The 72089-nt window shown below is 38.0% G+C and overlaps 3 protein-coding genes across 5 annotated transcripts in view; 2 read left to right on the top strand and 1 right to left on the bottom strand.

Annotated features, from left to right (window-relative positions):
- Positions 1 to 12410: 12410 nt before the first annotated feature.
- LOC121367054 (isatin hydrolase-like) lies at positions 12411 to 24154 on the bottom strand. The gene is made up of 3 exons (XM_041491241.1): positions 24029 to 24154; positions 15823 to 16010; positions 12411 to 13441 (listed from the first exon to the last, which is right to left on the bottom strand). The coding sequence occupies exons 1-3, from the start codon at positions 24119 to 24121 to the stop codon at positions 12784 to 12786; spliced, it is 939 nt and encodes a 312-aa protein (XP_041347175.1). The 5' UTR covers positions 24122 to 24154; the 3' UTR covers positions 12411 to 12783.
- A 4909-nt stretch (positions 24155 to 29063) lies between these two features.
- LOC121369395 (POC1 centriolar protein homolog A-like) lies at positions 29064 to 56405 on the top strand. Of its 2 annotated transcripts, XM_041494473.1 has the most exons (14): positions 29064 to 29200; positions 35361 to 35445; positions 35904 to 35983; positions 36405 to 36496; positions 37003 to 37111; positions 38503 to 38573; positions 40397 to 40504; positions 42434 to 42549; positions 43874 to 44007; positions 45134 to 45202; positions 45762 to 45896; positions 50271 to 50354; positions 50890 to 51087; positions 54337 to 56405. In XM_041494473.1, the coding sequence occupies exons 1-14, from the start codon at positions 29186 to 29188 to the stop codon at positions 54439 to 54441; spliced, it is 1401 nt and encodes a 466-aa protein (XP_041350407.1). In that variant the 5' UTR covers positions 29064 to 29185; the 3' UTR covers positions 54442 to 56405. The 2 variants fall into 2 exon arrangements, with proteins under 2 accessions (XP_041350407.1, XP_041350408.1); XM_041494474.1 differs by lacking the exon at positions 50271 to 50354.
- An 11013-nt stretch (positions 56406 to 67418) lies between these two features.
- Positions 67419 to 72089, top strand: part of LOC121367032 — a 10020-nt gene continuing 5349 nt past the window's right edge. For both annotated transcript variants that reach the window (XM_041491230.1, XM_041491234.1), the window contains exons 1-2: positions 67419 to 67525; positions 71521 to 71805. In XM_041491230.1, coding sequence (XP_041347164.1) covers positions 71589 to 71805 — 217 coding nt within the window. In that variant the 5' untranslated portion in view covers positions 67419 to 67525; positions 71521 to 71588. The remainder of the gene's footprint in view (positions 67526 to 71520; positions 71806 to 72089) is intronic.

The following is a 72089-nucleotide window of genomic DNA, read 5'->3' as shown; positions in this document are numbered from 1 at the left end:
CCCGCCCTTTTACCACTGGGCTACGTCCCGCCCCTCTACCACTGGGCTACGGCTACCACTACGTCCCGCCCTTTACCACTGGGCTCCCGCCCTCTACCACTGGGCTACGTCCCGCCTTTACCACTACCACTGGGCTACGTCCCGCCCTTTTACCACTGGGCTACGTCCCGCCTCTACCCCTACGTTCTACCACTGGGCTACGTCCCGCCTTTACCACTGGGCTACGTCCCGCCTCTACCACTGGGCTACGTCCCGCCTCTACCACTGGGCTACGTCCCGCCCTTTTACCACTGGGCTACGTCCCGCCCTTTACCACTGGGCTACGTCCCGCCTTTACCACTGGGCTACGTCCCGCCCTTTTACCACTGGGCTACGTCCCGCCCTTTTACCACTGGGCTACGTCCCTACCACCTACGTCCCGCCTCTACCACTGGGCTACGTCCCGCCTCTACCACTGGGCTACGTCCCGCCCTTTTACCACTGGGCTACGTCCCGCCTTTACCACTGGGCTACGTCCCGCCCTTTACCACTGGGCTACGTCCCGCCTTTTACCACTGGGCTACGTCCCGCCCTTTTACCACTGGGCTACGTCCCGCCCTTTTACCACTGGGCTACGTCCCGCCTTTACCACTGGGCTACGTCCCGCCTCTACCACTGGGCTACGTCCCGCCTCTACCACTGGGCTACGTCCCGCCCTTTACCACTGGGCTACGTCCCGCCCTTTTACCACTGGGCTACGTCCCGCCCTACCTGGGCTACGTCCCGCCCTACCACTTTACCACTGGGCTACGTCCCGCCTTTTACCACTGGGCTACGTCCCGCCTCTACCACTGGGCTACGTCCCGCCTCTACCACTGGGCTACGTCCCGCCCTTTTACCACTGGGCTACGTCCCGCCCTTTTACCACTGGGCTACGTCCCGCCTCTACCACTGGGCTACGTCCCGCCTCTACCACTGGGCTACGTCCCGCCCTTTTACCACTGGGCTACGTCCCGCCCTACCACTTTACGTACCACTGGGCTACGTCCCGCCCTTTTACCACTGGGCTACGTCCCGCCCTTTTACCACTGGGCTACGTCCCGCCCTTTTACCACTGGGCTACGTCCCGCCTTCTACCACTGGGCTACGTCCCGCCTCTACCCCTACGTTTACCACTGGGCTACGTCCCGCCCTTTTACCACTGGGCTACGTCCCGCCTCTACCACTGGGCTACGTCCCGCCTCTACCACTGGGCTACGTCCCGCCTTTACCACTGGGCTACGTCCCGCCTCTACCACTGGGCTACGTCCCGCCTCTACCACTGGGCTACGTCCCGCCTTTTACCACTGGGCTACGTCCCGCCTCTACCACTGGGCTACGTCCCGCCCTTTTACCACTGGGCTACGTCCCGCCCTTTTACCACTGGGCTACGTCCCGCCTTTACCCTGGGCTACGTTACCACTGGGCTACGTCCCGCCCTTTTACCACTGGGCTACGTCCCGCCCTTTTACCACTGGGCTACGTCCCGCCCCTCTACCACTGGGCTACGTCCCGCCTCTACCACTGGGCTACGTCCCGCCCTTTTACCACTGGGCTACGTCCCGCCTCTACCACTGGGCTACGTCCCGCCTCTACCACTGGGCTACGTCCCGTACCCTGGGCTACTTTACCACTGGGCTACGTCCCGCCCCTTTACCACTGGGCTACGTCCCGCCCTTTACCACTGGGCTACGTCCCGCCTTTACCACTGGGCTACGTCCCGCCCTTTTACCCTACGTTCTACCACTGGGCTACGTCCCGCCTCTACCACTGGGCTACGTCCCGCCCTTTTACCACTGGGCTACGTCCCGCCCTTTTACCACTGGGCTACGTCCCGCCCTTTACCACTGGGCTACGTCCCGCCTCTACCACTGGGCTACGTCCCGCCTCTACCACTGGGCTACGTCCCGCCCTTTTACCACTGGGCTACGTCCCGCCTCTACCACTGGGCTACGTCCCGCCTCTACCACTGGGCTACGTCCCGCCCCTCTACCACTGGGCTACGTTCTACCACTGGGCTACGTCCCGCACTTTTACCACTGGGCTACGTCCCGCCCTTTTACCACTGGGCGACGTCCCGCCTCTACCACTGGGCTACGTCCCGCCTCTACCACTGGGCTACGTCCCGCCTCTACCACTGGGCTACGTCCCGCCCTTACCACTGGGCTACGTCCCGCCCTTTTACCACTGGGCTACGTCCCGCCCTTTACCACTGGGCTACGTCCCGCCTTTACCACTGGGCTACGTCCCGCCTCTACCACTGGGCTACGTCCCGCCTCTACCACTGGGCTACGTCCCGCCTCTACCACCGTCCCGCCTCTACCACTGGGCTACGTCCCGCCTCTACCACTGGGCTACGTCCCGCCTCTACCACTGGGCTACGTCCCGCCTCTACCACTGGGCTACGTCCCGCCTCTACCACTGGGCTACGTCCCGCCCTTTTACCACTGGGCTACGTCCCGCCCTTTTACCACTGGGCTACGTCCCGCCCTTTTACCACTGGGCTACGTCCCGCCCTTTTACCACTGGGCTACGTCCCGCCTCTACCACTGGGCTACGTCCCGCCTCTACCACTGGGCTACGTCCCGCCTCTACCACTGGGCTACGTCCCGCCCTTTTACCACTGGGCTACGTCCCGCCTCTACCACTGGGCTACGTCCCGCCTCTACCACTGGGCTACGTCCCGCCCTTTTACCACTGGGCTACGTCCCGCCCTTTTACCACTGGGCTACGTCCCGCCCTTTTACCACTGGGCTACGTCCCGCCCTTTTACCACTGGGCTACGTCCCGCCCTTTTACCACTGGGCTACGTCCCGCCTCTACCACTGGGCTACGTCCCGCCTCTACCGATGAACACACCGTGTGTACATATTGTATAGACATGAACACACCGTGTTTACATATTGTATAGACATTAGATAATTAGAACAGTCATGAACACACCGTGTGTACATATTGTATAGACATTAGATAATTAGAACAGTCATGAACACACCGTGTTTACATATTGTATAGACATTAGAGAATTAGAACAGTCATGAACACACCGTGTTTACATATTGTATAGACATGAACACACCGTGTGTAAATATTGTATAAACATTAGATAATTAGAACAGTCATGAACACACCGTGTTTACATATTGTATAGACGTGAACACACCGTGTGTACATATTGTATAGACATTAGAGAATTAGAACAGTCATGAACACACCGTGTGTACATATTGTATAGACATTAGAGAATTAGAACAGTCATGAACACACCGTGTGTACATATTGTATAGACATGAACACACCGTGTGTACATATTGTATAGACATTAGATAATTAGAACAGTCATGAACACACCGTGTGTACATATTGTATAGACATTAGATAATTAGAACAGTCATGAACCCACCGTGTTTACATATTGTATAGACATTAGAGAATTAGAACAGTCATGAACAGTGTGTACATATTGTATAGACATTAGAGAATTAGAACAGTCATGAACACATGTGTGTGTGTGTTTGTGTGAAACATCCCCAGCCCATTGCTTTGAATTAAGAACGCGTGACTGCAACTCAACCCTCCAACCTAACCTATGATCTTTTAACTGCATTTTTAAACACAAGTATTTCCCTAGAGTACAAGCCTTTTTACAGGGCTTTTTAATTACCAAATGGGTAAATACAGTGGTCGATCTAGGATCGATCCCCGTCGGTGGCCCATTAAGCTATAGCCAACTAGTGTATTATGTCTGGTATATCAAAGGTCGTGGTATGTTCTGTCTTGTACACACAGCTCTTGCTACTATAAAGTAGCGGTAGAAATATCCAATCACAAATCTAGTCATAGAGTAAAAAACACAAAAAACAAACGCAATGGTTTGGGGTTTTTTTTTTCTTCTAAATTACAATCACTGGTCTCTCTAAAGACAACTACACATGAAATGGACACACATTGGGTTACATCGAGAGGCCTTAAGGGCGACATGTGAATACTATGAGTGTTCATTTCTCTTCATCATTGTCGTCCTCCTCATCGTCGGTTGTCTTGCATGGTGCAGGGCACAATCGAGTTCAGCTCTGGTACAAAGTCACTCATAATTTCGAAACAGTCTTTCAGTTTCTCCCATTGTTGTAGAGAAAGGAAAATTCCTTTCCTGGATGGCTTCACAGATTTCGTTTCATCACACCACCACCACTGCCGAATGTCCACCCCGGCAATGTTTTTGTCCACGCTCATGTACATGTTGGCACCAAGATGGTGAAACAATTTCTCTTCTTTCCTTTCCTTTAAAGCAGCTATGGTTTCATCAATTTGACCGGTACACGTAGACAGTTCAACCCAGTGTTTCAGGGTAAGGGTGATGCCTCGTTTGGTGGGGAAAGTTTTCCCTTTATCACTGTCGAATTTCCGGATGTGTATCAAAAGTTCTTGTTTCCATGGTTTGGCCATGACGTAGACATTTTGCCCAATTTCTAGTTGACATCGAGATTTTTCACCCTGTTCAGGGCATTGAGTAATGATTGATGAATGTTCCGATGCCATCTTCTTCTTTCAAAATACAGCAAGCCGCAAATATGTGAATACTTCTGTAGCAAACTGGACGTAGATCTCGTCTATAGACTTTTCGGAGAGTGAATGAAGTTACTACGAAAAGACAGCTTTTAGTATCCAAATACAAGCCTACATAGGTCATGGCTAGTCGTAACTAGGTCAAGGACAATAGACGGGGACAGTCCAAGGACACAACGGGACTAGTCTAAAGTAGGTCAGGGACACGGTTGTTCATGGAAGTCGGCCACACACCTGTGCCAAGGTCGTGCGCCTGCCTATCAGTCACTACCCTCTAGGTAGGTCAAGGCTAAGCCATGTGTCACACATCAAGTACATCAAGGCTATGACTTACACCAAGGTCGCACCCGTCAAGTACATCAAGGTCACGACCAAGGTCAGACTATGACGCTACACCTACACCAAGGTCAAGGTCATGGAAAGTAGGTCATTGGGGTGTACAGGCCCTAATACTACTTACATATTCTATAGATATAATCACCGTATGTACATAGTCTATAGATATAGTCACCGTATGTATATATTCTATAGATATAGTCACCGTATGTACATATCCTATAGATATAGTTACTGTATGTATATATTTTATATGTATATGTCACTGTATGTAAATATTATATAGATATAGTCACCGTATGTACATATTCTATAGATATAGTCATCGTGTATATATATATATATATATATATATATATATATATATATATATATATATATATATATATATATATATACAGTCAAACTTCGTTAACTCGAAGTTGAAGGGGACGACGAAATAGTTCGAGTTTCAGGGAGTTCGAGTGTTCGAAATTCGTACAGCAGACCTCAAAGTGAAACTGCATTGCAGTATTATCATTTCGTTGATATCGGATGTTAGCACATTTCTTCTGTGTATATGATAAAACTAAGTAAATATTAACAGAAACGAGATAAATCCGATCAATTTGACGTACATCTCTATGTACTTTTATTGTATTAATTGACAGTAAAGTAAAAAGAGAGAAAAGAAAACTGAAAGCCCGTACTTACATATAACCGGAAGTAAGCGATAAATTAAAGTTCATATATTTTTCAAATTTCAAAACAAGGCGGAACGTAACGTTGTAATAAATTAAAAACTGAATGTCGATTAGCACTAAGTACGTTTGTTTACCAAATAAAAAATACATAATATAAATAGCAAAATTATTGTAAATCACAAAAATCATTTTAAAAACCCTCACTAACATAGCGAGACATAACATAACAAATCAAAACGCTGTATGCCAAATAGCACTAGGTTATGTACTTTTTTGCACTCGTTCAAGAGAAAAAACAAACAGCGTTAATTGTTATTACAACAGTTTTTTGAAGATTACAAGACTATCCGTACTTTGTGTAATGAAGCCCGCTGCCGTGTACAAACACCGACAACCCAATGCAGGCATGTAGGATCATTTCGTTCCGCATAGTCGGCGATCTATTATTCTGTAATTACCGCGTGTATCATCGATAGCCGAGACCAGTCGGGACACTCACGCTTGGCTTGGGTGACAATTCATTTTTCTTTAAAGTATTACCGGTACAGTTAAAAGGCTCAGTCACTCCACAAACTTCGAGTTTTGGAAGTGCAATATCCCTTATTTTTTTATGGTGGGACCACAAAATTACTTTGAGAGATAGAGTTTTTCGAATGTTCGAAGTTTGAGTGTTCGAAGTCTGTTATTACTAGTTTGTATAGCAGTTCGGCCGGGACCGCCGTTTCACTTCGAGAGATCGACGTTTACGAAAGATCGAAGTTTGAGTTATCGAAGGTCGACTGTATATATATATATATATATATATATATATATATATATATATATATATATATATATAGATATATTCATGTATATTCCTGTGTATACATATTCTATAAATATAGTCACCGTATGTACATATTCTCGAGATATAATCACAGTAGGAAAACCATGAACACATAGTCACAGCAAGAAGGTGAACGTTTCAACTGGACACACTTGCGCCTTTAATCGTCCCGTGTTCCGTGTACATGTGGAACCAATAACGTCACACCCAGTAGCACGTCAGTGCAGTACGCCTTGCATTCATAGACTTACCAGATTTGTTTTTATGGTGGGTTGTCGTTAAACACTTATCCATTCATTCATTATACATTGTTGTAAAATTACCCTGACCAATCACAAAGATGGAGCAAAGACATCTAGCTAGGGTTAAATACACAAATAAAGGCAAACATCTTTACAAGGTTTTAAATATTTTTTCTATTCCTCCCTGATATCGAATTCAAACATTTATTACACCGGGAGACACAAGATTAATTTTGATCAATCTAATTAAAATTAGCTCCACTATTACATGTGGATCTAACAGCAGCCAGTTGGAGCTCATGTCCACCAATCAAAACCTTACTTGCAGAATCATGCCAGTGATTTGAAAATAATTTGAAAATATTCCGAATTATCCTGAGGGTATACAATATGTTTCATGTGAATTACGAATGCTTTATTTAGACCAGTAGAACTAATTTTAATCAGATTGCTAACAACACTGCGTAGTCTCCAATGTCCAGGTAACATTTCGTCTGTAAATAATAATTTAAATATTGACCAATCACACTTCGCCTTTTATAACGTTATTTGGGAGCATACAAATTCTAAAAATATCGGGCGAGTCTAGTTTAGTGGCCGCAGTACAGCGAACTATACCAATACGTACGGGATGGGTTATCAGTCTTCAATTTTACATTAAAAATTATTTATTTATTTATTTAAAAAAAACCCAACTAAATCAGTCTTTTTATAAAATAAAACATGTTTTAAGGCATTCGTAATTCACACGAAACATGTCGTATACCCTCAGGGTAATTCGAAATGTTTTCAAATTATTTTTAAATCACTGGCATGATTCTGCAAGTAAGGTTTTGATTGGTGGACATGAGCTACAACTGGCTGCTGTTAGATCCACATGTAATAGTGGAGCTAATTTTAATTAGATTGAATTTTGATATTCTCCGCAAGTAACGAATTAGAAATGAAACGTCTTCTATCAAAGATGAGAAACTTGACAACGTCAACTGAAATATAATTCACTTACAGGACTGTTTGTTACAATTCACAAAGCGACATGTTGAACTATCTGAAGTAAACGAGAAAGAGTTAGTGTGGTAAATATATTACACAGAGTTAGTAAATGTGGAAATCTCACCTTGCAATAATCAGCCACGGTGCCAGAACTCCTGGAGTTACACACAGTTTATGGTGATACGCGCGCTGACCTTGACGCTGCCCAAGGGGAAACCCGCCTCGACCAACCTCACTTTTCCAGTACTGGCACCTGCAGGTTACGTGCACTCATATAGTGCTTGATACGCACACTGTCGAAATGGTTTATACTGTAAATATTTAAATACATCAAACTCGTCAAATAAGATTTTTGAGAGCCTGTCTATCCTATCCACCCTCCCGCTGGCATTGGTAACGTCCCAGTTGACGCTAATGGTCAGAACAGTAACATGTGTTCACACAGGTGGTTGGTTTGTGACTGTTGATCATTAATGTCACCCTTATCTACAAAATAGCTATATTTATATGCAAACATTTTGCAAGGTTCGTTAGCGTCATTTCACACTAAATTGTGTACCTTCTTTTTCTTTCTTTCTTTAAAGGGGAAGTAAACTCAAACATGAGCCGTATGTGTTGGGAAGATGCATACTTGGACCACCAACACATACTGACACTTTAAAGTTACAGTCTCTGGTTACCATATTATAACATCATGTACAAATATGAAATACAAGGTCAAATGCACTTTTAAAAAACTCGTGTGTGTTCGCTATGAACGGAGATCGTCAAAAGTATACGCTTGATTCGTCGCCTGTTCCGCCATAGCTCGGCAAAGCACAAACGACAGCCTGTTGTCAGTTTTAATTATCACGTGCGTTTGCCGATTTCAAATTGTATATATATATAATCTTTATTCCTCTAAACAGAGAGCTGTAACATATAAATACATTACTACATTACTACATTTCGTTAAAACCGGTTTGATCTTGACAACGTATTATCGACAATCGTACCTTCCTGTTTCAGAATTAATATTTTATAAAGTTTAAGTAAAACTTTCAAAGTTTAGTTTGTATACTAGTAACACATTAATCATGTATATATTTTTTTTAAATAAAAGTAGACAATGAACGTTTTCACTTCTTAATTTTACGTGTTAAAGCCGCACACCCTAGTTCCATCCAGCGAAAATAAATTATAATTTGGTTAATCTACAAACCTGTAACACACTTAGATCACGTTTTTATCAAATGGAGTGAAAAGCAGGTTTTATATCGATAAATACCATGGGAATCCCCATGTCCCAATTGCTTGAAATAATCTTGAAAGTTTGTATTCTGATGTCACCGGTAGATGTCGCTCGAAGCACAACAACGCCTACGTCACGACAAATTTCACAGATTTGGGGTGCGTTCTTTCCACCTCTCCTGGACATGTTCCAACTGTTCTGTCCTGGTTGTATCCCCTCTCCAGATATCGTAGGACTTAGCAAAATTATTGGTTTTAAGGGTTTGTAACGTTTTGTATTGAGATACTTACTTGTCTGAACTTTATTGTTACTGAAAATGTTGATTGCGCGAACCGTGCACGAGAAAACAAACCGAACCAAAATGATAACGGTCACGTGGTATACCAACGTCTGTGACATTGAAATGGAAATATCCCGTCTAAAAATAGATTAGACCTTGTCTGCTCAACGGTTTTTTCTCAAACGTGCGTCCGTTTTTTCAGAAATACGAAAAATGCATTTTGTGGTATTACAAACACCAGAATTACCAGGATTACCAAAAAACACTTCAGGTGAATTGAAATGTATATTCTAAATAATAAACGGTAAATAAAGTGCAATTTTATTTGTGAAAAAATGGGTTTAATAGCGAAAAACAACGCCGTAATGGTTAACAACTAGCCGTAACTAGGGTATGTCCCTTTAAAATCGACAAATTCAAATAAATATTCTTTCGTTTGGAAAGGGTAAAGTTAGGGGGGTGTTTAACGACATCAAAGTTAGAGCATATTGATTTAATAAACATCCGACGCCATACAACCGTAAATAAAATGTGTTGAGTGCGTCGTTAAATGAAACATATCCTATCCTTCCTTCCATCTGCTGTTGGATGTCTAACATTTGGTAATTTTGACATATAATCTTAGAGAGGAATCGGGTGCATGTGCATTGGGAGGGTATTGGAGGTCGAAACCCTTACTTGCCCAAGCTTAAAAAAAATTGAAATGTATTTTCTGGGGAAGCATGGCCCCATATAAACTTCGCTCAACACAGTCTATAATCCCAACCCCGCTGAAATCCCTGCACACGCGCCTTGGAAACCCGCTACATTTTTTTTAGCAAGGGATTGTTTATAATATGTACCATCCCACAGACAGGATATCACATAGTATGGTTTTTTATATACCCGCCGATGGGGATCGATCCTAGACTGACCGCGTATTTCCAAAAAACACCTTTTTAGGTCTAAGTAATGAACATATAGTCTTGAAAAATGTTACGTAAATCGAACACAGTACCCTCTTCCTCTAACTCTAGAGCGTTACGTAACGCGTATGCCAACAGTTGGCCACTGTCAAAATTTCAAGGCAAATCCCCCACTCACCGACCCCTGGAAAGGCGTTGTACCATACCTCTATAGATATAAATATGTTTTGGAGATATGAGACGACCCCTCAATCAAGACAGTTAAATTTGTTCAAAAATTGCGAAATCTCACGTGATCTCTTGTTGGGGAATTCCACACTTGTGATAAGCCAATGAAAACCGAGATCGGTAGGAGCCCGTCAAAAATGTCCCACTTTCGAAATACTGGCTTTGTTTTTGTCCTGGATAAGCCAGCGTAGTAAAACCAATGCGGAGTGCGGCGTCATATATGCACCAAACGTAATTGGATTTTCTGTTCTATATGCTTAAATAATAAAAATATTCCGGATACTGCCGCTTTAAGAAATGAAAAACGCATAATTTTAGAATGAATAAAAAACAAACATGTTTATTCCTGCTAACTGGGGGCAGCCATTTTCTTTTGTTTTCGTTGCGTCCGGTATTCTAGCTTGGGGCGAAGTGACGTCAGCTCCTACCAACTCCTGTATGCACAGTGTAAACAAACGCAGTTATTTACGAAATGGCGCTTAGCTTTCAAAACAACATAAATGACTTGATATTGTAATAAACTATTTAACTAAATAGATTTCAATTTGCATTAATTGAACGAAATGTGGTTATAGTAGTTTTCTCTCTTAAAAAATCCAAAGTAAAAATGCATACTATTAGGCCTATTGGTAGGGTACGTTGGAGCAAAAACGACCACTCACGATACCCAAGTGATAATGTTCTTTTCTTTGGGACTACGTAATTGGTCAGTTCTGTGATTTTAGATGGGAAAGTCTACTTAATCGAGTTTTACAGAATGATTTACAGTAATAAAACATGACGGCTGATTTTAGGGATGGCAGGTATATCCCAATATCCTGTGATGTTAAAAATATACCGCCTGTACGTAATTTTGTGTCTAGACGGCGGTAATTAATGGCTTGTCTACCTAACATATATACACCTGCCAGTCAGGAATCACAGGTGGAGGCTACTGAAAATACCGGTATAGACAACTTAACTAAGAAAACACTCCGTTTTTCATTTCAGTACGTAACTTATTGCATGGACAAAACATGGTAGTTTTTTCGACACTTTGACAATGGTGGTCTATTTTATATTGTAAAATAATATATACTTATTGCTGGATTACTATTACAGAACATTGCTCAAAAATCAGGTACGTTTCTTTCTTCAGTTCTAAGACTAATTCCTGGCGTGACGCGTTAAGTATTACATAACCACCGTTATATCTAATAGCCGTCACATTTAACCGTTTTATTAATTAAATATTATAATATACTTGTTGATATGTAATAATGTACATTATATAACGTTGAATATGCATACCAGTCCAAAAGCCTTAAGGGAGCATTCCTTTAGTTAAATGCGTGTAAATATGGATAAATGTCGAATATTTGATAGCGAGTCGTAAATATTCAAGTGTTTGTAGAGCGCCGGGTAGCATTAATTGTGTCATACACTAAAATTTTCTGTTAGCTAGAAGAAACATATATTTATTTAAAGGTATTAAGAAAAGCGAGGACAGGATACGAATACACAAGAAGAGGAAGAAGAAGAGGAAGAAGAAGAAGAAGAAGAAAAGAACAGGAAGAAAAATGTAATGTTTAAACCCGGTAAGCTATTTAAGTTTCGGGTGGAATGGGACGATATGTTCAGTCTTTGGGCTAAAACTTCTTTTGGATATGAAAACACTAACAATTTTGTCGTGCAGATCAGATCGGCATTCCAGTAGGTATATATAGTAATGATAGTAATACTGGTAGAACTAGTGGTAGTAGTAACTTGGTAATGATTGTGGTAAGTGTAATGAGGATGATGATGATGTTGACGGCGTCGATGGTGATAATGATATTGTTGTTGATGGTGATGATGATGATGTTAGTGTTGATGATGATAATAATGATAGTGATGATAATGACGATGACGATTTTGCACGTGTTCAGTTTATGACACAGTGTAGACTCGGTAAACCAAACACTAGCCGCTCATCTGTCAACATTGTACTGACAACCACAGGATCGACTTTCTCACGGAACCCATCTCCACGACTACGTCTGCGCGGCGCCCGCGCCACGACAAAACCGTGCACGTGGAAAAGGGCGAAGTATATAATATATAGTCAGTAATTATAGTCAGTGTACTGGCATATTTTTATTACTGGAGATTGAAAATAGAAATAAATATGGATATCATATATTGGTTTGGACAAAAACACTCAGAAATATGGGTAATAACAATAAAAATAATAATAAAACATATATTATTTATATACATACACATACACACATATCTACGTATTAAAATATGTTCGTGGGGATTAACAGAACTCAAATATATGGGGTAACACGCAGCTGTCTTGTATGATAACAATGCATACATGAATAGACGTTTTTATAACACTGACTTTTGGCACACGTGGTACTGTCAATGGAAATTCTTGAAAATGACATTAAAAAAGAAAACAGTCCTGGTAATGTAAACAATCCCCAGCATCTGCCACTAAACACACTTTCACGCCAAATGGAAGCAAATAATTAAAGTCAAGAGAACTGCCGAAAACGAGAAGACCCCGGCAGAGTTATCGACCGTGGCGAACAGCCGCACCGGCCCACCGCTCCCGTCCCTGAGTTTGACAGCGCCCCCATACGCCATGGCTCCGTACGGCGGCATCTGGTCGAGGTTGGCGACGTTTTCCAAGATGACGACCTCGTTCTCACACAACATCCGGTGTACGATGAACGTCTTGCTGACGCCGAGGTCAGGCGACGGTGTGTCGACGCCCACGGCGTGCACGTTTCTGTTGGCGACGAGCCACTCGACGGCGCTGTGCGCCAGCCCGGGGTAGTGGATCTCCTGGACCCGCCCCCGCTGTCTCGGGTTGAACATGCGGTGCCAGTTGGGATAGCGCCGCGCCCACCCGAACTCGAAGAACAGGAACGCTTTGTCCGGGATCGGCACGTTGTCGTTCTCCCAGGCGATCAGAGTTTCGTTCGTGACGCCGAAGTCGATGTTGCTGGCCGCCTCCGCCGTCAGGTTGATGACGACGGCGGGCCCGACGAGGCGCTGTATGGGGATCTCGTGAGCCTTCCAGGCGTCCACGCAGAAATGGCGGGGGGCGTCAAAGTGGGTTCCAATGTGCTCGGCCACGCTGAACCAGTTCATCTCTTGCCTGGAACACGGAAACGACAAACTCATGAACGGATCAATCAATCAATCAATCAATCAATCATTCATTCATTCGAATCAAACCAGCAGGCAAGCAAACAACCAACCAGCCAAAATCGGTGGCATCGTGGTTAAGCCATCGAACATAAGGCTGGTAGGTACAGGGTTCGCAGCCAGGTACCGGCTCCCACCCAGAGCGAGTTTTAACAACTTAGTGGGTAGGTGTAAGGCCACTGCACCCTCTTCTTTCACACTAACCACTAACAACTAACAATTAACCCACTGTCCTGAACAGACAGCCCATATAGCTGATATGTGTGACAGCGTTCTTGAATCTTAATTGGATATAAGCACGAAAATAAGTTGAAATGAAATGAACCAAATTTTTCACACCCGATGAACCAACCAACCAATCATTTAATCACTCACTCAATCAATAAACGAATCACATTTTAACGTCACAAAAGCACGACAAATATATCGCCAATTGTATGTCCGATAAAAGTGAATAGTATGAAATTATTAATAGATTATAACAGTATAAAACAACAGTATAAAATTCTAAATTTATAGTCAAACAAAGTAAAGTGCAGTGCAGAAAATTTAATATGAAATTACGAATAAAGAGTATAAAAGATTCTACATTTATAAAACATAGTAATGGTAGGCTTAGACTACAACTGTTATATGATGGTAGGCTTAGACTACAACTGTCATATGATGGTAGGCTTAGACTACAACTGTTATATGATGGTAGGCTTAGACTACAACTGTCATATGATGGTAGGCTTAGACTACAACTGTTATATGATGGTAGGCTTAGACTACAACTGTCACATGATTGTAGGCTTAGACTACAACTGTCATATGATGGTAGGCTTAGACTACAACTGTTATATGAAGTTGGCCAATTCGACGGTTACGTTGTACTTTCTCCAACTCCTGACTTACGACGGGAGCGCTTAGATTAACAACGAATCGGTCGTAGGAGTTGCATACGACGAGAATCTCAGACTAGCAACCGGACAGTCGTAGAAGTCGAGAGATCGGCGAGTTGGCCAACTTCGTCGTGACAGTTGATAGTCTGACACTAGCATTACGAGTTGTCCAAAAATATGAAATTTTAAATAAATTACTACAGTATAAACATTCTACATTTATAGTAAAACATTGTAAAGAGCTAATAATAGTTTGTTTTGTTTAACGACACCACTAGAGCACATTGATTTATTAATCATCGGCTATTGGATGTCAAACATGAGGTCATTTTGACACAGTCATAGAGAGGAACCCGCTAAATTTTTTCGTTAGTAGCAAGGGATCTTTTATATGCACCATCCCACAGACAGTATAGCACATATCACGGCCTTTGATATACCAGTCGTGGTGCACTGGCTGAAGATGATCCCAAACCGACTGCGCATCAAGCGTGCGCTTTACCCGCCCCCTCCCCCTCCCCCTCCCCTCCCCACCCCGTAAAGAGCTGTGCAGAAATACAAATATCACAAATAGGTAAATTTAAATTTTGTAATAAAACGAAGTAACATCATCCCTCGAATTTGTGTTTACTGTTTACGTTTTGTATTTATGTGTGTATGTTGTTGGTATTAATGTCTGTCTGTATCCCTCTTGTCTCTCTATCTATATCAATCTATATATCTACACACACACACACACACACACACACAGACACACACACACACACACACACCACACACACAGACATACATATATACATACATACATACATACATATATTCATACATCATTACTAGTACATACATACATATGAGAGAGAGAGAGAGAGAGAGAGAGAGAGAGAGAGAGAGAGAGAGAGAGAGAGACACGGACGGACAAATAGACAGACAGAGAGAGAGAGAGACAGAGACACAGATACATGTGCGTGTGTGTATCTGTGTGCGTGTGTGTGTGCGTGTGTGTATATGGGCGTGTATGTGTGCGTGTGTATGTGTGTGCGTGTGTGTATCTGTGTGTGTGCGTGTGTGTATCTGTGTGCGTGTGTGTGTGTGTGTGCGTGTGTGTGTGTCTATCCTTTGTATGTAAGTATAAAATGAAAGCCAGTCTAATAATAGGTTTCAGTGGGTTGTTGGTTGTTATTTACTTATTTTTTGCTTTGTTTTGTTTCGTTTCGTTTGTTTGTTGTCGTTCTGTTTTTGTTTTTGTTGGGTTTTGCTTTGTTTGTTGTTGTTGGGGGTTTTTTGTGGAGGGTTTGTGGAGTTTTATGTGGGGTATTTTTTGTTGTTTGTTTGTTTGGGGTTTGTCTAGGGTTTTTTTTTTTTTTGCATATTTAAGAAGTGTAACACTATATTAGTGCTAATTTAAACAGTGGATGTGTTCAAGCTGAGTAAATGAACGTGTTCTCACCATATTCCCAAATACCCTTCGCCGCGTCTGATATTGGTGAAGTTCAGTTTAGGGTTGCCAGGGTAACCTTCAGAACGAGGTCCTAGAGTGTGGGTCAGGTCTATGACGGTGACCTCTGACCTTACTAGAACACACGCACAGAGAATACACGCTAGGGTTACCAATGACGTCATGTTTGTTCCAACACCCTGAAAGTAAAATAATTATCATTGTATATTATAAGAGCTACTTAGTTAAAACCACTAAACAGAATTCCTTGCCGTTTGTGATTGTAAATTTATATCACAGAAATTCATCAGGGTTTGTTTGCCTGTGCTGATAACACGGCTGGTATCTAATCACGCATTGGGCTTATCGTGTTAACAAGGAACTGATTGACTTAGGTTTTGGTGAATTTTGGTTAAACAAGAATTCTTTATACAAATATTTCTCAAATACTTGCAATCTCCAGGTTTACTTACGTAAGTCAATTCCAATACTGTATAGAAAGTACTTATCCAAATTTAGATTATCTTCTCACGTGTTAGAAATTAAAACTGGCAGATAAGTTGCATTGAAAGACAGAACAGATTATACTTATATTGCCTAAATGCCGTAGAAGATCAGGCCCTATTTGGGGAAGGGGGTGGGGTGGTTCGGGGGGTTCGTTCGAACCCTCCCGCAAAAGCCGAGGTCCACTTTTTTCTTCTTTTTTAATATTGCACAAATAGTTCACTGTAACTCTCCCATGAAACAATATTTGCTTCTCTTCGTCATTTAGCATTCCCCTTACCAAAGCTGCAGTGTACATGATTCAGAATTGCTAACTAATCTGGTAAAATAAAATAAAAACCCAAAGGAACCTACATGTAGCAAACAATTTTAATTGTACTTTCTGCTATATCGATGACCTCGTAGCATTCAATAATTACAAGACAATGACAGCAGTTCGCCTTTCATTGTCGACACCTCACCGATACCATTATCAATAAAAGGTTAACAACAGAAAGTAATCCTGTTATTCGTCTGTAAAAGAAGCTAACATTTACGTCTGTAATGATCAAATTCCCTCAACTAAAAGCATCACCAAGATATTGTCAGAAAACGCTTGACATTTTTCGACCCTGGTGTTCATTTCGTGCGATCGAAGTATGATTTTTCTCTACACGTTTGTACCCGAGATACCGTAACGGGCGAGATGTACCTCAGTGGTCAAGCGCAAGCGTGATGCGCAGTCGGTCTGGGATCGATCACCGTCGGTGGGTCCATTGGGCTATTTCTGATTCCAGTCAGTGCACCACGACAGGTATATAAAGGATCATGGCATGTGCTATCCTGTCTCTGGGATGGTGCATATAAAAGATCCCTTGCTACTAATCAAAATAGTAGCGGGTTTCCTCTCTAAGACTACAGGTCACAATTACCAAATGTTTGATATCCAACAGCTGATGATTAATAAATCAATGTGCTCTAGTGGTGTCGTTAAACAAAACAAACTTTAAGTTTAACTGAGATACCGTAATGTTATGTAGACCATGCACCATTCCTGTCAAATGACACAGGTTGTTTGACAGTACCATAGGGCTTCCCATATCTGAGGCCATTTGAAAATGGCACACATTAATGTAAGCTTCTTTCACAGCGGACTGCATTTCACTGGAAGGTTTTGTTGGTTTAGGGTTTTTTGGGAGGGTTTTTTGGTGTGGGTTTTTTAACGGTTTAGATATTGCATAGTTAGGTATTTGCGATAGTTACCGTTCGTATGAATCTCCTCACTCCTAGCCGGAAGATCCATCAATCTCGTTCTTTGCGTCACGTCACACGTGTTTGTGTTACGAGTGATTAGATTACCAACCGTGGATCACCTATTTAGATTTTAACTCGGTAGCTTAACATAACAGGAGGGGTTGTCGTTATCGCTAAATTTCCTTTCAAACTGGATTTTTAATTTATTTTTTTTGTTTTAGTTGGGGTTTTTTTTTTTTTTGGGGGGGGGGGGGGGGGGTGGACTGCGGTGGGGTTGGGTATATATTGAATGTGTCTCCAAACCGATGTGTTTTGTAGAACAAAAGCTGTTTTTGTACGATCGTACTGTAGTCGTTTTAATTTCTGGACCGCATTTTAGATTTTATATAATTTTAACTCTTTAAAATGTATGATGCCTCGTTACCCGCGAGTAAGCTAAAGGTTAGACTATACCAATTCAAATCCCATAGGCGACCATGTTAACGTTTGTGTTTAAAAACACTATATGCAATATATCAACCAAACTGTGACCCATAAATATCAGTACTACAACCCCTACCTCAAAGTATTAACTGCAGAAAATGGTACCTTTCATGGCTCATTTTCGGTATAACCAGATGTTTCTGCAACACCCCTAGTTTCGCACAAAATTTTAGTACTTTTTTTTACAGGTACCCCATACATGTTCCAAGCACAAGGCTACTTGACACGGTGGTACTACATCAAATAAAATTGCATACATTTTTAGCCCAGATGAAACTAATTTTTTTTACAACCAACACACTCACATTTATAACCAATCACAGGACTTGTGGTGTTAACTTCTCTATCAAAAGTTCGGTGCACCTCGAACTTCGACCCAGCCGGAAATTAATTGGTATAGTGCAACCTAAATGTAAACTATCTGGTGGGCTGATACACATGAATACAATTCAGGCGTGTCTGCTGGGGAAGGTTTCGGGGATCGACCCTCCACACACACCCTGCTAATAGCAAATGTTCTGTTTTTAATATACTTTCCCCGTAGAGTCTTCGCTGGCCACATTCTAGCCCCCCCCCCCCCCCTTCATAAATCCTTGCACAAGAGCCTGCAATTTTGTATTTTGCGAGTAGTCACACACACAAACACACACAAAAAGATAGTTAGAAGCAGAACGTGTACACACACTAAACTATACACCGTGCTGTCTAACAAGTGCAGGACGTGATGAGAGATAAGAGGCAACTACGTACGGTGTTAGTGTGTAATTAACCGCTACGTGTTTCTGTCATACACAGACATACAACTACATTGGCATCAAATGAACACTGCATTGTTCTCCTTATTAACTGTGGCTTTTTTTCTTTTTTTTTAAAACAACACTAAAAACAACATCAATGATAGTAATAATAATGATGATGGTGTGGCGTGGCGTGGCGTGGCGTGGCGTGGTGTGGTGTGGAGTGGGATACAGCCATATTTTAATCTTTATTTATATAAGGTAGGACAAAAACAACCGTACATTTTTGTCGGTGAGTGGAGCCCCCCCCCCCCCCCCTCCAGTTCCTACGGGCCTGGAATATATTTCTAAAAATATTTTATATAATTCAGTGTTATCTTTTTTCCTTTGATAGTCAATAAAACAATGAAGACACTCCATGTGTACATATTCTATAGACACTAGATAATTAGAACAGGCATATTGTATAGACACTGGATAATTGGAACAGTCGTGAACACACCGTGTGTACATATTGTATAGACATTAGATAATTAGAACAGTCGTGAACACACCGTGTTTACATATCGTATAGACACTAGCTAATTAGAACAGTCATGAACACGCCGTGTGTACATATTGTATAGACATTAGATAATTAGAACAGTCATGAACACATCGTGTGTACATATTGTATAAACACTGGATAATTAGAACAGTCATGAACACACCGTGTGTACATATTGTATAGACATTAGAGAATTAGAACAGTCATGAGAACAGTCATGAACACGCCGTGTGTACATATTGTATAGACATTAGATATTTAGAACAGTATGAACACATCGTGTGAGTACATATTTCTGAACACATAGACATATTCTATAGACATAGAATTAGAGCAGATATGAACACACCGTGTGTACATATTGTATAGACACTAGATAATTAGAACAGTCATGAACACACCGTGTGTACATATTGTATAGACACTAGATAATTAGAACAGTCATGAACACACCGTGTTTACATATTGTATAGACATTAGAGAATTAGAACAGTCATTAGAACAGTCGTGAACACACCGTGTTTACATATTGCATAGACATTAGAGAATTAGAACAGTCGTGAACACGCCGTGTGTACATATTGCATAGACATTAGATAATTAGAACAGTCGTGAACACACCGTGTTTACATATTGTATAGACATTAGAGAATTAGAACAGTCATTAGAACAGTCGTGAACACACCGTGTTTACATATTGTATAGACATTAGAGAATTAGAACAGTCGTGAACACACCGTGTTTACATATCGTATAGACACTAGCTAATTAGAACAGTCATGAACACGCCGTGTGTACATATTGTATAGACATTAGAGAATTAGAACAGTCATTAGAACAGTCGTGAACACACCGTGTGTACATATTGTATAGACATTAGATAATTAGAACAGTCGTGAACACACCGTGTTTACATATCGTATAGACACTAGCTAATTAGAACAGTCATGAACACGCCGTGTGTACATATTGTATAGACATTAGATAATTAGAACAGTCATGAACGCATCGTGTGTACATATTCTATAGACACTAGATAATTAGAGCAGATATGAACACACCGTGTGTACATATTGTATAGACATTAGATAATTAGAACAGTCATGAACACACCGTGTGTACATACTGTATAGACACTGGATAATTAGAACAGTCATGAACACACCGTGTGTACATACTGTATAGACACTGGATAATTAGAACAGTCATGAACACACCGTGTGTAGATATTGTATAGACACTGGATAATTAGAACAGTGATGAACACACCGTGTGTACATACTGTATAGACACTGGATAATTAGAACAGTCATGAACACACCGTGTGTACATACTGTATAGACACTGGATAATTAGAACAGTCATGAACACATCGTGTGTACATACTGTATAGACACTGGATAATTAGAACAGTCATGAACACACCGTGTTTACATATTGTATAGACATTAGAGAATTAGAACAGTCATTAGAACAGTCGTGAACACACCATGTTTACATATTGTATAGACATTAGAGAATTAGAACAGTCGTGAACACACCGTGTGTACATATTGTATAGACATTAGATAATTAGAACAGTCATGAACACACCGTGTGTACATATTGTATAGATACTAGATAATTAGAGCAGATATGAACACACCGTGTGTACATATTGTATAGACACTAGATAATTAGAACAGTCATGAACACACCGTGTGTACATATTGTATAGACATTAGATAATTAGAACAGTCATGAACACACCGTGTGTACATATTGAATAGACACTGGATAATTAAAACCGTGTGTACATATTGTATAGCAACTGGATAATTAGAACAGTCATGAACACATCGTGTGTACATACTGTATAGACACTGGATAATTAGAACAGGCATGAACACATCGTGTGTACATACTGTATAGACACTGGATAATTAGAACAGCCATGCACACATCGTGTGTACATATTGTATAGACACTGGATAATTAGAACAGTCATGAACACACCGTGTGTACATACTGTATAGACACTGGATAATTATAACAGTCATGAACACACCGTCTGTACATATTGTATAAACACTGGATAATTAGAACAGTCATGATCACACCGTGTTTACATATTGTATAGACATTAGAGAATTAGAAAAGTCATTAGAACAGTCGTGAACACACCGTGTTTACATATTGTATAGACATTAGAGAATTAGAACAGTCGTGAACACGCCGTGTGTACATATTGTATAGACATTAGATAATTAGAACAGACATGAACACACCGTGTTTACATATTGTATAGACACTAGCTAATTAGAACAGACATGAACACGCCGTGTGTACATATTGTATAGACATTAGATAATTAGAACAGTCATGAACACATCGTGTGTACATATTCTATAGACACTAGATACTTAGAGCAGATATGAACACACCGTGTGTACATATTGTATAGACACTAGATAATTAGAACAGTCATGAACACATCGTGTGTACATATTCTATAGACACTAGATAATTAGAACAGTCATGAACACACCGTGTGTACATATTGTATAGACACTAGATAATTAGAACAGTCATGAACACACCGTGTGTACATATTGTATAGACATTACATAATTAGAACAGTCATGAACACACCGTGTGTACATATTGTATAGACATTAGATAATTAGAACAGTCATGAACACACCGTGTGTACATATTGAATAGACACTGGATAATTAAACCGTGTGTACATATTGTGTAGCAACTGGATAATTAGAACAGTCATTAACACATCGTGTGTACATACTGTATAGACACTGGATAATTAGAACAGTCATGAAAACACCGTGTGTACATACTGTATATACACTGGATAATTAGAACAGGCATGAACACATCGTGTGTACATACTGTATAGACATTGGATAATTAGAACAGTCATGAACACATCGTGTGTACATACTGTATAGACACTGGATAATTAGAACAGACATGAACACACCGTGTGTACATACTGTATAGACACTGGATAATTAGAACAGTCGTGAACACACCGTGTGTACATATTGTATAGACAGTAGATAATTAGAACAGTCATGAACACACCGTGTGTAGATATTGTATAGACACTGGATAATTAGAACAGTGATGAACACACCGTGTGTACATACTGTATAGACACTGGATAATTATAACAGTCATGAACACACCGTGTGTACATATTGTATAGACACTGGATAATTAGAACAGTCATGAACACGTCGTGTGTACATACTGTATAGACACTGGATAATTAGAACAGTCATGAACACACCGTGTGTACATATTGTATAGACACTAGATAATTAGAACAGTCATGAACACATCGTGTGTGTGTTATTCTATAGACATTAGAACAACAATGAAAACACTGCATGTACATATTTTATAGATATTAGAATACCATATGACCACATCGTGTGCACACATTCTTTACACATTAGAATATATATAAGAGCATAGCGTGTGTGCCTATTTTATAGACATAGTTACATTAGGATAACCTTGAACACTTACACCGTGTGTATATATTTCAGCAACAAAGTGAAGGTTTCAGCTGGACACACCATGGGCTGGTTTAAGGGGACTATGCACCTTTAACCAGTTCGTGTTCCGCGTACACGTGGAACCAATAACGTCACACAGAGTAGCACGTCAATACAGTTCACCTTATACAGTGTTATAAAGTGCCTGGACCAATCAGAAAAATGGAGCTAGGGTTAGATATACAAATAGGGCAAATATCATTTCAAGCTTATATATATATATAGTATTCTGTTGGCCCTACTGTCGGGTTCATCATTAACTACATTGGTTATTACGATTAATTTTTTTATCTTCTCCGCAAGTTTTCAGTTAATCGTAAATAACGAATTGGAAATGAAACGTCGACAACGTCAACTAAAATATAATTCACTTACAGGACTGTTTGTTACAATTCACAAAGCGACATATTGAACTATCTGAAGTAAACGAGAAATTGTTAGTGTGGTAAATATAAATATAATTCACTTACAGGACTGTTTGTTACAATTCACAAAGCGACATGTTGAACTATCTGAAGTAAACGAGAAAGAGTTAGTGTGGTAAATATAAATATAATTCACTTACAGGACTGTTTGTTACAATTCACAAAGCGACATGTTGAACTATCTGAAGTAAACGAGAAATTGTTAGTGTGGTAAATATAAATATAATTCACTTACAGGACTGTTTGTTACAATTCACAAAGCGACATGTTGAACTATCTGAAGTAAACGAGAAAGAGTTAGTGTGGTAAATATAAATATAATTCACTTACAGGACTGTTTGTTACAATTCACAAAGCGACATGTTGAACTATCTGAAGTAAACGAGAAATTGTTAGTGTGGTAAATATAAATATAATTCACTTACAGGACTGTTTGTTACAATTCACAAAGCGACATATTGAACTATCTGAAGTAAACGAGAAATTGTTAGTGTGGTAAATATAAATATAATTCACTTACAGGACTGTTTGTTACAATTCACAAAGCGACATGTTGAACTATCTGAAGTAAACGAGAAAGAGTTAGTGCGGTAAATATAAATATAATTCACTTACAGGACTGTTTGTTACAATTCACAAAGTGACATGTTGAACTATCTGAAGTAAACGAGAAAGAGTTAGTGTGGTAAATATATTACACAGAGTTAGTAACTGTGGAAATCTCACCTTGCAATAATCAGCCACGGTGCCAGAACTCCTGGAGTCACACACAGTTCCTGGTGATACGCGCGCTGACCTTGACACTGTAAAATAGAGCATTGCACAATTACGTGCAGGTTGTTCTTCTATGGCTTATGATTTATATATCACTTTTATCTAAACAGAATAACTATATTTGTTGCAGTATCAATATGCTAGGTTTGTCACTTTACACTTGAAATTACAGGCATTCTTTTCGTTTTTCTATTTCCTCCTGTTTTAAAAAATTCATTAAATATTTGTAAGGGGGAGGTAAATGTGTTGTTAAAACCAATAAAATAGTAATTTTGCATGAACGTGAAACGGAGACGGGTTACCTAGTATACTGTACTCATGGCTACATAAGAACTAACTCACAGGATATCAGACAGATACTGTGCTCGTGGCTACATAAGAACCAACTCACAGGATAGCAGACAGATACTGTGCTCGTGGCTACATAAGAACCAACTGACAGGATATCAGACAGATACTGTGCTCGTGGTTACACAAGAACCAACTGACAGGATATCAGACAGATACTGTGCTCATGACTACATAAGAACTAACTCGAAGGATATCAGACAGATATTTATATATTGATAATGTCAGGGTTGGGACCCTGAAATCATTATCTTACAATAGATACATAAATATAAAGTGCATTCAATAAAATTACTAGTTAACTGAAACAGTCAAATTTGGAGCACAAAATTAATGACATACTAAATATATAATAAAAGAGAAATTAAACAGATAGACAGAGAGAAAAGAAGAAAAGAAAAATACATATTTCCAAATATAGAAAACAAACGTTATTGGTTTTTAGGTTACAAAACCCCCCACAAAAAAAAACCCACCAACAGTATGTGTCTTATATTGGAGTTATTTTTAACTATTAAGGCTAAGTTTAATTTTCTAGACATCTTTGCCAAGGTGCCCAGTTTTCATCAAACTCTTTATGTGAACAGTTTTTATAGAGTATGTATTTCTCTATTTGTAATTTATCTGTAACTACATTTTTAATTCCAGTTATATGAAGTATATTCTTTTGAAGTTTTGTTCTATATCTATAATGCTTTACATTGACAATAAGCCAATTCACAAATTTATGATTTGTATGTATGCTGCCGAATAGAACCATACTTTTATCAAGCTGAATATATTCGTCTTTTTGCTGTAACCATTGTTCTATAGTTTTCCAAAGTTCACTGACTTTAGGGCAATCATAAAACAAGTGTTGCAATGTTTCTGGTTGCTGATTACAAAAGTTACAAGTACTGGAAGCAATATACTTTATTTTATATAAAAAACGAATTTGTTGGTATAATCCTATGTAAAATTTGGTACTGAAACCATATTAGAGTTGGGTCTTTCAAAATCATAAATGGAAGACTATAATACTTTGCCCATTTTGAAGTAGGAAAACAGCATCCTTCACGAGAATATTTCATTTGTGATGTAGGAACTACAGTAGCATTATTCAGTACTCTATATATTTCTCTACTTCCCGATTTGTTTTTCGCAAGAAGCTTTATTTTCGAAGGAAATACTGGATGTTTAGGCACTTCGTATGTTTGTTTAATTAAATTTGTTTTCTTTCGTATAAATAATTTGATTGCACATATCAAAGACGCATATTCTAAAAAATTTGATCGTATATTATATTTTACATTAAAAGTGTTATAATCCATAAACTACCCTTGACTATCTAGTAAATCATATAAAAATATAACGCCTTTTTCAATGAAATTCTTATATAATATAGGTTTTCTGTCTATTGGTATATTACTATTATTCCAAATGTTCAAACTTAGAATTTCTTCTTCATTTTGAAATGTTAATTTTTGTTGAAACGGTGTTTGGATTTGATTTACCTGTAGCTTGGTCCCCACTAGGTGTATGTTAATGCTCTCTTTTTTTCGTTTAAAATTAAAATTTAACTTTTAGTACTTAATTGTGGGCAGTCGGTTAAAAAGACATCTTGGAGACAAACAAATAATTTGTTTTTAACTGCTCGTTTTGTGTAACGACACCACTAGAGCACATTGATTTATTAATCATCGGCTACTGAATGTCAAACATTTGGTAATTTAGTCATCAGAGGAAATCCGCTACATGTTTCCATTAGTAGCAAGAGATCGTTTATGCACTTTCCCACAGACAGGAAAGCACATACCACGGCCTTTAACCAGTTGTGCACTGGTTGGGGAAAAAAACCCAGTCGGTTGAATGGATCCACCGAGGTGGCTCGATCTTACATTAAAACTTTTAGGCGAACTTACATTAAAACAGCCGGCAATATTCGTCGACGAATTATGATGATTTTTGTTTAGTTAAAGTTTAATGACACCACTAGAGGTCAATGGTTAATTAATCATCAACTATCGAATGTCATATATTTGATCATTCTGACACGTACGTTGTTAAAGGAAGCCCAATGCATTGTCTCAATAGTAACAAGGGATCGTTTATATGCACCTATAGACAACACGACACATCATGGTACCGGCCTCGGTGGCGTCGTGGCAGGTCATCGGTCTACAGGCTGGTAGGTACTGGGTTCGGATCCCAGTCGAGGCATGGGATTTTTAATCGAGATACCGACTCCAAACCTTGAGTGAGTGCTCCGCAAGGCTCAATGGGTAGATGTAAACCACTTGCACCGACCAGTGATCCATAACTGGTTCAACAAAGGCCATGGTTTGTGCTATCCTGCCTGTGGGAAGCGCAAATAAAAGATCCCTTGCTGCCTGTCGTAAAAAAAGTAGCCTATGTGGCGACAGCGGGTTTCCTCTAAAAACCGTGTCAGAATGACCATATGTTTGACGTCCAATAGCCGATGATAAGATAAAAAATCAATGTGCTCTAGCGGCGTCGTTAAATAAAACCAACTTTTACACATCATGGTCTTCGATATAACAGTTGTGGAGCATTATTGGGGCGGGAAAACTCAAATAAGAGAAAGTGTCCACCGAAGGGATTTGAACCTTCGACCCAAGCATCCCAGACGCCAGGAAGGAAGGGAGGAAATGGTTTATTTAACGACCCACTCAACACATTTTATTTACTGTTATATGGCGTCGGACATATGATTAAGGACCAAACATATATTGAGAGAGGAAACCCGTTGTCGCCACTTCATGGGCTACTCTTTTCGATTAGCAGCAAGGGATCTTTTATATGCACCATCCCACAGACAGGATAGCACATACCACGGCCTTTGATATACCAGTCGTGGTGCACTGGCTGGAGTGAAAAATAGCCCAATGGGCCCACCGACAGGGATTGATCCCAGACCGACCGCACATCAAGCGAAGGCTTTACCACTGGGCTACGTCCCGCCCCCAGACGCCAGGAAGACGTATTATATATGTATATATGTTGTAAATTCAGGGGCGTGTGCAGGAAAGTTTGCAGGGGGGGGGGGGGTCGATGTGTCTGGCGAAGCCCGACACCGTGAGCTTCGCCAGACACATCCACACCCCTCCCCCCCCACCCCTGCAAACTTTCCTGCGCACGCCCGTGGGGGGGGGGGGGGTCTGGGGGCCCTCCCCCCGAAATTTTTAAAACATTGACCCCTTCTAGGGCTATTCAGAGATGTTTTCTGCTGATGGGGCCCCATTGAGGTTCTAACGCGAGTGACGCCAATTTACTTCATTATTGCTAGTATATTATGACGTAGAACTGTAGGAATTCATATTAATTGTAAATATCAAAACTTGTAGTAAGGTGCCCTTTTGACGAGTCAATGTGCCCTTCTTTTTTGGTCCCCCCCTAAAAATATTTCCTGGATCCGCCCATGTATACTCTATATGTTGTACCTGATACAGTCCCAGAGACGTTTGCTAAAATGAAACAAACAATGCCTGCACTAGAAATGTATGTCAGGTCTAAACACTGACCTTGATGCTAGTAGCTAACATTGCGTTTGCTGGATTCGCGCACAGTCACAATCTGTTGTCATGGCAACTGAGACATATATATGCCAAGAATGTAAATCAACAACAACATATCATTGTACAGAGGCGGCAGTAATGCTGTAGTCATAGTTATAGTAACTACTTGCTGTGACATCATCGCCGGTATTGGTATCCGGGCAGGGGAACTCTTGTCGAGTTAAAAACCTATATCAAAATAATAAACTCGTTAACATACATATGACAAAATTATGTCATGACTTCAAAATTAATGTAAACATTTACACGTCTCCATTTTGGAAGAAAAACACACGACAGTATCACGGTATAAACTGTTATAATGAGACATTCCCCTCACCCCACCCACCCCCCACCCCACCTCTCTCTCTCTCTCTCTCTCTCTCTCTCTCTCTCTCTCTCTCTCTCTCTCTCTCTCTCTCTCTCTCTCTCTCTCTCTCTCTCTCTCTCACACATACACACACACACACACACACACACACAAAGACCGCCGACACTGGTCCAGCTTGCAAGTTGGGTCCAATAGCAGACTTTGTCTGTGATTTGTGTGCCGTGTTCTTGTACACAGGGTCAAATATATCTCAAACTTTTAATATGAACACAAACGATTAAAACTAAATTATTTATATACTCATTATTTATTGTTATTTTAATTCTAAAGGACTGTGATTTAATGCACACACGTATATTCTCATACTGTTTTATCCCGTCCCAACCAATGATCAACGCTCCACGACTGGTATATCAATGGCCATGATATGCTCTGTCCTGTATGTGGGAAAGTGCATCCCTTGCTACTAAAGAGAAAATGTAATGGGTTTCCTCTGACTACACGCAGTTTACTTTTTACTTTCTATCCATCCATCCATCAATACATCCATATGTTCCATCCATCCATCTGTCTGTCTGTCTGTTTGTCTGTATGTTTGTCTGTCTGCCTGCGTAGTTATTTATTTATTTGTTTGTATCAAGCTGACGACTGGTCGGTGTTTTGTTTTTATTAAGTCCGCACTTTAACTTCTGTATTTCTTACAAGTCGTGTTATGGTCCGGATTTAATCAAATGTTTATTTCCGTCATGCGTATTTGCAATGTTAGCGGCATTATTTGAAAGTATCTGTGCATGATCAGACTTGACAGCTGAATCAGTGTTGATTTGTGTTGTTATAAAAATCAAACACTCAGCGTCTTAACACTGAAACAAGAAGATGGCAGTCACATTGGTGAGACACCTTTAATCATTTTGGATACTGATAATTAGCAGAGCATTCAAGCGAGATGTTTACACAGGGTTCGAAATTCGTCCCAAAGTTGCTTGCAGCACAGATCTATGAAAAGTTTCTACCATTACAGTTGGTGTATTCGATGGCCCAAATGCATGTCCTAGCAAAAAACCAAACAAAAACAAAAACCACTTTAATATTTTCAAGTGGAGGGGTGCAATGCATAATCAAAGAATTTGGGTGGGGGAGGTGTCGAATGGTCACTTTGTCTTTGGTGCTGGTCCCCTTGGTTGGCCTGTTTCCTAGTCCTACACCTGTCATATGGAATATCTATCAATTATCTGAGTAGACATCCATAATATATCATTCCCACAATGTGTAGTCAATCTCATATATTTTCCACCCAAATAGTGCAGGTAACTAATATATATATGCTTGTTTAGTGCAGGGCGCACATTAGGTCAATACTTTTCTTAATGTGCAGGGCGAATTGCTTCCCTCTATTTAGCAAATTTAAAATGGCGGGGAAAGTTTTGACGGTTATCGTTGAAAGATTTATTTTGTTAATAATGACGCATGTACTTCAATTGGGATTTAGTGAGTACGATAGGTTATAGGAGAAGCCATGTGTTTAGGGAAGTGACGCCACGTATCAGCATGCACGCGCATCTGGTAGGCAGAAGTCGATCATAATGGCCATTAGTAACAAAGCGAACTAGCAAAGAATGGCCAACACGTGCTTAAATTACTGCTTGTAGCACGGGAACGCTATTCTACATAGCTCCTGTATGGAGGAGATATATGTACTCTTTTCACCCATACAATTTGACGATTGACCGAGTTCAAAACTATAGCAAACTTCCTTGTTTTTTCTTTTTTTTTTCCACATGAATAAATATTTTTAGTCCATGTAATTTTAAAGTGTCTGGTCCATATTTCAAGTAAAGCATTACAAATGAGCGCGCGCATACACAAATAAAAATAATAAAATAAAAAAAGTCGGCCTATATTTATTTAAAACTGTTTAAAAGAAATAATTGGCCTACACTTTGTTAAAGGAAATTATTTCTGTAAACAATTTTAAATACCCCATATATATATATATATATATATATATATATATATATATATATATATATATATATATATATATATATATATATATATATATGAACAATTGTTACAAATGAACCAGTAGACAACACTGATGTGTTATACTTGTCTACTGGTTCATTTGTAAGGCTTTTCACCAACAATAAAGTTTAAGCAAGTAAGTATCTTATTAGAAAACTTTACAAAACTTTAAAACTATATTCCTTAAAGTTACTGACATAGGATACATATTAACACATTGTATTAAAATGGAGGATACTAAATTTAGTTTCAGTACCTGTTCCATGACCACGCATACATTGGTCCCTCTAGCTACATAGTCCCTTTTTAAATATTAGTACAGAACGTAGCCTTCTAAACGGGATACACCTTAAATTTACTTGGTCCCCCAAGTACACACACACACACACACACACACAGACAGACAGACATACATATATATATATAAATTACCATAAATATTTTAATCACCTAATCCCATGCGGGGCAGGACATAGTTTAATACGCAGTCAGTCTATGACTGATTCCCATTGGTGGTCCTATGGGGCTATTTCTCGTTCCAGCCAGTGCTCCACGATTGGTGTAAAAACGGCTATGCTATTTATTATCCTGTCTGTGGGCTGCTGCATATAAAAGATCCCTTGCTGCTAATAGAAAAGCAGAGGTTTCCTCCCTAATATTATCTGTGTGATCCCTAAAGATGTCCGACTCCATATATCCGTAATTAAAATGGCGTGAGTGCATCGTTAAATAAAAGATTCCTTCCTTTCAAATCCCAAACTGTCAGTTACCTTTGACAAGAGGCAGTTTCAAAAGGCTTTTACTTTCAACCTGATTAATAAAAAAACAGTTACAACAACTAACTACTATAAATTGTAACAATAAAATGTTTTTATGTTTTAATTTAAAACACAAATTAACACAATGCAAATATCATTTGATCATTAGTTTATAGATTAAGTCCAAGTGTTATCAATGTCATCATCACATACTGAATAGCCCCAATAATGTTGCATAGTTTGGAAAGTCAGTGTGTTATCAATGTCATCATCACATACTGAATAACTCCAATAATGTTGCATAGTTTGGAAAGTCGGTGAAAAAAGTTCTGGTATCCTTCTTGTGCACAGAAACATGAGATACCGTAGAAAAGAAACGCCGAATCTGATACCAGTGTTCTCCTTAGCATCCCTTAATTCACCCTAAAAGGCCCTTAATTCATCCTGAAAGGCCCTTATTCCATCCAAGAGCTGCCGGTTCTCTTTTTTTCCATAAACAGGGATCATTGATATCTAGAAAAAATATCAAAATTGTTAATTTTCTATGATATAAGTATGAAAGTTTTACATTGTGTAAATATTAGTATTAGTAACTATAGCATGATTTCTCTCTCTCTCTCTCTCTCTCTCTCTCTCTCTCTCTCTCTCTCTCTCTCTCTCTCTCTCTCTCTCTCTCTCTCTCTCTCTCTCTCTCACACACACACACACACACACACACACACACATCTCCCTGTTATTTAATTAAAAATATAAATACTCCAGCCACCTACATATTTTATGGCATGATACAATATAAAATACTCAGATTTTTTTTACCCACTATAATGGATCTGTCAATACAAAGTTACATAAAACGTTGTTTGTAGATTGACTGGGTACTGTCAACAGGGCATCTTCGTTTCCATGTCAGTTTGGTGGTGGGTTTTTGTTGTTTTTTTTCATTTTAATTTTATTATCTTTTCAATTTTTCATTTCAATAAAATACTCTACGTGTACTAGTATTACGAATTAATAACATACAACAAACCTTGTATAAAATGACGATCTCCGTTGTGGGATAGCCAAAGTTGATTGTTGTCAGCTTACTGTTCGACGTGTCGCTTCCAGTAATAGGTGAAAATAATTCCACAATCCTTCCTACAGTGATTTGTGCGGCTAACAACGACGTATGAATTTACCATGACAAAATACCATTCATCAAAACTAGTCTACACTGATTTAACTGACGAAAAAAACATTCGATTGTTCATTACTACTAATGTCAACAGTGGTTCTTGCCTACCAGAGCTCACGCGGTACCACGTGATCACAACATATGACGTCACCGTGGCTTCTCCTATACATTTTTGGTTTGTGTGACCATGTGTTGCACTATTTCGGTTGAGAAACGATTAAAACAAGGTGCCTAAATTTTTGAATACCACAGACCTTGTCTTTTAAGGTGCGTGAGTGCAATCGCGCTCGTACAGTGCACATAATTTCAATCTGGTGAGTGAAAAATAATGCACGTCACACTTAACAAACAGCACACGTAAAATAATTGTATACATATTGATTGCCACTATTTACCTTATTGCCACTACTTGGGCAATTCCATGATGAAGCGGACAAAGACTCAAAATTTAAATATCAAGTATTTTAATGAATGAATGTGTTTTATGATTAACAACATGCTGAATTTCATGGATAAAAAACCCAAGTTGTCATTGAGGTTGTTGCCAAAAAGATATCGCATGCTGAATAGACAAATAAAATAAAATAAAAGCATATTTTTTAAGGCCATAATACATAAATTATGTTTTATACAATCAAATACAGGTTGCATATATGTAATAGCATATCTAATGTAACAGTTCTACATGTTACATCCACTGCAGTTATATAATATGATATGTTATGTTTGTAATTCTTGGTCAAATAGACCACCTAGCACAATGTAACATGAGTAACCGAAATTGCTATTTTTTCCTCTATCATTTATTTCTTGTTTCTAACAAATGACACTTAATATTTACCTACACTATTAATGAATACTACAGGTAGTGAAACCACAAATTTTTCACAATAGTGACATGAAACATGACACGGATATATCAATAATTGTAATGTAAGTAACCGAAAAATATGTAACGCAAGTTACCAACATTTTATTTTAATAGAACAATACTAGTGTGTGAATAATTATTCCAACATACTTGTCACTAACACCAAGTTAGTTTTTGCTGCCACTTACTGGCTAATAAGCCTAAATATATAATTACATGCAATTCCAAGGTTACTCACGTTACATTTTTACCATACTAATTATTTTGATTTGCTCAGGATTAATAATTATACATTCAACACTTATTTTCTTTATTACATTATATTAGTTAAATAACCAACGTATATTATAAAAAAGGAAGAAGGAAATATGATGATTAGTTTTCATACTGTGTGAATGTGTAAACATCAGTTCCTCACGTTACCAAAAAAGAACATGACAAAAAATGAACAAACTTAAACTCCCAACGTCTCCTCATACTGGAACAGCTATGATAAAAGTGTATATCTATGGTATTCAGGGGTAGCATTAAGGATTTTTTCCCAGGAGTCCCATTTTTTTCCATTGGACTCATTTGCTTCTGAATTGGCTCATTTCCATGAGTCCATTCTCAAAATCCATGAGTCCATATTATTATACCCTTTATTTTGGTACTAAACACGATATGTTTATGTTTGAAAATTAAAAAAGAATTTTGGAAATTAGGTCACGAGGACTAGAATGTTATTCAGTTTCAAATTCCCCTTATTTTGACATCAAACTCGATAAAACATTGATTTGACAGTATTTTGCACCTTAAAACGCCTCTACATACCTTAAACTATCGCAAGAAGTCATGTTTGAAACAGTGGCCGCCTTAAATACATTTCATATAAACTTTCTAAAAAAAAAACCATGCCAGGGGATGCAGGAAAATGCTTTTGCTATGCAACCGCGGCGCATGCTTGTTTGGGCATTACGCAAAGAGAAACTAGGTCATGGCCTATCGCTGAATGCAGTTGTTACACAAATAGCGCAGTTAGGCCTTCTGACCTAGAAAACCACAACTCTCTTAGGAGAGGGGCGCATTACTAGTCCTTAAATAATGAGATAGAAAAAAAATTGATTTAATCATAATCATGTAGGCCTATAATTTCAAATTATCGCAAATTGCAATGCAACACTGCTTATTTTGAGCCTTGTGTTACATCACTATATTTCTATTGACTGTACATAGTACATACCATAGGGCCTACAGACACTCCAAACACGTGGGTGTCATATGTTAGTGTAAGTGGCTCACTTCCGCTAGCTTTTGACAACCAATGGCCATTATTATCAAGTTAGGTTAAATTTCAGTGTTCAACGAAATACTGGCGGCCATGATTATTTCTAGGTCTGATGTCAGGCAAGTCCAATTTCCAATAGAGGTGCGATGCTTGTTACTCTCTTGGTTATCGTATTGATATTATGTTGTTATAGTTTAGTTATTTGTTATCAAAATAAACAATTAGTGATGCATATCTAATTTAGATTATTTTGTTTGTAAGGGAAAATTTCTCCGCTTGTAGGAATATTCAAACACGTTAATAAACTGTATAGCTACACTCGGTTCTGTTTCGACAGAAGTTACGAGGATTTCCGATTGCCCAATATCATTGAGGCCAATCTACTTCAAAATGAAAAGTAAAGTTTGTTTTATTTAACAACGCCACTAGAGCACATTGATTTTTTATCTTATCATAGTCTATTGGACGTCAAACATATTTAATGACGCCACTAAAGCATATTGATTTTTTATCTTATCATCAGCTATTGGACGTCAAACATATGGTCATTCTGACACTGTTTTTTAGAGGAAACCTGTTGTCACCACATAGGCTACTCTTTTACGACAGGCAGCAAGGGATTTTTTATTTGCACTTCCCACAGGCAGGATAGCACAAACCATGGCTTTTGTTAAACCAGTTATGGATCACTGGTCGGTGCAAGTGGTTTACACCAACCCATTGAGCCTTGCGGAGCACTCACTCAGGGTTTGGAGTCGGTATCTGGATTAAAAATCCCATGCCTCAACTGGGATCCAAACCCAGTACCTACCAGTCTGTAGACCGATGGCCTAACCACAACGCCACCAAGGCCGGTCCAATGGTCCAGTTTACTTACAACTATATTGAATAAATTTATGATTTATATTACTTGCATTAGTTTTTTTCGTTTAATGACTCATGTTGTTATTTTCCAGGAGGATCCATCACTGGAGCGGCACTTCAGGGGCCACCGAGACACAATTACGGGGTTGGACTTCAACCCCAACATGACCCAGCTCGGTAAAGTGATGGACTTTATTACATTGTACTGTTATTTTTGTCATTGTTGTTTTATACTGGTGGTGATAATAAGTATTTAATATGCCAGTTAGAGTACATCCAATGATGCACTCTTTCTGATCATTACATACATGTATGTTATCTTGAAAAGGGAAGTGTCAGATTCTCTCTACATTCTAGCCAAACTCAAGGGAGGACCTGGCAGCCCAGTTGAATGACGAGAAATACACGGGGTTTGATGATGACCGCATGTATGTTCTGTTTTAGTACTGATGAGTAATATTATCAGTACCGGTACCTAGAGGGAATGAAGTTTACCAATAAGAATGGCACAGAGAAGCTGGTTTTCTTTGTTGTTGAGTTTCTTTTATAGCAAGTGATATCGTTTATAGATTTTGTCACAATGTTTAAACTGTCAACTGTAATCATCTGAAGATTTAAATTTCTGTGTGTTACAGCGTCTGGCTCGATGGACTCATGTTTGATGGTGTGGAACTTCAAACCAAAGATGAGAGCTTACAGATTCGTAGGACACAAGGTAGGAGATTTTAGAGTATCATGTTTACAGATTCGTAGGACACAAGGTAGGAGATTTTAGAGTATCATGTTTACAGATTCGTAGGACACAAGGTAGGAGATTTTAGAGTATCATGTTTACAGATTCGTAGGACACAAGGTAGGAGATTTTAGAGTAATGTTTACAGATTTGTAGGACACAAGGTAGGAGATTTTAGAGTAATGTTTACAGATTTGTAGGACACAAGGTAGGAGATTTTAGACTAATGTTTACAGATTCGTAGGACACAAGGTAGGAGATTTTAGACTAATGTTTACAGATTCGTAGGACACAAGGTAGAGATTTTAGACTAATGTTTACAGATTCGTAGGACACAAGGTAGGAGATTTTAAACTGACCTTGTTTTTGTGTGTTTTAAAGATGAGTTTCCTTCGTGTTTCAGGATGCTGTGATGTCCGTGTGTTTTTCCCCGTCAGGACATTTAGTGGCGTCCTCATCCCGAGACAAAACCGTCAGACTGTGGATTCCTAGTGTGTAAGTAGGACAGTTGCATAAACTATTTATGGCTTACACAAAAACAAATGGTGTCATAACTTTAATATACTTGTAAATGAAAATTGGGTAACGCTAAACAAAGCTTGCATGAGTGACGTCACGTGCAAACTAAACTATTGTTCCCTTAAGTTTCTGAGACCTGTCTTTTGTCTTCAGTACGCGATATGACCGTAATGTCGTCTAGTAACACACACAGGCTTTCTTCAAGTCGGTATTTGCGTCAAAATTCTGGTTTATAATTGGTGTGGGCGGGCTTAAAATTGGTTTAGGTGGGCATTTTACCTAGGGCAAAAACTTTCAGAATTGATGTAGATAACAAGTTCAACTCTGATGTCTACGTTTGGTGTTAAGTAGATGAAAGTCAATGAAATGAATTAATGTTTAACGACTCCCTAGCATGAAAAAACATCAGCTATTAGGTGAGCTGAGGTTAGGTGACGTCAAAGTCGAGAGAAGAATACGTTACTGTGTCTGTTTATTTTCAGTAAAGGAGAATCGACCGTGTTCAAGGCTCACACCGCCACGGTGAGGAGCGTCGACTTCTCTGCAGACGGTCAGACTCTGTGTACAGCATCCGACGACAAGACGGTCAAGGTGAGAGCGCTTTGAGTGGTTGTTTGAACTCATCACAAAATTATTACAGATCGGTGAAAGGGCGACCATCAGTGATTGTATGCAGTTCCTTATTTGCTAAATTCTATCATTACATCAGTGATAATTCTATCTCGATTATCTGCTTTTAAACTAATTCTCATATTATTTTATGTATGTTTTATCTGATTTTAAATAATTCTCATATTATTTTATGTATGTTTTAAGAAATCAAACTAAAGTAGTGTCGGAAATAGAATAAAAATGATTTTTGTCAATTACTATTATTAAGTAAATATTTTGTAAATACCTATTTAATGATACTCTACCTAATTTAGCATTTACTTGTTTGGGCTCTCATTGATGTACAATGTGGTGTTTACTCTTTAAATTTAAATAAAGATGTCAGTAAACAGGAGATCTGTGACCTTTATTGGAACAGGCTATAACACATTTTGATGGATATGTGTCAATTTCATTTACCCTTAAACAAACTTTTAATTTAAAACTGCAAGATAACTGATTATTTTGAATTGCAGCATAAATGATTAATTTTGACCAGCATATTTAGTGAATATAAATTCAATATAAATACAGTAGAAATTTACACAATCTTGCAACCACTTAAAGGTGCTATATATTAGAAGTTATATGTGACCATCTGTTTGTGATAAAGATTCTCCAATAAAAATGTATTTTCTACTAGTAGATAAAATCATTTCCTATAATCATTTATGGGTATATAGTTAAAGGTGTAGTCTTTAAATGTTAAAGTAAAATTTAATAAAAGCATTGTTTGCAATAGCTGTCATTATGCAACTTTGAGATAGCACCTTTAATACCGGTATAATAGATCACAAACACAAAATGGTTCTTGACAGTTTTGCTCAAAAGTTACTTATAAATGTCTACAAATGTTTTGTTTTGGAGAGGAATAGGGGTAAATTGTCATCAGAAATGGTCCCTCACATATTGAAACAGCAATGAAATTGACATATGTTGACCAAACATTGTTATAGTCTGTTCCAATAAAGTGCACAAATCACCTGTTTACTGACATATTTCTTTTAATTTCAAGAGTAAACACCACCTTGTACATCAATGAGAGCCAAAACAAGTAAATGCTAAATTAGGTAGAGTATCATTAAATATATATTTACAAAATATTTACATGTCAGTTTAATATGTAAGAAATAATCGACAAAAATCATTTTTATTCTATTTCCGACAGCACTATAGTTGATTGTATTTTTGTATTTTAAGAATGTTAACAAATCATTTACCCAGATTTGTATTGATCATTTTTAAATGCAGCAATACCTTTTTTATTATTATTATTTTTAACTTTTCATCATCTGATTAAGAGAGGTGACTGGTGTTTTTATTTGTTTCAGTTGTGGGCGGTGCACAGACAGAAGTTTCTTTTCTCTCTCACACAGCACATGAACTGGGTCCGGTGTGCCAAGTTAGTAAACACACTAACATACACTTACTGACCTAGTGCCGAGTTAGTAAACACACTAACATACACTTACTGACCTAGTGCCGAGTTAGTAAACACACTAACATACACTTACTGACCTAGTGCCGAGTTAGTAAACACACTAACATACGCTTACTGACCTAGTGCCGAGTTAGTAAACACACTAACATACACTTACTGACCTAGTGCCGAGTTAGTAAACCAGAGTATGACAAATATTTTGAAAAGTCACTAGCCACAGGGCAAGTGGGTTTGTGAAAACCACTAGCCCACCAAGATAAAGCACTAGCCCAAATCCCTGATCAATTATAACTGGATTTTTATATAATTTTTGTAACATTACACATTTACGAGTATAACAGTAAAATAAAACAAACACTTAAATCATGTTGTAACTTTCAGTTTTTTGTCGTGTCGTACGTTTTGTCTTTTGTCAAGTGTGATCCATCGTCATTGTCCCGTTTTCGTTTTTGCCCTCCCCCCGGGGAAAAATAATTGAGCAAACTCTTGGTTGGTATCTAAACACACTATCAAAATAATTAAATTTAAATGAGGGTACGACAGTGTGACACACGGTAATAGATGGTTCAGTGTATTTGGTAGTTGGTTATATATGTAGGGCCTACTATTTATGTCGCCAGGAACGGTGATGCCAAATACAGGGCATTATCCCGTGTCAGACCGATGTCAAAAGAATATAACGGCGACATCTAATCCGTTGTTAATTGATGAACAAAAAAGGTATTATCTTGTATCGGCAACTGTGACGTATTATCCAAACCGCTACACGTAATAGGCCAAGCCGAGTCATTGCATATGCGGTTACTATTAAAGTAAATTGTTTTCCTGATTGCCGATAACCACATGTTAGCAAAGTGTTAAATTAGAAAACAATAGGTAAATAAAACAAACACTGAAATTCAAAGCATGGCTGGGGTTTACTTGATTGAGATTAACCTGTCGTCGCGATTGGTGATTTCCAAGTGCTTAGCCTAAAACATATGTGCGAGATTAACTACCACGTGACGTGTCTAACCAATCAAAACACGCATGTCATTAGACTTTATTTCCTGTGCCAGAAACTTGAAAGGGAAAGGTAAACAATGCATGCTGTAACTGTGACGATGTAGAGATAGACCGGCCTCGGTGGCGTAGTGGTTAAGCCATCGGACTACAGGCTGGTAGGTACAGGTTCGCAGCCCGGTACCTGCTCCAACCCAGAGCGAGTTCTTAAGGGCTTAATGGGTAGGTGTAAGGCCACTACACCCTCTTCTCTCTCACTAACTACTAACCAACTAACAATTAACCTACTGTCCTGGACAGACAGCCCAAATAGCTGAGGTGTGTGCCCAGGACAGCGTGCTTGAACCTTAATTGGATATAAGCACGAAAATAAGTTGAAATGAATGAATGTAGAGATAGCATGTTACTGCAGTTTGCAGACCTAACTCAAGTGGATTATTATTATATACTGATTGCGTTGTTGATATTATTCGATGACAAACGTCACAATCAAATTTATTAAACGAAATTTCAGCCGAGAGAAAAAGAAAGAAAGAAAAAAAAACACCCCACGATCGAGTGATGATGAGAGGAGGGGGGAAACCACTAGCCCGCAGGGGCTAGTGGTTTTGCGTTTCTCACTAGCTACATTACAGTAGTTATTTTTCTTCTTCTGTTTTCTTTTTTTTTAAAGTAAATTTGAAGGTATTGTTTGATATAAGAATGATGACTGAATCGCTTAATTAATGATGTATTTGTTAATATGTGAAATTTACCTAAATGTGAGTGTTCTGTTTCTCTAGGTTCTCGCCAGATGGCCGCCTGCTGGTGTCGGGAAGTGATGACAAAACCGTCAGACTCTGGGACAGACAGACCAAACAATGTATCCACTCGTTTTTCGAAACTGGAGGGTACGTGCTGACACGACTTGAATTCAGACAAGGTTTTCAGGACCTGTTTGAAATCAAGTTTATGCCTTTTTCAGTGCATACTTAATCTTGACAGGGTCACAGACTTTAGCTTGTATTAAAACTTGGTAGATTGTTATTGTGAACAATGGTGACTGAACTTTAGTTAACTGGTTTTCTTTTGGAGATGGCACTAAGTATTTCGTTTAAAAAACACTGATAGGAAGTGGTACTTGAGAACCAGTTACATTTACATATTGGCAAAGTTTATTTGTATCATACCTCACTCCTTTTAAATCAAAGTGCAAGTTGAGTGACTAATGCTTTTGTAAATTGGTGGGGGGGGGGGGGGGGGGGGGGAGACGTAGCCTCTAGATCCCTGTAGGTGGGCCCATTGGGCTATTTCTTATCTCAGCCAGTGGTATGTGCTATCCTGTCTGTGGGATGGTGCATATAAAAGATTCCTTGTTACTAATAGAAAAATGTAGCAGGTTTGCTCTCTAAAACTATATGTCAAATGACCAAATGTTTAACATCCAATAGCCGATGATTAATAAATCAATGTTGTCTAGTGGTGTCGTTAACAAAACAAACTTATAAGCTGGTGATTTTATCTTTGTTATCATATGTTTGGCATTTTATTTTATCTTTGTTATCATATGTTTGGCATTTTATTTTATCTTTGGTATCGTATGTTTGGCATTTTATTTTATCTTTGTTGTCATATGTTTGGCATTTTATTTTATCTTTGTTATCATATGTTTGGCATTTTATTTTATCTTTGTTATCATATGTTTGGCATTTTATTTTATCTTTGGTATCGTATGTTTGGCATTTTATTTTATCTTTGTTGTCATATGTTTGGCATTTTATTTTATGTTTGGCATTTTATTTTATCTTTGTTATCATATGTTTGGCATTTTACTTTTTGTTTGTTATCATATGTTTGGCATTTTACTTTTTGTTTGTTATCATATGTTTGGCATTTTATTTTTTGTTTGTTATCATATGTTTGGCATTTTATTTTTAAATCTATTTGGCCCAGTGTTTATTGCTGTGACATTGGTGCAATCTAAAAGCGATTAGACCAGCTTCCATAACAGAGTATGTGATGAGTATTACATCATAACTTGTTATAAATCAGTTTTACACCATCAAGCACATGTTCTTGCTTTTAGCTTCAAGTTCAGGTTAATGCTCTTGTTTATTCTTTGTGAAATTTATTTTAAAAAAATTGGCAAGTGAGATTAAACATGGTCAAACCAAACAGAGTTGTCACAAACAGGTATCCAGTGGTGTATTATGCCTAACCAGACTGAGTTGCCACAATACAGGTATCCAGTGGTGCATATAGCCTAACCAGACTGAGTTGCCACAATACAGCCTCTATTATAGGTTGGACTATACCAATTCAAATCCCATAGGCGACCATGTTAACGTTTGTGTTTAAAAACACTATATGCAATATATCAACCAAACTATGACCCATAAATATCAGTACTACAACCCCTACCTCAAAGTATTAACTGCAAAAAACGGTACCTTTCATGGCTCATTTTCGGTATAACCAGATGTTTTTTACAACACCCCTAGTTTTACACAACATTTTAGTACTTTTTTTTACATGTATCCCATACATGTTCCAAGCACAAGGCTACTTGACACAGTGGTACTAGATGAATTAAAATTGTATACATTTTTAGCCCAGATGAAACTAAATTTTTTTACAACCAACACACTCACATTTATAACCAATCACAGGACTTGTGGTGTTAACTTCTCTATCAAAAGTTCGGTGCACCTCGAACTTCGACCCAGCCGGAAATTAATTGGTATAGTGCTACCTATTACCTAATACTCGGCTCCGATTGCCAATTCTTTGATTTCAAAGAGCTATTTTGTTTGTTTATTTATTCTTTTTCTTTTTCTTAGTTTTGTAAACCATGTTGAATTCCATCCGAGTGGGACGTGTATCGCGAGTGCTGGGACTGACGGAAGTGTGAAAGTGTGGGACATCAGGATGAACAAGATATTACAGAATCACACAGGTAAATCATATACACAATCACAAGGTAAATCAGATACACAATCACACAGGTAAATCAGATACACAGTCACATAGGTAAATCAGATACACAATCACACAGGTAAATCAGATACACAATCACAGGTAAATCAGATACACAGTCACACAGGTAAATCAGATACACAATCACTCAGGTAAATCAGATACACAATCACTCAGGTAAATCAGATACAGGTGTTAAAATATTGCACAATCATCACTCGGGTAAATCAGATACATAATCACAGGTAAATCAGATACACAATCACAGGTAAATCAGATACACAATCACACAGGTAAATCAGATACACAATCACTCAGGTAAATCAGATACAGGTGTTAAAATATTACACAATCATCACTCAGGTAAATCAGATACATAATCACAGGTAAATCAGATACACAATCACAGGTAAATCAGATACACAATCACTCAGGTAAATCAGATACACAGTCACACAGGTAAATCAGATTTACAATCACAGGTAAATCAGATACACAATCACTCAGGTAAATCAGATACACAGTCACACAGGTAAATCAGATACACAATCACAGGTAAATCAGATACACAGTCACACAGGTAAATCAGATACACAATCACTCAGGTAAATCAGATACACAATCACAGGTAAATCAGATACACAATCACAGGTAAATCAGATACACAATCACAGGTAAATCAGATACACAATCACTCAGGTAAATCAGATACACAATCACTCAGGTAAATCAGATACACAGTCACACAGGTAAATCAGATACACAATCACAGGTAAATCAGATACACAGTCACACAGGTAAATCAGATACACAATCACAGGTAAATCAGATACACAATCACTCAGGTAAATCAGATACAGGTGTTAAAATATTACACAATCATCACTCAGGTAAATCAGATACATAATCACAGGTAAATCGGATACAGGTGTTACAATATTACACAATCATCACTAATTGTTTCAACACAGTATCTTGACTTCATCAAGTTCACCAATTTGATGCAATACTTTTAACAAAAAGCTGTTGTAAAGTTTATCTGCAGCAGCATTTTTGTCGTTATTTGATGCAACTGTTCCATTAAAGCTTTGCATTTAGATCAGTTTCTCATAAACTATAAGTCCTACATCAATGAAACTTGGTTTATAGTTGCACCTATAGATGTTCATCACAGTGCACCAATTTTTTTTTTTGCTGTGTGAGACATTTAATTCTGGAGAATTGTATTGAATTGTCATCTCAAGACAATCTGAATGTCGAGATGTGTGTGTAACAATGTTTCTAGTCGTCGTGTTTGTCTTCAGCTCACTCCGGTCCGGTCAACAAGCTGTCGTTCCACTCGACTGGGAACTATCTCATCACCGGCTCGGACGACGCAACCATCAAGATATTTGACCTGCTGGAGGGCAGAATACTGTACACGCTTCACGGTCACCAGGTACTTTCACAGCAAGCGGGCTTATCACTTTGAGGGAAGAGTTCAGCGTCCACTACTTGAGAACATCTAAACTGTTCTAGCTCTACCACAAAGCTTTTCCTAGTCTGTTCTTTGATGAAAATCCATATTTTTTAAGACCCTGCAAACTTGGTCATTTTTTTTTCTCCAATATCTGTGTCATGTATTTGAACTCGGTATTTCTGGCAGTCGGTGGGTAAAAGGTGGGGATGGCAGTCTGTGTTTTCTTCAAGTTGGGGATGGCAGTCGGTGGTGAAAGAGTGTGTGAGAAACAGGCAGAAAGGTGGATGATTCTAAGACTGCTTGTGGGGATGGCAGTCGGTGGGGAAAGAGTGTGTGAGAAACAGGCAGAAAGGTGGACGATTCTAAGACTGCTTGTGGGGATGGCAGTCGGTGGGGAAAGAGTGTGTGAGAAACAGGCAGAAAGGTGGACGATTCTAAGACTGCTTGTGGGGATGGCAGTCGGTGGGGAAAGAGTGTGTGAGAAACAGGCAGAAAGGTGGATGATTCTAAGACTGCTTGTGGGGATGGCAGTCGGTTGGGAAAGAGTGTGTGAGAAACAGGCAGAAAGGTGGACGATTCTAAGACTGCTTGTGGGGATGGCAGTCGGTGGGGAAAGAGTGTGTGAGAAACAGGCAGAAAGGTTGACGATTCTAAGACTGCTTGTGGAGATGGCAGTCGGTGGGGAAAGAGTGTGTGAGAAACAGGCAGAAAGGTGGACGATTCTAAGACTGCTTGTGGGGATGGCAGTCGGTGGGGAAAGAGTGTGTGAGAAACAGGCAGAAAGGTGGACGATTCTAAGACTGCTTGTGGGGATGGCAGTCGGTGGGGAAAGAGTGTGTGAGAAACAGGCAGAAAGGTGGACGATTCTAAGACTGCTTGTGGGGATGGCAGTCGGTGGGGAAAGAGTGTGTGAGAAACAGGCAGAAAGGTGGACGATTCTAAGACTGCTTGTGGGGATGGCAGTCGGTGGGGAAAGAGTGTGTGAGAAACAGGCAAAAAGGTGGATGATTCTAAGACTGCTTGTGGGGATGGCAGTCAGGTTTTTTTTCAACTTCTGACAGATTTAATTATTTCCAAAACTGATGATGTTGTCTGTTTTCTCCAGGGACCGGTCACTGCTGTAGCGTTTTCCAGAAATGGAGAATATTTCTCATCTGGAGGCTCGGACGAACAGGTTTGATGATTACAATTACTTCTCTGTGATTCAGTACGCGGTCATTGTACAGGATGTTGTTCTATATGAACTGGGCTATTTCTTATTTCAGCCAGTGCGCCACAACTGGTATATAAAAGGCCACGGTATGTGCTATCCTGTCTGTGGAATGATGCATATAAAAGATCACTTGCTACTAATGGAAAAATGTAGCGGCTTTCTTCTCTAAGTCTATATGTCTAAACTACCACATGTTTGACATCCATTAGCCAATGATTAATAAATCAATTGGCTCTGTGTGTCGTTAAACAAAACAAACTAACTTTTGTTCTATAGGAATCATGTCTTAATAGATAATATCTTGTACATTCATTTACACTCAATAGCAATTGTTTATCTTTATGCTGTGTGTCGTTAAACAAAACAAACTAACTTTTGTTCTATAGGAATCATGTCTTAATAGATAATATCTTGTACTTTCATTTACACTCAATAGCAATTGTTTATCTTTATACTGTGTGTGTGTTTTTTTCATCAGTTAATTTTACCTTTGATTAATTCGTTCACGTATTGACTGCAGGTGCTAGCGTGGAAGACGAACTTTGATCAGATTGATGTTAATGAGGTGTTATCACAGCGTAAGAAGGAGCGGTCCCAGCCCATCGTCGAGGATATCCCACCGAGGTCCAAGCTGCGCTCCAAGTCTCCAAAACGAGTAAGTGTCTTTTCTACACGGTAAAGAGCCGGTCCTCGGTGTCTTGCTGTAGTAACCTATTGCTGATCCTTTTTAATGACAAATAAAATAATAATAAATAGTATTTGTTTAAACTATCCGCGTTTGTATATCCAATTTGTTTTTGTTGTCCTAGAGATTGTCAGAGGATTGTACTTTCATATAATTGTGTCCTTAAAAAAACTATTTATATATATATATATATATGTGTGTGTGTGTGTGTATATATGTATGTATGTGTGTGTGTGTGTGTATATATATATATATATATATATATATATACACACATACACGTACACATACACATACACATACACATACACATACACATACACATATACATATATAGACACACTGATGTACTTAACTAGAAAATTATTTTATTTGGTTTAACTTTACTTTATAAAGTTTTATACCTTTAATTTAGGTGACAACTTGAGCAGGAGAGAGTGGACTTATGGACCAGTCCGAATATTGTTAAAACATCCTTTTGATTTTGCCTGTGCAGAGATATGACTTTAAAAAAGTTAATAGCTTTGTCAGCTATTGTTTTATTAGCTTGGATTTCAATCTTTATTAATATAACTTGATAATGGCCCCTAAAACTCAAACAAACAGACTGATTTCGAAAACTTAGTTGAGTTACAACAAACTAGAGACTGGTTTCTAAATTTGAGTTGCGTTACAACAAACTAGAGGCTGGTTTCTAAAACTGAGTTGAGTTACAACAAACTAGAGACTAGTTTCTAAATTTGAGTTGCGTTACAACAAACTAGAGACTAGTTTCTAAAACTGAGTTGAGTTAAAACTAGAAGCTGGTTTCTAAAACTGAGTTGTGTTACAACAAACTTGAGGCTGGTTTCTAAAACTGAGTTGAGTTACAACAAACTAGAGACTGGTTTCTAAAACTGAGTTGCGTTATAACAAACCATTAAAGAGACTGGTTTCTAAAACTGTGAGTCGAGTTACACCAAGCCATTAAAGAGACTGTCATGAATTTGCTGTCACCGTTAAGATATTCCCCAACCATTTTAACGACTAAAATTACACATTAAACACGTTTTGCCAAGTTGTTGTCAAATCTTAGCATATGACAGACATTACAGTCGTTTTCATTTTCAATAAAGGCTATTTCAATTTTATAAACATTGAAAATTGTACACTTAGAATTAACTCCCTTGAATAGTGATGGAGTTTGTTCAGTTTTCCCTGTCTGCTGTGTAGTGTACATACATAAAGTGATATAGAATGATGTACCGTGAGAAATAACAATAGTAATTCTTGTTTTTAAATAAACTTTGGAACATTTAGCTTAGGTATTTGTAACATGGTTTGTCGCACATACATGAAAGCAAACAAAGAAATCTTACTTTACTCATTATTGGGAATACAAACAATATACATACAGTAAATACATTTAAACTGTACAACTCGTAGTGGACACTTTTATTATAAAGTTAACCTCTAAGATGTCATCAGCAGCCGTCTGTGATAAAGGCTGTTTATTAATGTTTGTTAGTTTTGTTTCCAGTACTGTGGTGTGTGAGATGCACTGGGGCTATGTTATATGTTTGTTAGTTTTGTATTTCAGTACTGTGTGTATGAGATGTACTGAGGCTATGTTATTAATGTTTGATAGTTTTGTTTCCAGTACTGTGGTGTATGAGATGTACTGGGGCTATGTTATTAATGTTTGTTAGTTTTGTTTTCAGTACTGTGGTGTATGAGATGCACTGGGGCTATGTTATTAAAGCTGCACACCCTAGTTCCATCCAGCGAAAATAAATTATAATTTGGTTAATCTACAAACCTGTAACACACTTAGATCACGTTTTTATCAAATGGAGTGAAAAAGCAGGTTTTATATCGATAAATACCATGGGAATCCCCATGTCCCAATTGTTTGAAATAATTTTGAAAGTTAGCATTCTGATGTCACCGGTAGATGTCGCTCGAAGCACTACAATGCCTACGCCACGACAAATTTCACAGACTTGGGGTGCGTTCCTTTCACCTCTCCTGGACATGTTCCAACTGTTCTGTCCTGGTTGTATCCCCTCTCCAGATATCGTAAGACTTAGCCAAATTATTGGTTTTAAGGGTTTGTAACGTTTTGTATTGAGACAGTTACTTGTCTAAACTTTATTGTTACTGAAAATGTTCACGAACTGTGAAGAAAAATCTCACAAATGAACGACAACAAATCGGATGTTGATTGTGCGAACCGTGCACGAGAAAACAAACCGAACCAAAATGATAACGGTCACGTGGTATACCAACGTCTGTGACATTGAAATGGAAATATCCCCTCTAAAAATAGATTAGACCTTGTCTGCTCAACGGTTTTTTCTCAGAGGCCCGTGCCATTTTATGAAATACGAAAAATGCATTTTGTGGTATTACAAAAACCAGGATTACCAAAAAACACTTCAGGTGAATGGAAATGTATATTCTAAATAATAAACGGTAAGTAAAATGCAATTTTATTTGTGAAACAAATGGGTTTAATAGCAAAAAACAATGCTGTAATGGTTAACAACTAGCCGTAACTAGGGTGTGTCCCTTTAATGTTTGTTAGTTTTGTTTCCAGTACTGTGGTGTATGAGATGTACTGGGGCTATGTTATATGTTTGTTAGTTTTGTTTCCAGCACTGTGGTGTATGAGATGTACTGGGGCTATGTTATTAATGTTTGTTAGTTTTGTTTCCAGTACTGTGGTGTATGAGATGCACTGGGGCTATGTTATTAATGTTTGTTAGTTTTGTTTCCAGCACTGTGGTGTATGAGATGCACTGGGGCTATGTTATTAATGTTTGTTAGTTTTGTTTCCAGCACTGTGGTGTATGAGATGTACTGGGGCTATGTTATATGTTTGTTAGTTTTGTTTCCAGTACTGTGGTGTATGAGATGCACTGGGGCTATGTTATTAATGTTTGTTAGTTTTGTTTCCAGTACTGTGGTGTATGAGATGCACTGGGGCTATGTTATTAATGTTTGTTAGTTTTGTTTCCAGTACTGTGGTGTATGAGATGCACTGGGGCTATGTTATTAATGTTTGTTAGTTTTATTTTTCAGTACTATGGTGTATGAGATGTACTGGGGCTATGTTATCAGTGTCTGCGCTTAACTTTTTTTTTGAGTTGCCATCCGGGCAAGTGGTGACAGCACTTTCATTTGCCCGAATAATATTTTCTAAAAAAACAAACAATATTGCAACAGATTATAAGAGAAAACGTTTATTTTGAGTCTTTTCCTGCACTCAACCAACCCACTCTTTAAATAAATAACAGACATGCCACTGTGACTCCCCACTGTCACTGTCAATACAGAGTGTTGACACCTACTTAGTATTCATGAGACGCGATAAGCCACGAGTGGTAAACACGAACTATGCACGTGATGTGTCACGAACTATGCACATGTTAGAAGTTAGAACACGAGCTACATGTGTATGCACGTGTTAGGACACGAGCTACGCATGTGTTAGGTTTGCGAAATCGCTTAGCGTTTCATATTAAATTAGATAATAGGATTATATAATTCCCAATTATATAACAAAGAAAGATGCTTGCGTTCACCAAATGTTGAGCACTGGTATAACCGACACAACCCCTTCCTCCCCCCACCCCATCTCAATGAGATAATAATAATTAAAAAACACCCTAAAATATAATGTTCAGTGGATACGATCTATGACGTGTACACATAACCAGGTCTGAATCTTGTCGACATGAATTTGTGCCCAATTTTACATGCCACTTAACTTACCTTACACCTATTCTTATATTGGGCATATGTTTAAAAAGCAGACCTACACTTTTTCATGGTGCAAAGTAGGCTACATAGCTGTACTTTTATGTATTTATTAATTATTGATTAAGGCGGGCAACCTTACTGTGGGTTTTTAGTTGCCAGGGGCAATTGGGCGACCGTTAAGTTCGAACCCTGTGTTATTAATGTTTGTTAGTTTTATTTCCAGTACTGTGGTGTATGAGATGTACTGGGTCTATGTTATTAATGTTTGTTAGTTTTGTTTTTCAGTACTGTGGTGTATGAGATGCACTGGGGCTATGTTATATGTTTGATAGTGTTTGTCATTACTGTCGTGAATCGGAGGAAGTTGTTTCCAATTTTTTATTAGATCAGTTGCTAATTAATTTAAAAATTGATTAGCAACTAGTGTTTAATATTTTAGAATTGTGTCGCAATCTGAACATTGCCAAGTGTATTATGATGCAACACTACACGACTCGACTCATCACAGCACGACACTGAACAAAGTGTTGCCAGTTTAACACAAACAAGGATGTTGCACGTTGTTTCCTGCATGCTGTAGTTGGTTTTGGTTTGTTACAGCTTGACGCTAAGTTGGCCGTGCGCAGCATGGATGATGAGGAACCGGCCATAACAGATGTGGGGCCCGCACTCTTCCAGTCTGAGGTGTGTACTCTCCCTGGAGCTGCACGGCTCACGCTGCATTCTCCATTCTGTGTCTAGCACAACTCACGCTATATTCCATGCTCTGTCACTCGGCACATGCTGCATTCTCCACTCTGTGTCTAGCACAACTCACGCTATATTCTATGCTCTGTTGTCTGTCATACTGTGTCTGTAGCATGACTCACGCTATATTCCATGCTCTGTCACTCGGCATATGCTGCATTCTCCACTCTGTGTCTAGCACAACTCACGCTATATTCCACGCTCTGTTGTCTGTCATCCTGTGTAACTCAGTGGAACGCTTTCTCAATTCAGATTTGTTCATCTTTCTTATGTCTTCACTGTTCTAACAATACTTACTGCAAAACATGGGGTGTGGTATTCTGTCTGTACTGAACTGCATGTAAAAGATCCTTTCCGAGTCCACTGGAAACAGTAACGTATGTGGTGGCAGTGAGTTTTGCATTTAACCCTCAACACCAGAATCACCTTTGACTTCTAATCAAACAATTATTCCTTCTTTTTCTTTTTTCAGACAAGCATGGCGAATGGCCGTTTTTTTAGTGACTACGAGATGAGTTCGGCGGATCGCGGCGCGGGGGATGTCAATTACTCAGCGGCGGATCCGTCAGCATCGCGGTCCGTGACACAGACCCTGGAGTCACGGTCTCTCCCCCCACAGTTAACACAGTTCATGGAAACCATCGCCGGCCAGCTCGACATTCTCACTCAGGTAGGAGATGATCTCACCGCATCAGATTATTTCACTGTTAGTCATTGAGATATTTGATTATTTCATTGTTAGTCACTGAGATATTTGATTATTTCACTGTTAGTCACAGAGATATTTAATTATGTCACTGTTAGTTACCGAGATATTTGATTATTTCACTGTTAGTCACAGATATTTGATTATTTCACTGTTAGTCACTGAGATATTTGATTATTTCACTGTTAGTCACAGACATATTTGATTATTTCACTGTTAGTTACTCTTATATTTGATAATTTCATTGTTTATTCATTTAGGTATTTGATTATTTCACTGTAGTGATTTCTGTTTTGATTAACTCATGCACGGAGTCACGTTAATTAGATATTTGACTGTCTGCCACTCAGATATTTGACTGTCTGCCACTCAGATAATTATTATTTCACTGTTAGCTGTATGAACATCTGATTATAGTTTTAGTCGTGGAATGTGAGCTAGATTTTCTATCATGTATTCAGATCAGTAGTATTATTCAGAGTATTATTTTGATCTGCACTTGTTCAGTCCAGGCATCGAAATAAGCATTGTGTCTGGTAACCCAGGGCTTGAACTTAACGGTGACAACGATGGCAACTGCCGTTAGTGACATATAAACTGCCGTCGGTTGGGGGCGTCACCATTGGCACTTTTGTGCCGCCAGATGAAAATTACTGCCGTTGGTAAAGCTCCTCACTGACTGCAAAATGTATAGACATGTATGAACATTATCTGACAGTATGTAACAAGGGCATTTGGGTCCTGGTTGGAGTTAATGGGTGTTTGGTTAGTACCACTTGATGGAACTAGCCATGTATAATATACGTTCTCACTGCATTTTGCCTCCTCGCTTTCGTGTTATGCTGCCCCTTTTCACGTTTGGCAGCCCCATTTGTTTTTCTGTGCCCCTGTTTATTTTTCGGCATCCTGTTATAATTTACAGCACCCAGCTCCACTATTTCAAAATGCACTTTTTTTTTCACACTGAAAAACATCGATCAGTCTGCACACTGGACATCAAAGGAAACAAGCCACGTTGTGTACGAAAGCGCAACTAACGAAAAACTTCAGTAGCTTACGACAGTGACCTTTACGTAATTTAACACTATTTTTTAACGGTAGCCTTAGTGGCTATAACATTTTTATTAATATCAGCAGGCCTGTGGACTTTTGTATGTTCCTTTGCCTGCCTGGGGGAAACATACCCTGAAAAGGACAACACCTGTTGTCCAGCTCTTTCTCCCAGCATATTGGTTTAAACAAACACACCCTCTAAACCAGGTCAGAGTACACCCATTTTACACAAAAAGCACTACTTTTGCATGGGCCGGAATTACCACAAACAAGTCTTCAATGTCAACAAGTTACAAACTACATGCTCTCCCCTGTCAACTTCAATCAAACAGTTGCCACTTCATAGCTGTCTGCCATGAAATAATCACAGTCAAACTGCAGACGACTTTGCGCGAACAAATTTCTGGATTTTGGACAACCAATTGGGAAGATAACTGTAATCTGAGGCCAGTTGTGTCCCATACCAGTATCCATTTTTATGTTTGATACACACAATATGTTATATTTTAGTTTAGCAATGGAAGTTTTTTTAATTTTTATTGTTTCGGCAATCTCCAATTGCACATTTAATTGGTCGTAACTGATGATTTGTACTTACTGTCATTTGTTTATTCAGCAATTCTTTATTAAATATTAGAAACGTTTAATTTATTTTATTTTAACCAATGGAAGTTGTAGAGTTCATTATTAAAATTGTTTATTTTGGGTGCCAAATAATATATACAGTGCCTTTACAAAAACGAAACTACTTTTTATCAGTTGGCAGTATCAATGCGATCGATTCACCCACAGTAGGGGATCACTTAAAGAAATCTCTTTATTAATTTTCATATATCTTAAATATTTATTAAAAAAATAATATTAAAACTTTGATCAGTTTATCAAAACGAATACCCGTGAATGTCAGACTCAGGAATGTCCCTTTAACTAATAGTGCATAAAATATAAGGCAGTTTGTACATCGTACCAACTTTTCAGTACCAGATACTGAGGGGCAAAATAAGGGATAGGTATTTCCAGAAAGCTGACCAACACACAACAATATACAGTAACCAAACGTTTCCTTTTTCTTTTCTTTTTAACTTTTTAGTGTTTTTTTTTTTTTAATGGTGTGCGATCACCATTCTTTAATTTTTACCCCGCGAGAACACTGTTTACAAATTAATGTCATCCACAGAACAATTTTCATGTCATATTCACCAACATCTTGGGCAACTTCATCTCAGAAACGCCAGGTTCTGTTAAATGTTACCTTATGCTAGTAGTCCATGATTCCATTTATAATAAATTCTTGTTTACTGAAGTTTATTGACATCAATTGAAGAAATATGACTACATATACATACAGAAAAATAACCTTTCAGACAAGTTTATTTGCTACAAAAGTCAGTTTAAAAAAATTGCTGTCGGCATACTCAAAATTGTCGTCGGTGGGCCCTTTCACTGACGGCAATTGTTTTTTTAATTGCAGTGAGTGATAAATTCTTAAGTTCGAGCCCTGTAATCTGTTTATAGGTTACCACAAAATATAGCCTGGTAACCTATAGGTTATCACAATTATATGAAAGTTAGAATTGAATTCATGTTACTACTACTTTTAACGCCCGTACATGTGTGCCAGATGATTATTGTAGTATACATGTATTTATGAACGTTCTGAAATTGTATCGGTGTGCGCGAACATCGATAAAAGAAATGAAATCCGGAAGTAAATTTATCTAGTGGGCGCTGCTTAAATGTGGATTGCCAAAATTGCTTGCAATTGCACAAGTGTGCACGTACATCGGTGCAATTTCGTACGAGAAAACAAAACACGGAAGTAAATTCATCTAGTGGACACTGCTTAAACGTGGAGTGACTATAATTGCTTGCAATTGCACAAGTGCACGCGAACATCGATGCAATTCCTTATGAGAAAATGAAACGTGGAAGTCCGGAATACATTGCCTGGTGTACGTTTTGGAAACCGTTCTCAACTTTTTTTACATGTGGTAACCTCCCGGTAACCTGAACGACAATTCTCGACTTATTTCGATGCCTGCAGTCATATGTTGATGTCCATTTGTTTACTCATTTACATGTAAACCTCTCCTATGTTACAGTATGTACATACATTGCCAGTACATGTGATATGAAATATTCCTGTTTGGTTTTTTATAGACTGTTTCCTTGTTGGAGCAGAGGTTGACGATGACGGAGAACAAACTGAGGGAATGTCTGGACAATCAGCAGAAAATCACTCTGCAAGTCCGACCCACTGACTGATGTTCATCAGATGACTACACACATTAATCATATACATACAACTTTCTCAAGTCAGACCCACTGACTGATGTTCATCAGATGACTATACCCATTAATCATATACATACAACTTTCTCAAGTCCGACCCACTGACTGATGTTTGTCGGATGACTACACACATTAATCATATACATACAACTTTCTCAAGTCAGACCCACTGACTGATGTTATCAGATGACTACACACATTAATCATATACATACAACTTTCTCAAGTCCAACCCACTGACTGATGTTCATCAGATGACTATACCCATTAATCATATACATACAACTTTCTCAAGTCCGACCCACCGACTGATGTTTGTCGGATGACTACACACATTAATCATATACATACAACTTTCTCAAGTCAGACCCACCCACTGATGTTCATCAGATGACTACACACATTAATCATATACATACAACTTTCTCAAGTCAGACCCACCCACTGATGTTCATCAGATGACTACACACATTAATCATATACATACAACTTTCTCAAGTCAGACCCACCCACTGATGTTTGTCGGATGACTACACATATTAATCATATACATTCAGACTTCGTCTACACGTCTCTCCAACCATCTGCTGAAGTCCCCACATGACTTCATTCTCACTCTAAACTCAGGGCCAAATTGCTAAATGTGATTTAAAGTTTAATTTAGTGAATATATGCAATTAAGCTAATTTAAAAAATGTTTGTTGTTTGAATGTGTATAGCTATTTTTAAAATAATTCTGTTTAGCTAAATGTTACTTGAATTTGGCTGCAAATTTTCTGACAAATTTGGTGACTTTCTAGCAGTGTGATACATTTATAGGTTTATAAAGTATCCTGAGGAAACATGATAACTAAGCCTGCAGTCCAACTGAATCTGTCTCTAATTTGTCCTACTTTTTCTCAAACTTTGTACATAGACACTGAAGTGATAAGAAAATTGAACAAGAGCTGGATTTTAATATTTTTCATAGATTTAGTAAAAATGTGACTAGTTTTTAAGTAAACATGTTCTTAACTGAATAGATGGCTGATATTTCCCTATTGTCTAACTGTCTTAAGTGGTATCTCTCATTGTGTAACCCTGGAAACTGCTGTGACTGCCTGGAGTAAGCAGCTTACGTCTTTGAACGTGACAACATTAATTAGTAACACATACTTCTCTAGTTCCGCAACAATACAAGTAGAAATCATTTCATGAAAATCATACACCACGGGATCCTGTTACCCTGGTGATGCATCCTAGGATCCTGTTTACTCTGGTGATGCATCGTAGGATCCTGTTACCTTGGTGATGCATCCTAGGATCCTGTTACCCAGGTGATGCATCCTAGGATCCTGTTACATTGGTAATATATCCTAGGATCCTGTTACCTTGGTAATACATTGTATATCCTAGAAACTTGATATTTTGGTGATACATGCTAACATCTTGTTACCTTTGTGATACATTTTAGAAACATGTTACCATGGTGACGGATCCTAGGATTAACTTTTAACACTACAGGGACATTTCATTTCATCCATATTCATTCACTGTGGCCTTCAAACAGCTGTATTAGACCCTGGAGACGATGGTTTTAATTTATTCAGTTGATGTCTGTGATATTAGTGTATGTAATTCTAGTGTATGTAACACACCATGTAGATAGTATGGTATTAAACATGTAAATCTACAACAGGTGTTATCTTGTGTATATGAATCTCTTTTATAGTGTATGTAACACACCATGTAGATAGTATGGTATTAAACATGTAAATCTACAACAGGTGTTATCTTGTGTATATGAGATCTCTTTTATAGTGTATGTAACACACCATGTAGATAGTATGGTATTAAACATGTAAATCTACAACAGGTGTTATCTTGTGTATATGAATCTCTTTTATAGTGTATGTAACACACCATGTAGATAGTATGGTATTAAACATGTAAATCTACAACAGGTGTTATCTTGTGTATATGAGATCTCTTTTATAGTGTATGCAACACACCATGTAGATAGTATGGTATTAAACATGTAAATCTACAACAGGTGTTATCTTGTGTATATGAGATCTCTTTTATAGTGTATGCAACACACCATGTAGATAGTATGGTATTAAACATGTAAATCTACAGCAGGTGTTATCTTGTGTATATGAGATCTCTTTTATAGTGTATGCAACACACCATGTAGATAGTATGGTATTAAACATGTAAATCTACAGCAGGTGTTATCTTGTGTATATGAGATCTCTTTTATAGTGTATGCAACACACCATGTAGATAGTATGGTATTAAACATGTAAATCTACAACAGGTGTTATCTTGTGTATATGAGATCTCTTTTATAGTGTATGTAACACACCATGTAGATAGTATGGTATTAAACATGTAAATCTACAACAGGTGTTATGTGGTGTTTATGAGATACAGACAGATCTTCTACTTGGGCCATACACAGACACATTTACAGACACCCCTCTTCTACTTGGGCCATACACAGACACATTTACAGACACCCCTCTTCTACTTGGGCCATACACAGACACATTTACAGACACCCCTCTTCTACTTGGGCCATACACATACACACATTTACAGACACCCCTCTTCTACTTGGGCCATACACAGACACATTTACAGACACCCCTCTTCTACTTGGGCCATACACAGACACATTTACAGACACCCCTCTTCTACTTGGGACATACACATTTACAGACACCCCTCTTCTACTTGGGACATACACATTTACAGACACCCCTCTTCTACTTGGGCCATACACAGACACATTTACAGACACCCCTCTTCTACTTGGGCCATACACACAGACATTTACAGACACCCCTCTTCTACTTGGGCCATACACAGACACATTTACAGACACCCCCTCTCATTTACCCCTCTTCTACTTGGGCCATACACATACACACAGACACATTTACAGACACCCCTCTTCTACTTGGGCCATACACATGCACACATTTACAGACACCCCTCTTCTACTTTTACAGACACATTTACAGACACCCCTCCTACTACACATAGACACTACACCCCTCTTCTACTTGGGCCATACACATACACACAGACACATTTACAGACACCCCTCTTCTACTTGGGCCATTTACAGACACCCCTCTTCTACTTGGGCCATACACACAGACACATTTACAGACACCCCTCTTCTACTTGGGCCATACACACAGACACATTTACAGACACCCCTCTTCTACTTGGGCCATACACATACACACAGACACATTTACAGACACCCCTCTTCTACTTGGGCCATACACAGACACATTTACAGACACCCCTCTTCTACTTGGGCCACACACAGACACCTTTACAGACACATGGGCACACAGACACATTTACAGACCCCTCTTCTACTTGGGCCATACACACAGACACATTTACAGACACCCCTCTTCTACTTGGGCCATACACACAGACATTTACAGACACCCCTCTTCTACTTGGGCCATACACACAGACACATTTACAGACACCCCTCTTCTACTTGGGCCATACACATTTACAGACACCCCTCTTCTACTTGGGCCATACACACAGACACCTTTACAGACACCCCTCTTCTACTTGGGACACCCCTCTTCCATACACAGACACATTTACAGACACCCCTCTTCTACTTGGGCCATACACAGACACATTTACAGACACCCCTCTTCTACTTGGGACATACACATTTACAGACACCCCTCTTCTACTTGGGCCATACACACAGACACATTTACAGACACCCCTCTTCTACTTGGGCCATACACAGACACATTTACAGACACCCCTCTTCTACTTGGGCCATACACAGACACATTTACAGACACCCCTCTTCTACTTGGGACATACACATTTACAGACACCCCTCTTCTACTTGGGCCATACACACAGACACATTTACAGACACCCCTCTTCTACTTGGGCCATACACATTTACAGACACCCGTCTTCTACTTGGGCCATACACATACACACAGACACCTTTACAGACACCACAATTCTTCCATAAGCATTCATGCACAGATTTGTCTAGCTTTTTTTGCACCAAAACTAATTTTCCATTGTGCACATTTGAATGTGTGGTTTTGTAACTTGAACTCGTTGTTTGGGTGAAATACAAGCATTATGACATGCTATCAGTAACAGCAGGCTCAACATTGATTGCTCCACAGAAGTCTAATGCACATATTCAAATCATACCAACATACGTCATTCGTGAATTGACCTGTCGCCTCCTGTAATGCCTCACTGGTACCAGTGAATTGACATGTAGATAATTATGTAGTTTGATTCCCCTGTAGCTAATTACCTCAATTGCTTTATACATTGTACATTAAACTATGGAGGTATTTTGGTAAACACTGTCTTTGTTATTTGTTGTTAATGTAATTGGTAGAAACTCGAACCATCAAGTTGGTCAAATTTCATTCTTTATTGTAAAATTTTTACAACTTGTAGGGAGAACACGGCAGTTTGTTTTCCCAAAGTCTACAAATACAAAGACAATGGATGCACTAGTATTATTAATATAATATATATTGTTTAAAAAGTACAAATAACAACTATAAAACTACAACAGGGACTTTTTAACACTATGATAATTCTGATGTAGAGTTGGAGAAAACTCACTACATTTACCTATTAACAGCAAGGGATCATGTGTATGTATTTTCTCACAAGCCAGCACATACCATAGCCTTTCAGTTTGATATATTAATTGTGAGGCACTTTTTCAGGGGGGAGGGGTTTGACACCAAATAAATTCACAAAGCACCTCACATTCTACCTGCAGTATATTGTTTTAACCAATGACCCTGGTTGGCCATGTTTGTGAATACAGTTGAAAGAATATACTCTGTATGTTCACAAGCTAGTGTACCAAAGTGTTCACTGTCAATACAGTTGAAAGAATATACTCTATGTTCACAGGCTAATGTGCCAGTGTTCACTGTCAATACAGTTGAAAGAATATACTCTGTATGTTCACAAGCTAATGTACCAAAGTGTTCACTGTCAGCGACTCTCTTGATAAAAACAATTAAATTTAAATAAAATCCTCTGGTGTCATCATGATATTTTCAGTGTAGTTTGTTAAGTCGTGGTAGCTACTGGATTGGCATTCAATGATGCTTTTTGTTTGTGTGGGGTTCTTTTTGTTTGCTTGGTTGTTGTTTTTAGGGGGGTGGGGGTTGTTTTCGGGGGTTTTGTGTTTTGTTGGTTTGTTTGTTTTTGCCTGTCTTGGACACATTCGTAAGGAAATTCGGAGAAGGTGTGAGTTTATTTATTTATTTATTTATTTTTAATGGCTCCGTGTGAAGGATTGAGGTAATTAAAGATCCTTTCTTGTTTTTCCGAGGTGGCGGCTGTGTGTTACTTCTCTCTGGACAGTGTCGATATAAACATGTTACACACCAAATAGCGTTTAAATGTTCTGACGTTGTGTTACAACATTGTTACTGTTTTTATTCTGGACAGTCGGTATAAACATGTTACACACCAAATAGCGTTTAAATGTTCTGACGTTGTGTTACAACATTGTTACTGTTTTTATTCTGGACAGTCGGTATAAACATGTTACACACCAAATAGCGTTTAAATGTTTCTGACGTTGTGTTACAACATTGTTACTGTTTTTATTCTGGACAGTCTGGACACCTGCTTTGTCTACAGAAAACTTACTTAGTTTAACGACAACTACTAGAATACATTGATTTATTTATCATCGGCTATTTGATGTCAAACATATGGTAATTCTGACACATAGTCTTAGAGAAAAAAGCCGCTACATTATTCCATTAGTAAGGGATCTTTTTATATGCACCATCCTACAGACAGGATAGCACATACCACGGCTTTTGATAAATCAGTCGTGGTGCAAAGTCTGAAAGGAGAAACGGCCCAATGGGTCCACCGATGGGAATCGATCCTAGACCGACCACGCATCAAGATCTAGCGCTTTATCTACTAGTAAGATGTAAGCTCAAAATTGTTGAAGCTTTTGCATAATTGTGTTGTCAACATAATGTTAAATACTCTTCGTAGGCGTGTTGTTTGACTGTGTTGTGTACGCGTTAGTGAGTAAACTGCATATTGTCCAATGTTTGTAGATATAGTTAGCGAATAGATCCGCTATCGGTGCAGGTCATCAAACTAACGGGTACCGAATGGGTGCATTGTGTAACCTGTTAAACAAACCACATGGTGCCGTATTCACAAAGCGCACGTAGCTGTTTACGTGGACGCAAACTCACTTAAGCACCACTTAACGATTAGTGAGGTATTCACGAAGTAGTCGCGAGTCTACGTGAGCCCGTGAAGTGCACGTAAGATTACGTGAGCTTTGAACCTCTGGTAACTACTTGCGTGCACTTTAATGTGACAATATGACAGTACACTTTAATGTGACAATGTGACAGTGCACTTTAATGTGACAATGTGACAGTGCACTTTAATGTGACAATATGACAGTGCACTTTAATGTGACAATATGACTGCACTTTAATGTGACAATATGACAGTAGTGTTTCTAACTCAACGGGAAAAGATAAGCATGGCCCGTTTTTCCCGACCGTTTCAGTCCCTCGTGGGGCAAATACAGAATGTTTATTGGTAGGGGATCCAACTTTTCAAAAGGACACCCAAATTATTTGAAAATACACTAACATGCTACATTATTTAACTGAAAATACACTAACATGCTACATTATTTAACTGAAAATACACTAACATGCTACATTATTTAACAGAAAATACACTAACATGCTACATTATTTAACAGAAAATACACTAACATGCTACATTATTTAATAGAAAATACACTAACATGCTACATTATTTAATTGAAAATACACTAACATGCTACATTATTTAATTGAAAATACACTAACATGCTACATTATTTAACTGAAAATACACTAACATGCTACATTATTTAATAGAAAATACACTAACATGCTACATTATTTAATATAAAAGGGTTGCTACACTAACGGTGATGCTACATTATTTAACAGTTTTAAAATACACTAACATGCTACAACATTATTTAACAGAAAATACACTAACATGCTACATTATTTAATTTGAAAATACACTAACATGCTACATTATTTAATTGAAAATACACTAACATGCTACATTATTTAATTGAAAATACACTAACATGCTACATTATTTAACTGAAAATACACTGACATACCAGTCGTGCTGCACTGGTTGTTTGTTTTAGGGGGTTTTAATGAGGAGTTGGGGGCTACATGTATACATTAATAACAGAGAAATACACTAAGTCATGCTCACATTATTTAATAGAGCGAAATGACAACACTTTAACATGCATTTATGTACATTATTTAATATGAAAATACACTAACATGCTACATTATTTAATTGAAAATACACTAACATGCTACATTATTTAATCTTTAATTGCTTTATTGCTATTGAGACTGAATTTAACATGCTACATTATTTAATTGAAAATACACTAACATGCTACATTACTTTAATAGAAAATACACTAACATGCTACATTATTTAACAGAAAATACACTAACATGCTACATTATTTAATTGAAAATACACTAACATGCTACATTATTTAACTGAAAATACACTAACATGCTACATTATTTAATAGAAAATACACTAACATGCTACATTATTTAATAGAAAATACACTAACATGCTACATTATTTAATAGAAAATACACTAACATGCTACATTATTTAATTGAAAATACACTAACATGCTACATTATTTAATAGAAAATACACTAACATGCTACATTATTTAATAGAAAATACACTAACATGCTACATTATTTAACTGAAAATACACTAACATGCTACATTATTTAATTGATATCTTCCTAAGAGACATCTCCCAATGAAAGAAGAAAAGAAGAAACAAAAATTATGTATGCATTTTAGAGATAAAAGGATTGCTCCACCCTGGATACGACGGTGAGTGAGTGACTGATTGGGTAATAAATAGTTTTAACCCATATGCACTCTGTGAATGATACAACCCCCAGCTCAACCCCCACGAATGATAGACTGTAATCTGTAAATATTACGTCATAGTCATTTTTTTTTTTTTTTTTTTAATGACATCACCTATATCACATTGATTTATTGGTAATTTTGACATATAGTCTTAGAGCGGAAACCTACTACATTTTTCCGTTAGTAGCAAGATATTTTTTTATATGCATTATGATCCAAAAGACAGGATAGCACATGCCACGACCTTTGACATACCAGTCGTGCTGCACTGGTTGTTTGTTTTAGGGGGGTTTAATGAGGAGTTGGGGGAACTTGGGAATACATTTATAAAGTTGTCATTTGTTTGTGTAAACAAAAAAGGAATGGGTAGAATAAATAAATAAAAGTGTTGTGTATACATCACTACGGAAACCTCTGGGTTAACACGAGATGCACTATACATACTATTCATGCCGGGGACCTAATATTTATATATACAGTGAAACCTGTCTAAACCTGTCTAAACCGGATCATGCCGGGGACCTAATATTTATATATACAGTGAAAGTATTAGTCAATAATTGTTTAGTTGACAGAATCATCACTTGGTTGTGTTAATTATCAGACATTCAGGCGTACACGTTATAATTAGCGATTTGTTTTAATGACAACACTTTACACATTTAGTGTTTAAAGTCATCACATTTATGTAAAAACAGATAAAATGATAGAAAATTTCAGGATTTCCCATGTGTTCTGTATCGACTACTGTTACCTACCCCTAAAACAGACATGAATGCTATCTTTAATTGCTTTATTGCTATTGAGACCAAAAGCATCCTGTTTGAAGTGTAATTTAAAACAGCTGAAGACAACCCAAATCCTTCGACTGTAATCCTGAAATTGTGACACGGTTTCATCAATAACAATTAACAGACAGACAGCAGTCTAGAGGAGAAAGTTGTTATATAAACACAGTGAAACCTGTCTAAACCTGTCTAAACCTGATCATGCCGGGGACCTAATATTTATATATACAGTGAAACCTGTCTAAACCTGTCTAAACCTGATCATGCCGGGTACCTAATATTTATATATACAGTGAAACCTGTCTAAACCGGATCATGCCGGGGACCTATTATTTATATATACAGTGAAACCTGTCTAAACCGGATCACACCGGGGTACAGCGAAACCTGTCTAAACCGGATCACACCGGGGACCTACTATTTATATATACAGTGAAACCTGTCTAAACCGGATCATGCCGGGGACCTAATATTTATATACAGCGAAACCTGTCTAAACCGGATCACCGGGGACCTACTATTTATATATACAGCGAAACCTGTCTAAACCGGATCACACCGGGGACCTACTATTTATATATACAGCGAAACCTGTCTAAACCGGATCACACCGGGGACCTACTATTTATATATACAGCGAAACCTGTCTAAACCGGGGACCTACTATTTATATATACAGCGAAACCTGTCTAAACCGGATCACACCGGGGACCTACTATTTATATATACAGTGAAACCTGTCTAAACCGGATCACACCGGGGACCTACTATTTATATATACAGCGAAACCTGTCTAAACCGGGGACCTACTATTTATATATACAGCGAAACCTGTCTAAACCGGGGACCTACTATTTATATACACAGCGAAACCTGTCTATTTATATATACATTTGAAACCAGTCGAAACCTGTCTACCGGATCACACCGGGGACCTACTATTTATATATACAGCGAAACCTGTCTAAACCGGATCACACCGGGGACCTACTATTTATATATACAGCGAAACCTGTCTAAACCGGATCACACCGGGGACCTACTATTTATATATACAGCGAAACCTGTCTAAACCGGATCACACCGGGGACCTACTATTTATATACACAGCGAAACCTGTCTAAACCGGATCACACCGGGGACCTACCATTTATATATACAGCGAAACCTGTCTAAACCGGATCACACCGGGGACCTACTATTTATATACACAGCGAAACCTGTCTAAACCGGATCACACCGGGGACCTACTATTTATATACACAGCGAAACCTGTCTAAACCGGGGACCTACTATTTATATATACAGCGAAACCTGTCTAAACCGGATCACACCGGGGACCTACTATTTATATACAGCGAAACCTGTCTAAACCGGATCACACCGGGGACCTACTATTTATATATACAGCGAAACCTGTCTAAACCGGATCACACCGGGGACCTACTATTTATATATACAGCGAAACCTGTCTAAACCGGATCACACCGGGGACCTACTATTTATATATACAGCGAAACCTGTCTAAACCGGATCACACCGGGGACCTACTATTTATATATACAGCGAAACCTGTCTAAACCGGGGACCTACTATTTATATATACAGCGAAACCTGTCTAAACCGGGGACCTACTATTTATATATACAGCGAAACCTGTCTAAACCGGATCACACCGGGGACCTACTATTTATATATACAGTGAAACCTGTCTAAACCGGATCACACCGGGGACCTACTATTTATATATACAGCGAAACCTGTCTAAACCGGATCAAACCGGGGACCTACTATTTATATATACAGCGAAACCTGTCTAAACCGGGGACCTACTATTTATATATACAGCGAAACCTGTCTAAACCGGGGACCTACTATTTATATATACAGCGAAACCTGTCTAAACCGGATCACACCGGGGACCTACTATTTATATATACAGTGAAACCTGTCTAAACCGGATCACACCGGGGACCTACTATTTATATATACAGTGAAACCTGTCTAAACCGGATCACACCGGGGACCTACTATTTATATATACAGCGAAACCTGTCTAAACCGGGGACCTACTATTTATATATACAGCGAAACCTGTCTAAACCGGGGACCTAGTATTTATATACACAGCGAAACCTGTCTAAACCGGATCACACCGGGGACCTACCATTTATATATACAGTGAAACCTGTCTAAACCGGATCACACACACCGCGGGGATCAAAAAGTAAAGTAAAAATGCATGAAATATATAGTTTAAAAAATTAGGTATCTGAATACTTTTTGCACATATGAAAATATATTGCCTAGTATATGAAAATATAAATAAATAAATAAATAGAAGAAGCATTGTTACTTCTCCAATAAAATATAACTGAGAACAAAATTATTATTATTATTATTAATTATTATTATTATTATTATTATTATTTGTACTACTAATATATTCCATTATAACCTTATTCTAAGTGTAGTCCGCAAATTGCGAAAACAATATTACTAGTGCATACGCTACATGCAGACTACATCGGTTAATAAATGTTACATTTGTCGTCATTATCCTAATCTGTGCAACAGTGGCGTGCCAAACATTAAGTAGGGCCTACTGTAGAAGAGAACTTGAAACATATTCTTGAAAAAAGTTTAAATCTGGTTGTACACTACAACGTAACTCTACGACTGTAAAGGTAAGTGACGTGTAAAGATGGATCTATATTTACGTCTGCAACCATTACCACATTAATGGAGGTATACACACGGTATGTGACAAATCAAGCTCATTGTCTTCGTTATGTTTTAACGTGGCAAAATCTCACATTTTCATGTCTTCTAAATGTCAGACTTTTCTAGAAAATCTGAACAACAAAACCATTCATGTTTTCAATTCGTATCTTTGCACATGCCAGAATCAAAAGTACGTTTTAACAATTTGGTGTTCCCACGAATCACTGTCGGATGTTTCGCTGTAGTAGGATTGCCACTTCCTAGTACGATGCATCAGGGCTAGGGAGTAGCTATACTAGAAACTACGAGTTGAAACGTTACCACATGCTTGACATTAATAAATCAATAAGCACTAGTGGTGTCGTTAAACAAAACAAACTTCATATTTTTCTATAAATTTGAAGGTGTAGTAATGAATTAGCGTTTAACGACACCCCAGCACGAAACATTATATCCACTATTGCAGACGCGTATGCAGAAATTTTAGCATGAGGGGGTCTAGACTGGCGAGCGACTTTTATGGTGGGGTCGAGACATGCTCCCCGGGTAAATGTATTGAAAAAGAGAAAATGTGCTCATGTGGGGGGGGGGGGGGTCGACCTCCAATCACCACCCCCACCCCCACCCCCACCTGACCTCTGCAGAAGCAGAAGTAGGTGTGAGACTGAGTGTTAAACAATGGTAAATAAATGAATAAATCCATGATCAACATCAGTATCAAAAGGTTAAAATAAAACACTGTAAAGAGCTGTGCAAAAAATACAACTATCACAGGTAAGTAAAATTAAAACAGAGTACAATTCGGTATCTCAAAGGGCAGTGTATCAGGACAAGATGGTCAGCTAATTGGATTATTGCTTTAAAGCTGGTGGGTACTGAGTTCGTATCCGTGTATCGGCTCCTACCTAGATAGTGCTAATAGCTTAACCAGGAGGTGTAAGGTTTCTCCTTTTAACCACTGACAACAAATCATTACCCCAGGACAGTCCAGATAGCTGGGTGTGTGCCCAGGACAGCGTGCTTGAGCCGTGGCTGGATCATAAGCATGAAAGCAGGTTAAATAAAATCTAAATGAAGCCCCGTTCACAGATTGAGGGTCTCCGATGTCAACAGATTGCCATTGCCTCTCCTGATCATTTCTACTGTTTGTCCTAACTGAAAGATATTTATCTGGGGGATAGTTTACACGTGATGCGTGCTTCGATGATTTTCAATGGACGCTGTATGACAGTTTTATGTTTTACATATCGCTTTAAACACGTACATACAATCTTGTCTTGTCTTGTATAATGGCTTTTTGTCTTATCCGTGGTCATGCATGTACAACGAATGACTGAAATCAAATATTGTTGTGTGTCTAATGGTTACCGATCTGTGACCCGCTGAATTTGTGATTTAAAACAATCGATCTCCCAATAACACAAAACACGTGATCGAAAATATAAATAAATGCCCTAATCACGTCTTGGTGCTATTTGTCGGACGACTGAGTTCACACCAGTGTGAAACGAACCAAGTACGTTTGCCAGGTACGTCATATAGAAACGAATTATTGTTAATGATCTATAAACATCTAATGGTATTACTAATTCATAGCTAATGTTAGTGATCTATTTCAGGAATATGATTTTGAAATTTTTCATGTGATTTCAGCTCTTCTTTTGTTTGTGGGTTAGTCAAATGCTTTTCACGAACTAGATTGGATTCCAAAGAACGCCAGCGTTATGATGTACAGGGACTCCCGAGGGTATTTTAAAACGTTTTATGGTAGACATGTGCAAGCCATATCCACTAAATACGATCATCAGTAACCAAAATGATGGCTGATGATATCCCATATTTTGATCTTGTGCATTTCGTTTCATCTCTTTGCTGAAACACTTGCACATTTATTTGTTCATCGTTTTAGACGAAGTGACGAACTTGACAGGTGTGGTGGCAGTATTCATGACAGGTGCCACCGGTGGGGGGATATGTTCACCTTTCACGAACACCTGATATCACCACTGTTATGACGGTGATTCATGAGTGCATGACATCACAGCTGTATTTATTCCAATGAGCTCTACCTTGTGCTAGTTTTGATTTAATAAACTGGTTTTGGGAATGGCAGTCCTCTTTACGGCAGTGCAACAAGGGTGTATTGTCCAGTAAAGGACCTCCTCTGGAGTGGCTGTCCTCCTATAGACGAGACACTAGATAGAGATTCATGGAGTCGACCATTATTTTGCCAGATGCCCGTTCCACTCTGCATTGTACAGAGATGCGGTTTTGATCGCGGATAACGGTTTTGTCGTTCAAATTTGATTTGAAATGGTTCAAGATGTATTTTGTTTAGGTACAGTACAGAGGTTTCAGCCTCTTCTTTCTTAGATCAGTTTTAAAATTAGTATCACATATAAATTACAAAATGTCCAAGTGTTTCATTAGAGATGAAAAAGTTTGCACAAAGTCAAATGAGTATCGCATCCCTGGTATAAATATCTTATGATAATACATAATGGTATTATTAACATTAGCAATCCATAAACATCTACTGCTATTTTAAATATTTGTACATGATAATTAATATTAGTAATCTATAAACATCTAATATTATTAACACTATTATCAATATTAGTGATCTATAAAATGTAATGGTATTATTAATTCATAATTAATATTAGCAAATGAATAAACATCTAATATTATTGCTTTATAATTAATATTAGTAATATATACATATTTAATGGTATTACTGTTATTAATATTAGTAATACATACATATTTAATGGTATTACTGTTATTAATATTAGCAAACTATAAACATCTAAAGGTATTATTACTTCATAATTAATATTAGCAATCTATAAACATCTAAATGTATTACTGTTATTAACATTAGTATTAAATCTTTAAACATCTACTGATATTACTTCATAATTAATATTAGTAATTTATAAACATTTAAATGTATTACTGTTATTAATATTAGTAATTTATAAACATCTAATAGTATTGTTACTTTATAATTAATATTAGTAATCTATAAACATCTAAAGGTATTATGTTATTAATATTAGTATTAAATCTATAACCATCTAATAGTATTGTTACTACATGATTAATATTACCAATCTATAAACATCTAAAGGTATTACTGTTATTAATATCGGTAATCTATAAACATCTAATAGTATTGTTACTACATAATTAATATTACCAATCTATAAACATCTAAAGGTATTACTGTTATTAATATTAGTATTAAATCTATAAACATTAAACAGTATTGTTACTTCATAATTAATATTAGCAATCTATAAACATTTAAAATTATTACTGTTATTAATATTAGTAATCTTTAAACATCTAATAGTATTGTTACTACATAATTAATATTAGCAATCTATAAACATTTAAAATTATTACTGTTATTAATATTAGTAATCTTTAAACATCTAATAGTATTGTTACTACATAATTAATATTAGCAATTTATAAACATCTAAAGGTATTACTGTTATCAATATTAGTAATCAATAAACATCTAAAGGTATTACTATGGTATAGTTAATATTAGCAGTCTACTAGTATAAACCTCATCACAATCATCATCATCATCATCACTATTATTATTATTATTATTATTATTATTATTATTATTATTGATCGCTATTAAATGCATCCAGTAAGTACAGAATGTAATGATCAGTGTTAAGTATACTCCCCACAGAAATCATAAAAATAAAATGGTATTTCTCGAGGTAAATAAAACCAAGATAATCTACATCCATGTATGTACAACCACGATTCTAACGATCATTGTCGTATTTGTACCCACGGGTGTATGTTACTACTTTCACTAAATGTAAATTATTAATGCATTTAAACGTATTTTATTTCCATTAAGTGATAATTCGCCGAGTGTGTGTTAATACCATTTCGATGTTTTTCCGTTACACCAAGTTCAAACAAAACAAACCGAGTTCATATTTGAGTGGCTGGTTGACATAAAATAATTCTCGGTCCATTATATCTTTACGGAAATGGTATCCACTTCAGATGCATTATAAATCTCTTATATATAAATACTAAATTCATAATCTCTTGGACTTGCGTTAAAACGTATTTTAAATTCAGTCTGTTAGTATATTTGTATATTGTGATCTCGGTTATCTGTATATCACAGCACTAAGTTAATCAATGACAAGCTTAGCCAATCAGACTGAATACTGACGTCTTCGTCATGTGAAGAACGGGTAACTCTAATAAACCAACAACTCAGAATATTTTGTAGAGAAATTTATCTCTGGTAAGTGTCTAAGTCTATCTTTTTGTTTTTGTTTTGAATGTTGTTATTGTTGTTTTATTTTATTTTATTTTTTTTACTTCATGTTTTTTTAATGTTTGGGTTTTTTTGGGGGGAGGGGGGTTAAGGAGTATTATTTTTGTTGTTTTATATTAGAGTTGTTTGGGAGGTTTTTTTTGCTCTCATTTTGCTCTCATTAATAGTTTTGGGAATGATATAATTAAAATCGAAACCTTACTAGATATTTAGTACACGTTCATGTGGACGGCGCCAGTGGTGAGAAGAAAACAAGATGGTATTCTCTTCAGACTTCGGCTTAATGGAGTCTTAACATTTAGACTTGCTTTTGAGCATTCTGTAAAAGAAAATATTAAAATTAAAATGTTTGTTTTTCTAATTATTTTAGTGCTAGTGGGAGACTTAAACTATTTTGATATAACGTCTATTATAAGATTATTTATGACCACTAACTAACTCTGACATAAATTTTTAGATGTGCATTGTTTGGTAAATTAGAAACATTTCAGATAAGTGGTGTTAATAATGACTATATTTTACTACAGGTCAGCTGTTCATTGCCTAACTACCGTTTTTAATGGATGATTTTAATAACACGTTTTAGCTCCACTATCACGTTCATCAGCTGAGCTTTTCTGATACCGATTTGTCCGGCGTTCGTCTGTTATATACAGTACAATGATCTTTTTGAGTACCCTTCACAAAATAGTAGACACATATTTAGGAAATTTTTATTTTTTTATTAAATTGTTTTAAAATTTAAATAGAAAATTTTAAAGTCTGTCTTATCCCAGATTCTTTGGGGCAGTTTCAGAAAATGATATATAGATATTTTTGACATTTGTAGTGTGTGGCTTGTAATTAAATTTTTAAAAATTAAATAGAAATTTAACATTGAACATTTAAAAGTCTATCTTCACCTAGTGTTTTAATTTAGTAGTTCTGAAACTTAGTATAAGTATTGGAAGCCTTCACAAACTAATAGAGATAGATTTTGAAAATGTCGATTTTTTTTTTTTTGGCAAAAGGAGCAAACTATTTGCACACAATTATAATTTTTTTAAGATCATTAAATGATGTTTCCAAATTGTCGTTTATACTGTCATCAAAAGGTGTATAAAAAGTGGTCTTTTAAAACAGGTGGCTGCTTAATAGAGGTTAGATTATGCTATATTAAATTATTTGGGATCATAAAAATATGTCCTCTTAATACAGGTGGTCGCTAGAACAGGTTTCACTGTATGCGGTTTTATTAACTTTCTACAAGTAACTGCGTGTTGGACATGACTACGACAATATCTCCATGCGGTGACCCGCCATCTGTGCTGAATGGACAGGTTTATAAACAGACATCTGGAAGCACGGAGTACGAGTGTCTGTCTGGGTTCGCCATGAGTGGAAACAAAGTGATCACGTGCACCACGGGGGCCACCACGTCATGGGACAGCAACATCCCGATCTGCAGCATCATCGACCAGACAACGAAAATATACGTCAATGGTAGGTCATTGTTGTTGTCAGTGGTAGCTAGTGTAATGTTGCAGGTATACGCCCATGGTAGGTCATATGATGTTGCAGGTATACGTCCATGGTATGTCTATGATGTTGCAGGTATATGTCCATGGTATGTCATATGATGTTGCGGGTATACGTCCATGGTATGTCATATGATGTTGCAGGTATACGTCCATAGTAGATCATATGATGTTGCAGGTATACGTTTATGGTATGTCATATGTTGTTGCAGGCATATGTCATATGGTGTTGCAGGTATACGTCCATGG

The sequence above is a fragment of the Gigantopelta aegis genome, chromosome 3 (assembly GCF_016097555.1).
Source record: "Gigantopelta aegis isolate Gae_Host chromosome 3, Gae_host_genome, whole genome shotgun sequence".
In the NCBI taxonomy this organism is placed as follows: domain Eukaryota; kingdom Metazoa; phylum Mollusca; class Gastropoda; order Neomphalida; family Peltospiridae; genus Gigantopelta; species Gigantopelta aegis.
The sequence above is the reverse complement of the archived record's forward strand: the minus strand, read 5'-3'. Positions and strand labels throughout refer to the sequence as shown.

Coding starts and splice junctions, on each gene's coding strand:
- LOC121367054 (XM_041491241.1), bottom strand. CDS start 24,121: ATGCTCTATTTTACAGTGTCAAGGTCAGCGCGCGTATCACCAGGAACT. Junction 16,011..24,028: donor CCGTGGCTGATTATTGCAAG/GTGAGATTTCCA, acceptor TTTTACTTTCAG/GGTGTTGGAACAAACATGAC. Junction 13,442..15,822: donor GAAGGGTATTTGGGAATATG/GTGAGAACACGT, acceptor TCCGTGTTCCAG/GCAAGAGATGAACTGGTTCA.
- LOC121369395 (XM_041494473.1), top strand. Junction 35,984..36,404: donor ACAGATTCGTAGGACACAAG/GTAGGAGATTTT, acceptor TTCGTGTTTCAG/GATGCTGTGATGTCCGTGTG. Junction 36,497..37,002: donor AGACTGTGGATTCCTAGTGT/GTAAGTAGGACA, acceptor GTTTATTTTCAG/TAAAGGAGAATCGACCGTGT.